The 72,089-nt window shown below is 37.0% G+C and overlaps 1 protein-coding gene across 1 annotated transcript; it reads right to left on the bottom strand.

The window, feature by feature from the left end:
* Positions 1–2,907: 2,907 nt before the first annotated feature.
* Positions 2,908–26,915, bottom strand: LOC131678421 (transmembrane protease serine 9-like). The gene is made up of 12 exons (XM_058958572.1): positions 26,540–26,915; positions 26,376–26,417; positions 26,112–26,313; positions 25,887–26,051; positions 25,694–25,779; positions 25,239–25,639; positions 25,070–25,162; positions 24,725–24,825; positions 5,994–6,119; positions 4,985–5,872; positions 4,155–4,316; positions 2,908–3,898 (listed from the first exon to the last, which is right to left on the bottom strand). Exons 1-12 carry the CDS (start codon positions 26,661–26,663, stop codon positions 3,511–3,513), a joined length of 2,778 nt encoding a protein of 925 aa, XP_058814555.1. The 5' UTR covers positions 26,664–26,915; the 3' UTR covers positions 2,908–3,510.
* Between the last annotated feature and the right edge of the window lie 45,174 nt (positions 26,916–72,089).

The following is a 72,089-nucleotide window of genomic DNA, read 5'->3' on the forward strand; positions in this document are numbered from 1 at the left end:
TGTTTGCCACTTTTTGATCCGTCCACTTTTAAAAGAATTTTTATTTACACGTTTGTTGCTGACATCACGGATTTATGGATTAACAGTGTGTTTAGTAAGGAACAAATTCCTCGTAAAAATAAAATGAAGCGTTAATAAAAATGGTATTGCGTTAAAATGACGCAAAACAAAAACTGTCTTCTCGGCTGAATCGTTCTCAGACACATTGAAATACTTTTTGTGTAGCACAGTACAGAGTGCACAGTGTGCACTGACCTAATACAGAAATTCAGAATTGTGTGCAATTCAAAAACTTATCATTTAAAAATAACAAACGGGGTCGTGGGTCTTTAGTATATTTCCTTATGCAAACAATAAAAATATTATAATGAGTTTAAATGGTTGTCTGGCAGATCTCGCGCAAGCGCTTAGCCATTGCACGTGGAAACCTGTTTACGAGGCGAGGAAATATTTTTTTTCCTTACCAACTATGTCTTGGGAGGGAGTTGTTCATTTCTATCTCGCTTTTGCACATTTCCGTATCATCATCGTAGTTACTGTCTTTATATTTACGAATATCTGATTTCTTCCTTGCATCTCGCCCTCAATAATTGCCCTTCCGAATGGATTCCATTTCTCCCAAATGTGACATTAATCTGCGAGTAAGCGGTATCCGATCTTGTAGTGGAACATTGATTTTCTCATCGTCTATATATAGGATCTTAACTATAGCATTGTCACACACAACCATGTGTTTTAAGTTGTTCGAAATAAATGGGTTTCGTCTGAGCTAATTTGTTGAGCGCTTAATGCCTGACATGGTAGAACTCGATAAAGGCGGCTTCCGAAAGTCTAACCTCCATTCACACCTTCAGGAAATGTTCCACATTATGAATGCTCGGTCCTATGCGAATCATCAATAATTTTTTAATCACCGTATTTGGCTGGAGCACCACTTCTTGCTTCTGCTACTCACTGATCTTGACAGATTATTACAGCAACAATTATAGTAACAGTTTCTTTTATTCTTCAGACAAGGCACACAATATAAAAGTTAATTTTTTTGTCGTTCGCTTCGCACTGGCTCGAGTAAAAGCATAAAGCACACTGAATTTCGTGACCATTGCCTTTGGTGGTTAGAAAAAGCCTTCTTCAACTTTTTCTCAATAATTTGTTCAAACCAAATGAGTAACAAATTTTGTTAAATGTCGCCGGTTTTTTTAATTTATTTTTGGAAAATTTCGGGAGGGGCTTTAGCCCCTTAGCCCCCCCTCTGGCTACGTGCCTGCTCTACAAGTTAAAAAAAATGAATAAAAACTGGTTAAAATTTTTCCAATGGATGTTTAATTTTCCATCGGTGAGGGTCTGCAAGGAGTTTCGATTTCAAGTCAGTCTGGCCCCCCAAATTCACGAACGAGTTTTTGCCTATCAAAGTGAAAGTCTTATTCATGTGTTGTGTCAGCGGAATATTGTCTAACTTCTGTTGTATTCCCTTGATGAAGTAAAATTGTTAATTATTTAAACCTTCACCGCGGCATATTCGCTGACAATGCTGCTAGTGTTGAAAAATTCCTCAATGTTCAACAATTTTATTTTACCTGCACAGGCACGTACCGGGCTGTTGGCCCGGTTGACATCGCCAATAATGCCAGCTTCAGAAGCGCGATTTGCTTTATCTTGATTTGCTCTATCAACTTAGTGAAGATAAGTCAGGATAAGAATGCCATTTGGAAGTCGAACTGAAAAGAAAGCGAAAGAAAATATCAAAGAGACGCAAAACTGATACTCTGCCAAGGGCGCCAGAAGAGCACGCTACGGCCCTGCCCAGCCAACATTTTGATTCACTTTAATAAGTTGCAATTTGATTAACTGGACTCTTAAACGATATAAATTGATTGTATAAAATGCACAGATCCCTTCTATGTGAACAAAAGTGGAGGCCATATACGTACAACAAATCGGTATAGTAGAACTATGTGATTTACGACGAATTTTGATCTCATCAGAAGCATTATACAATCATCTAGCTTATCTGTTTATATGTGAACATCTTTACAATCACACATGAAGGTTTATGCAGCTTAAGGTCCCCAATGTGGTAACAAGGAGTATTTTTTTAAAAATAACATGAAAATAAAAAATCAAGATGAAACTTCTATAATTCTGTTATAAGACATAGTTACGTCCACACTGGTAGATATGTTTTTCATGGGTGAGTTTGGAGTTACTAGAACATCAATTATTAAATTACCTGTTACGATTTACTTCCACAGTTTGGAACCTGAGATCTTCGTATTCCCAGCATAGCCGCTATGTACTCACCTATTTATACACTGTCAAAAAAAGATTATATTTGATCATTTTTATCGCTTTGTGATTACGATCTTAAAATACCATATTCCAACCTAAATATGGCCCTCCAATGATATCTTCTATACATGTCAAATCAAAACCTACATTCTTTACTCAAGCCATTTTTTATTGCTCAAATATTGAATTAGTCTGACAGAGAATTTGCGAAGTGCTATAGGGAGGTGACTATTTTTTTGAACGATTTTGCAGTTTAATCCAATTGCAAATTAATTTCTATACAATGTTTCAAAATTTCCGCATGTACAATTTTGTTTTAAGTTGTAGTGGACTAATAAATAACTTCAAGTCAAAATTGTATTTGGATCACAGATTTGCATTTTATGTGAACTTTTTACAACAAAACATAATTTTTGCTTGCACTATTTGTAATTTTGATTTAGTCTGTCATTATTTGTAATTTATTGTAAACTGTTATATACGATTGCTGGTTTGCTGGGTGGGATATAGTCTATGTGATCAATGTTAAGAGGAAGGTACGTGCGTTTGGATATGGTTATGAAATTTAATAATACGAACATGGAAAATCTTTAATAATAAGTTTTATTTTGTTGTCTGAAAGTTTGAAAAGCATCGGATGAATGGAAATTTGACGAACTTTTTCTAGTGATGCAATTTGATTCCGTATACCATGGTAATCGGTCAGTTTATCGCTTTCCCTTCGGATAAAATTATACATCGAATGTATCTGTAATTTAATTTAATAATATTTCGGTTCGATTATTTTATTTTTGTGGCAATTACGTAGCCACTGTTAATTAAAAGTATTTATTTAATGTACAATATACAGTGTACGGTATATAACTTTATCGTTACAACATAGATGTGACGGTATCCATGAAATGATTTCTCATAACTTTTATTACAGCAAAAAGATTTAATAATAAATTATTTCATGTTTTACTTTTAGTTTTATTCAAACTTCACTCTTCTGCTTTCCATGTCTGAACTTGTGCTGATTCGCGGGGGCCCAAGTAGCAACGATTTATTGTCGTCCAAAGAATCGTCCCCAAAAAGCACTTTATCTATGAACACGCCTCCATCCAAGTGTCACCGCTGCAGCATTACTCGATCGGAACGCAATAACCATAGTGGGTGTAGGCCGACGATAGTTTGATACGTGACACTGTCCCCCTCCTGCCCTCAACAGTGACGGTGCCACTAAAGGTACAGGCTAATCCAGTTGAGGTAGGACGAGATCCGGGTGGCAACCACAGGCTCCCCGGAAGCGCACTTGTCCCCGAAACTGTACAGCCCGACCAGATAGGGCAGGTAGATATTGTTGCTCCGCTGGAACGAAATAAATGGATCACCCCGGTGTCCGCAGTTTGCCGCCTCGGTACCATCGGGACGCAGCTTGAACTCCTGCCAGCACATCTGGTCGTTGTTGAGCTCGGTGTGGGAAGTAAACTGTTTGCAGTCCCGGTTGTGCACCAGGTTCTTGTCCCGTGCGGTGAGAAACTGTTTATCGAACTGCACCTCCTGCGTGTAGTAAGGTGTTCGATTTAAATCACGCCACAAACAGGCCGGGATTGCATTCTCGTTGACACTGTACCGTTCGATCAATCGGGACCGCCGCCAAGCGTACCGGTAGGGTGGGGGTACATGAAAAACAGGTGCATTATTTACCACAAACTGAGTGCAATTAAGGTTTTAATATGGGAGCTTCATACAGTCGGTATTTTGTTGGTTGTTGATGGGAAACCTCGTTGCTTTTAAATTGCCAACTTGAGAGTTAGTCAAATTTTGGCATCCCAGGAACAACCACATTTTTCTATCGTCCCGGCATTTGTCAGAATACTTACACCACTTCGGACTCCAGCTTGAGTATGGCAATATCGTACTCGTGCGTTTTGGGATTGTAGCTTGGGTAACGAATGGTGTCCGTCACACGTATAATTTGTGCTACGCCATCGTAGATTTTGCCAACGTCAGATTCGCCAATGCTGATCACATCCGGGCTGCGCCTACACGCGGGGGGGATAAATGGTAGAATGTGAATACACCTTTCAGTGAACAATCCAGACGTGATGGAAGTTATCGATGAACATGTCGACGATTAACTTCTCTCGGTGGGCTGTAGTGTAACAAATTTGCTACAAACAGCCATTTATCGGAGGCCCTGCGATCGGGACGCGAGTGTCGGTATAACAACGTGTTCAGTGTTGTTCTCGGAATCTATTTGTGCCCTAATCAAGTGCGGTGAGCAGACGTTGAGGTCAAACAAAACGGTCCGTCACTGATGGAGTGACAACTTCACCTAACTCTCACCAGATAACTGTCTTTCGTTGGATTTTTCCATTTGTGCCTGACGGAAAAACGGAGACGGAGCATTCTGTTTGATCCTTTAAAGATTATGTAGATAAAACGAAATATTTTCCGATGAAATTTTTTTGAAGACTCAAAACAAATGTTGATCGATCTTGGTGCCAAAGTCAAATGATATTTCGATTTTTCAACAATATACATATTGCTAAATATTTTGTTTTCTTGTTATGGCGAATTAAAAAAATGTACAACTGGATTCAGCATTTCACTGTCCCCCATCCTCGGTCACGGATATAACCAGATTAAGAGCAAGCGCGCATTCATCTTCCCCCCAGGGCAAACAAATCCGAACTGCAATGGAACGTACCTTTTGACCACGGTTGTGCATCCGGCTGTCGTTAGGACCGTGTTTTTGTTAATTAACGTTCCCATACAGTGCCAATTGGTGGCGGTGCTGTTGACTTTCCATCCGATCATCACCGCGTGCGGGTGTTCACCGTCCTCGACCCGGTGACCTTCGGGCGAGGCAAAATTCACGTACTTCTTCCTGAAGCGCTGGTAATTGGTTTCGCATTCGGTGAGCAGTGGCAAATGCGCCGTAGCGATGAACGAATTAACCGGACAGCACACTATCGGTGCCGTTTCGTTGATGCAGAATTTGATTTCATCCAACAGTGCGCGGTGACTGCAGTGGTCAATATGCACACACACCCCCGCCTCCCGGTCCGAGGCCTCGCAGATGTAGTCAAGCGCGAGTTCCTTTTCCATCAGCACTTGCCTGACGGCGTTGACGTTAATCGTTCTGTAGATAACCGAATTCATCCATTCGCGAAAAGCAATTGCCCTTGTACTGACCATCGGCCGCCCACCGAAGCCACAATCCGGTGCATACGAGCCAACACCGATAAGATCCTCTGGGAACGGGTTAGTGTCACTGGCGGGTCTTAATTCATTCAGTACCTCGTTCCCGTTCCACGGCTCGCACGTTCCCGGAACCAGTGCATCCTTGGACCACGTGCAAAATTGCGTCTCGTTGATGCCGTCCTTCAGGATGCCGTAACTCTTATAATGTTCGGTACAATTGGCGCTTTCCAACAGCTGAAGCGTGACTGTCAGGTAGCGCTCCGTCCCATCAGTGTTGTTATCCGTCGAACCATCGTCGTTCAAGTTGTACGGTCCGATGCCGAACGAAAGGAACTGTCTTTGATCTTCGATAGCAGCGATGCAAGAAACAGATTTCCAATCGTATCGATTCCTGGGTAGCATAACAAGAAGAGAAAAAAAATTGCGCACAAGTGGCATCGTCAGTGGGTGTGGGAGGATACCAAAAAAAAAAAAGAGAATGGGACAAATTTCAAATCACGTCGGATAATCACCTGTTATCGGTTTGCAGTCGTATCAGCGCCAGATCGTTGTAGAGCGTTTTTTTGTCGTAGTCCGGGTGGAAGATTATCCCGTCTATGCGCTTCCAGTCGTTTTTGTAGTTGACGATGTCGACCTCGCTGCAATTGTTGGGGTGGAAGGTAAGTGGCTGATAAAATATCGATAAGTGCTTGTTGGGACTACAAGGGAGGAAGAATTTCCGTTGCTCTTCACGGGACGTATGTGTATCGATAACCGGTAGCTGCATCAAGTTTTATAGACTGAGTACGGGTTCCCACATCGCGATGTTGGAATCGTACAGAATCAAATAAAACGATTATCTGCATACATTGATCGTCATTCGTTTAACACCACTCGAAAATATGAAATAATATTGCATATGTTTTTTGATCTATTTTTTGTTATAGTGATAATAATAAGCACGTAAATGGGCCATGGCTCGCCGAACAAACCAATCGTTGTGTTTCGTCCAGAATTTCTTTGTTTGTTTGACCAACTATGGAATTAATCTACAGCGCATTAAATGTGCATGGGGAATAAGCATGGTCTTGTCTGAGTGGATTGATGACAATTGAATTTGCGAGAAAGATCGAAAGCCAGTCACCGATTTGCGGCATGTTAAATCTTCTTCATTATAATAATTTTTCTTGTTCTATTGAGTACCTTTACTTATACTTTTGAGATGTACATGCACTATATTATCTATAGCAACAAAACCAGTAAAACACTATTTTTAATTGCGACAAAAATTTAGAAGTCCCTTCTTTACTTCGTACATCTTCTGGTTTCAGCACATTGTTGTTTTAAGTTAGTAAATTAGTTCTTTTCGTTCTTATTGTCTGCAATGTTGTTCTAGTTATTAGTATAGTAAACACTAGAATTTTGATATCACCATTATATTGCTCCGAAATTAGTAGATTAATCTGATCATTTTTTTGTCTGTTCGTAATAAACTTGTATGCTTCTCTTCGTAGTAGTCAGGCTAATAATGCAGCACTCGTGCGTGTAATGGCTATTATGTCCGGAATACAAAGTAAGTGTTTCAGCACAGGTAATGCTTATTTTAGACCATTCAACATTATTTCACATTCTCGTAACGAAAACAATTTATATATTTTTTTCGTTGAATACACACCTGTGACGGCATAGAGGGCGCAAAGACTAACTTTTCGTAGAAGAGAGATAGAATATCGAGATGTTCGGAAGAATTACTGGAAAATGGCTGTTCTACTAGTTTGTCGAAGACACCTAATTTCTATCTCTCTCCGTTGAAAAGATAATGTTGGCGCCCTCTTGCGGTCACAGGTGGAACTAAAATTTTCTAACCAAAATATGACTCGCATAATTTACTATAATTTTTCTGAACATACTATTGAGCAAAATCTAACCATTACTTCACAAAAATGTATAGTTCGTGAGAATCGAAAAAAATATATAGATACACAACCATGCACTGCTAGGCCCCATGCAAAACTGACTCAGGCTTCACTTCGCTAAAAGTTTAATAACATCTTTTAATAAAGCCAGATTTACTAGCAGTCTTCAACAAAGTTGTAGATAATTAAATTATCTTTTTTTATTTTCACTTGCAGTGATAAGACAATGCATACAGTGGCACCTAACGGTGAAAATGCGAGCTAATGGGTTTTCTTCTTGTTATTTGTCGAAAAATACCACACAAACTTCAGGTACGTCGGTCCCGTAGCTAGACTTGTCCGATTTGCTTCCAATTTGGATCAAGTACTCCTGGTAGGACTAGGAATCGACTTCCAAAATTCAATATTTTTCTGGGCAGTCTAATCCGCACTCTAAATTCCCGAATTTGTAGGATCAGCAGGAACCCTCGTATATTCTCAAGCGAAACGGTGTGTTCTTGTCGACCTTCAATAAACAAAGTGTCGCAATTGTATTAAGGTAAGGATCGATCAGCCTGTAAGAAACGGATAAATTGTTGTTCAAGATATCGAAGCTAGTGGGTCCTTCAATACGCGATACATCAGTGAAAAACATTCTCTCACAGTCTACTTATTTGTATTTCTTTGCAAAAATGTTCCCATGAATGTTGATAATTCGGAATTTCACAAGTATTCTCTTCCATGGACGTGTGTTTTATACAGAGCGTATAGTCTGTTTCTTGGCGAAACATTGCACAGTAGTCTAGAATACAAATTTAGCAGGAATTTTTAGATTTTACTAAAACAACTTAGCCTTATTAAGTCTTTGGAAAAAGTTTTCGTAGTTTGTGAGCCCCTTCTTTTTGTTAAAACAACAGTTAGGGTGGATCTAACTTAACCAAGATCAAAAATATTTACTTTTTAATCATTCTAGATAGAGCCTTCGGTGAAGTTGTAGAACTACAAATTTTAGAAAATTTGGCTGAAGCTATGTAGCTCTATCTGTCATACTTTTTATATTACAACTAATTAAAAATCAAAGGTTAGGATGTTTCTTAGTGTTTCCCAGAAACTTGATGATTTTAAACAGAAGTAATCTTCAGACAATTTTAAGATTATTCCAAGGCGAATAATTTGTTTCATACTACCACATGTCTAACTATTATCGCTGAAAAATTATGAGCGCTTTTTGCCAAAAATAGGGAGATATTGGAACATCAATATCGCTTATTGGGGCAAACAAAAGATAATTCTTTTTCAACTACATATGGTCGGTGTTAAGTCAGACCGGACTATGTGACAAAATATTGATTTCGAGAAAAACGAGTTTAAAGTTTGAATCGTAGCATCCTTTATATTATAATTGAAAATTAATTTTTGTCATGATTCTTGATTATTGTTACATATTCCAAATCTGGCAAAAGTCGAATATAGCTAACGAAATTTCCTATCCAGTGACACGATTCGAGGTATAATTGAGCAAAAAATGGCGAGCGCGACATTTTTGAAAATTTCTCAAAATTGATTTCAAAAATTCAATTTTTGAAAATTATAAATGCTTCTATCTTTTGAATAATTGAAGCTAGAGTTTATTTGAATTACAAATAATGTTTGCCTTGAAAAACTATGAAATGAATCTAAAGAATAAAGTGCAAAAACTGAAAACTACAAAAGTTATATTAAAAACCTATTTTAATCCACCTAGCGGTGCAATTGTGCCTTTCTCAATCATGAATCGCGAGAATGTGTGCGTTGTTTATATTCATTAAAAACTTTTAAATGCATATATTACATTTTATTATTATATATCACATGACAACTATATACAGGAAAAGAAATCATTATTCGAGTTCTAAAATTTTGAAAAAGAAAAAACAGCCATGGTAATATTAAACTGAAAAAAGGTGCGAAATCGGCAAAGTCCCAAAAAGTCGATCTTTATAAAAAAAAAATTTCGAGATAACATAAAATCTCGACGTTTCATGCATTTTTAAGATGTTTGGCATCAAAAATACGAATTCGATTTTTGAAATTTCATGGGGTCCCCCCTTTGAAAAAAAAAATTGAGTTCCGGCTTATATGGGAATTTCATATGTGACCGGACGATTTAGTCTATATTTCCGGAACCATATAAGCGACCTGTACGAAATTTTATAGACATCTATGGGGATATTATAGCTATCATTTGGGACTAAGTTTGTGAAAATCGGCCCAACCATTTCCGAAAAAACTGATGTGAGTTCATAAATTTTGAAAGATGGCCGCTTTTCCCGGGCACTTCCGGAACCGTCTATGGTGGTCAATGTAGTCAACGAAAGTTTGGTTGGCCGTCGGTGACCTAGAACAGCAAATTTAAGTTGTTTGAGAGACATTTTAGCGAAATTTTTACCTTTTTTGCTTTCATCGGAGTATCGGTTTGAATCACAATTTGCTATGTGATCGCACGCCACAACCTGTAACTCCGGAACCGGAGGTCGGATCGGGATGAAATTGAATAGCCATTTACGGGGACGCAATAACTTTCATTTGAGGCCAAGTTTAGTCGAATTGGTCTAGCCATCTCCGAGAAACCGATGTGAATGTTATTCTGAATTTAGATACTTCCGCCGGGGCTTCCGGAACTGAGGATGGTGGCCAATGTGGCCAAATAGACTTTGAATGGATGTTAGTGACCTAATACTACAAATCGAAGCAGTTGTGCTCATATTTTGGAAAAAAATTCACCTTTATACATTCATTGCAGAATTAATTAAAATCGACATTTTCTGCGTGTTCGTACTTACCACCCTGTAATTCCGGAACCGGAAGTCGGATCCCTTAGAAATTCAATAGCAGCCTATGGGAACGTTGCACCTTTCATTTGAGACTAAGTTTGTCAAAATCGGTTCAGCCATCTCTGAGAAAAATGAGTGACATTTTTGGTCACATACACACACACATACACACATACATACATACATACATACATACATACATACTTACATATATACATACACACATACACACATACATACACACAGATATTTTGCGATCTCGGCGAACTGAGTCGAATGTTATATGAGACTCGGCCCTCCGGGCCTCGGTTAGAAAGTCGGTTTTTGGAGCAATTGCGTAACCTTTCTATATGAGAAAGGCAAAAGAATAATATTTAATTAGCTTAATCAGCATGAGTTCAATGTTATCTTCATGTGATTATATTTTGAAATGTTGGTGGAATGGGTTTAAAAGTGGAGGGAATGGGGGGTTAGTAGAGTGGGAGTGGAGGATGCGTCAGAAATCCTTCATCTTATTTTGGTATACGGGGTGGATGAAGGAAATGCGGGCGTGAGGGTGGTCCAAGGGGACGGTAGTGATGAAGGAGGGAGATGTAAGGGCAAGGCGGGGGAGGGGGGGGGCGGAGGGGCTCTGATGCAATACTCAGCTGCATATTTTGCCTTCCATTTGAGACTTGGTTTGAGAAAATCGGTTCAGTCATCACCGAAGAACCAATGTGACTTTATTTGTGGAATATGCCCGGAATTCCGGACTTCCGGAATCGTCGATAGTGGACAATATATTCAAAGAATGTTTGATTGGCAATCAGTGATCTAGATCTGCGATTAGAAGTAATTTGGTGACCATTTCAATAGTTTTTAGCCTCTGAGGTATTACGATTCTACCGATTTATATGGGAAATTCCAGTGTATCCTTACTAACACCCTGTAACTCCGGAAGCGAGAGTCAGAACAGAATGAAATTCAGCAGCAGTCAATGGTATTACTGTATCTTTCATTTGAAATCAAGTTTGTAAAAATCGGTAGAGAATTCGTTGGGGAATGGGTGTGATATTAGCTTAGGAACTTGGCGGGTTCCCCGGGGGTGTCATGAACTGTCATAGGTGGCCAATGTGGTCAAAGCTGCTTTGATTGATCAATAGTGATCCAGACCCGCAAACTAGAATAATGTTACATCAATTTTAATATGTTTTACATCATTTGAACATCATGGTGGTACCAGTTTGTATGGGAATTTGCTGGGTGACCGCACTCTTCAACCCGTAACTCCGGAACCGGAAGTCGGATCAACTAAAAATTCAATAGCAGCTTATGGGAGCGTTATACCTTTCATATGAAACTAAGTTTGCGAAAATCGGTTCAGCCATCTCTCTGAGAAAATTGTGTGAGTTTAAATGACACACACACATACACACACACATACACACACATACATACACACACAGACATTTGCCGATCTCGACGAACTGAATCGAATAGTGTATGACACTCGGCCCTCCGGGCCTCGGTTAAAAAGTCGATTTTTACAGTGATTGCATAGCCTTTCTTTATATGAGAAAGGCAAAAATTGGTTTTCATTAGTTGACCCTTGGTAGTAAATTACTTTCAAGATGGATAATATAAAAGATATAGCTTCGTTTCATGGTAAAATTTTGTACTTTGCAAGACTTTTATATTATTTTAAATAATGGGTAGGGTGGTTCTAAGTTTATTTAAATGAGAAACTTAACTTTTTAATGGTTCGAGATAGAGTTTCGCAATCTTCCGGAAAACTGAAGAAAATCAAATTTTAAAATACTTTGTCAAAGACGCTGGACCTCTATGTCTTGTACTTTTCATATTACAAGAAATTTACCGAAAAAATATTAGGGTGTTTCTTAAAATATGGTTGTATTTGTAAAACTTGCAGTTTTAAATATCCATTAAAATGGCTTTAGAAATCCTTTCAGATAATTTTAAGAAAAACAACTTGATTAAAAATAATAAACATCTAGCTCCTTTTGTTACAAAGTTACATATACTTTTTATAATTTTTCAAGTTAATATTGCAAGATATAAAAAATGACGTATTTACCATTGTTTGGTAATCTATACTACAAAGCATTTAATGTTAAGTGCCCTAATCAAAAATAATACTGTTTGAAAAAAGTTATATTTTTTCTAAAAATTCTCATAATTTTGAAAGGAAAAAAAAATAGTACTTGGTGTATAAAACAAATTATACGCCCTAATATAATCTTTAAGTTCTCCAAAGGCGCTTTAGTGTAAAATAAATACTACAAAATAACTGAAATAAAACTGTTTTTAAGAAAAACCCTAAAGCTTACCTTTGGATTTGTCGCTCAATGGAATATTGCTAAAATTAGAACCACCCTAGATTCTGTTTAAACGAAAAGATGGGCCCTGCAAAGCACAACAATTTTCCTACACATACTGTAAGGCTAAGTTATTTAGTTTTAGCAAAAAGTTGAAATTCCTGCCAAATTCATATTCTGGACCACTGTACATTGCACAGAGGAGTAATTAGGGTCGAATCCTGGCCAAAATTATTTGCTGCTGAAATTGTTGTTATTATGCCTTAATATGAACTAAAAATAGACAAATACTAGTTTTTGGAACAATTTGGCATCTACCCACCTACCAGTGCAGAGGCCAATTTTCTATATCCTCTCGAATACTAGTAATTTCTAGGTGATCTTTGTGAATACATTTGTTTTTCCAGTTGCATAAACATTTGATCAGTGGGAAAGGGAGAAGAAAAGGGACGCCTATGCATATTTTCATAGAGATACATTTTGGCAAACATAGTATTTGGCCCTACAGCATTTCGGTGTACCTCATATTAGTAAAAATTTCAATATTTTCAAATCGCTTGGATCGGTGGATCGGACAGGATCGGAAGAGTTCGAATATTTTTTGTATATATTGTTTTGTAATACTGCTTCAGCAACTTTGTCAGATCTATCAGTATAATGTAACTTTTTTATCATTCAAATTTGGAATAAAATGTTTAAAAAAGGTATTTTTTAAAGTTGGTGCAATACATAACAAGCATTCTTTTTTATTTAGTTTTAAGCTGAAGTTAAACAAACGGTTGTGTTGAACTACATTTGTAAAAATATTGTCCTATTTAATACAGTCATCATCACTAGAAAGCGATTTTGCTGAATATATAACGAAAACGATTAAAATATCCCTTAAAATATCACCATTGGGCATACATGCAAAAATTCTTTAACAATTCTTGATATACTAATCTAATTTTGCCACGTTATATAGTAGGTTATTAGGTATGTAAAAAAAATATAACGAAGCAAAAAAATCGAAAAAAAATATTTTAGTTATTGGCCAAGAATTTGTTCTAGTTACTCCTCTGTGCATTGGTAGAAAAATTAATATGTTGCACCCCGTGGCTGAAATAGCTTGTTACGAATTTGGTACACGATTGAAACTCCACAAGCCAGCAAAGTTTTTAATGACCAATGCATTAATAACATCGCAACGCAGTCTAACAGATACCATTCCAGTCCGCAAGCGAGAAGAATCAATAAAAAATCAACTTTCGGACCCCCATAGATTGTAATATTTTAATGAAGTCAAAGTGTACATTTAAATTGGAATAAATATTCGAATGCTTTTTTCACGATCAAATAATTTTGAAACCGTCAACTTTGAAGAAGTTTTCCAACATGAAACTGCGCATTATCTGATACAATAATAATTTGGGTAATCAATTCTCCCAAAAAAGAATTAATGAGCCTTAACTCTTCAAAAAAATAGTAAGAGTCATTGTGTCTTCAGCAAATTCGTCGTTGAAAATCCAGTTTTTCAGAGTTTTCAGAGACTCATGCCTTGGATAGAATGTGAATTTAATCTTAAAGTCAAAGTTTTTATGTATATGATTTATGGCCACCCAAACGGCTTAACCGATTGCCGTAAAAATTTATGCATAGTAGGCATTTGATATGGAGCGTGTTTGTATGCTATTGGTTGCTATTGGAACAAATTATGAATTCCTCCTACTTCGTTGAAAGTCGCAGCAACACGCCATGAGTATTAGCTAGTTATTTTTAATCAGGAAGGTAGATTAATTATCATATACAGTAATACCAGATTAAATTGTTTTAAAAGTTTTCATTCACATATAGGGTTACTTCGGAAGAGAAGCCGAAATTTTGGTTTTTTATCATCAATAAAAACGAATCAAATTTTTGTGAGTATTTAAAGAAAAAGGTCTATTTGTGTGAGATGCCGCACCGTGGTCCCAAACCCAAAAATTGCGAACAAAAGTATTTTCTGGCTTTCGTTGATGTTTCCGTGATTAGGTGTCTTAAATACAGTTTTATGGAACTTGAGTGCGCTTGTATAATAGTTAACACTTTCATTTTTCATAAGGGGACACTTCCAATTTTTAGACAGTTTTTTTATTCAACAATAATGATTTTTTATGCAATCTTGTGTAGTGGTTAAATTTGAGTAACTTTTGTAAGGATACTTAATATCTATATATTTGTACGAGCGATATATACGTATGTGTTGGTAAGGTATTCTCAACCCGGCTTCGTGGCTTTTTCTACGCGTAAACGGTTTTACGGGATACAATCGCACCGCAGAAATAAAATTCTCGACAAACATATGATTACGGCTTAAAAGCCAACTATCAAAACTCTCTTTGAAAGGAAATTCCGGACAAACCGTTACTGGCTAAACATGCTTCATAGCAGTTAATGAAAGAGAAAACTTTTCTCTTTTGTTTACTACCAACATCTGTGATTGGCGAGTAACGGTTTGTCCGGAATTTCCCTTCAAAGAGAATTTTGACAGTTGGCTTTTAAGCCGTAATCATATTTTTGTCGAGAATTGATCTATTATGTCTAATTCTTATTAAATTTATAAATAAATGAGACTATTTTATTCTAAAATTATTCATGAAATCGTCTGCTCAAGAATATTCGTGTTCTGTCTATTTTATTATGTAATATTTCATTTTATGTAGAACAAATCTCAAAAATACGACAAAATTCCCTGCTATAATTCCGGTAGTTTCCAATCGATTTTGACAGTCTTTCACGATGCAGAATAAATTGGCTCAAATTCCTCATATCATGGGATTTGTACTATACTATATTTCACCCAAAGGAAAAAAAATGGGTAAACACCAAAATTTCTCACAAGGACGAAAATTTTTGGTGAAACCAGTCTTTGCACTTGAGGGGCACAAATCCTTACTTTTTACATGGGTGCGTTTCGACTTCGTCTCATCAGAAACCAACACTAACTTTTTTGTCAACTCTCTAAAACTAAAACACACTTTGTATTTCAATCGAACGACTGGTAAAACGTGATGTCCCGTCCGAGCGGAAGTTCTATTAGTGCTTTCACATAGGCCTGCCAAGCCAAGACAAGTTTCGGCTTCACTGTGTCTTATCGGCGTAAACAGAACTTCTGCTGGGAAGGGACATCACGTTTGACCAGTCGTTCGATTGAAATACAAAGTGTGTTTTAGTTTTGGGGATTTGCGTCAAGCCGGCGCTAATCTATTCCGATAAAAAGTTAGTGTCGATTTCTGATAAGACGAAGTCGAAACGCACCCATGTACAAAATGGGATTTGTGCTGTGCCGTGTCTTCTTATCATTTTCTTCAATGACGGGGAAGGAGAAGGAAGAGGGAGGAAATAGAATTGGAAGAGTGGGAAAAATGACAGCACAAAAAAGCAAATAAGTTGAACTCACAAGTAGTTCAAATCACCTGTGAGGAAGTCTAAAGCTCTTTATCGCACTGGATTAAAAAATTTAGCATGTTACTAAGATTCAGACGCCCAAAAACAGTTTCGTCTTTGTATGGTCAGTAGGACATCGCAAAAAAATTCTTTTTTTGATTCTCAAAGGCCCACCCTCTCATATCGTGACAAATGTCAAAGTAAGCTCAGATGCCAAATTTCACATCATTTGGACAATTCTTGACCCCGCTTAGTTCTCTTGATTTTTTTGAAATTGACACTGTGGAAAAATAGATAACGGAAATATATTTAATGCTATACTTTTGAAGTAGCACTCAGAAAATATCAATTCATACCTCTTTTTAAAGGAAATAACCTTAATATTTGAATGGAGATATTTCGGTTTGTCGAAAAATACGGGAAATCCCATACTTTCAATCATTTTTCTGCTCCGTTATGCAAATCATACACATTTTGCAGTTTTTCCAACGTTAAAATTCAGAAATCGAACGAAATTTTTTTAACTTTTTCCGAATACTAGAAGTTGGGGTTATAGGGCCTTTTGTAAATCATATTAAATTTTGTCATGTTTGTGTGGCTATAACTATTATTCTTCAATCAATTTTTATAAAATGTTCTTTGCTGAACGTGAAAAATCCTTAGGAGCAAATTAAAAATAGAGCCGTTACCGAAAAATTTCAGAAATATTAAATTTTTTGACATTAGTTCAACAAATTACATGTTTTCATTAAATGTCCTAATACCTCAACTTCCCCTTTTTTCCAGGAAAGAAAACTTTTCGCATGTGATCCCTAAGCGTATTTACACTAAAAGTAGTAAATTAAATAAGAATTTATTGTTAAATGGAGTTGATTTGATGATAGAAATGAGAAATCGAAACTAAATGTCAGAAAATTTGATGTTTCTGAATTTTACTGGTAACGAATCCATTTTTATTTTGTTTCCAAGGATTTTCCACGTTCAACAAGGTACATTTTATTAAAATTGAGTAAAGAATAATAAAGATATATGCACGAGAAAATGATAAAATATAACGTGAATGACTTCGTAATATGCTTGATTTGCGGGAATTGATTAAAAGTTGCTTTATATTGTCTCCAAAATCACCAACTTTTAATCATAGTTGGTGATTTTGGAGACAAAATGACCCAGTACCCTACCTTCCCTTACTTTTCGGATAATGGGAATGTCTCCATTCTAATACTGTGGTTATTTCTTTTGAAAAGAGGTATGGATTATAATTTTCTAAGCGCTACTTCAAAAGTTATTAATATATTTTTCCTCCATATTTTCCCAACGCGCCAATTTCAAAAATTTCAAACGAAGTAGGTGAGGGTCTAGAATTGTCCAAATGATGTGAAATTTGGCAAACAAATTTTTATGCGATGCCCTAGTGGTCAGATAGAAACTCGAAATTGCAATTGCTTTGCATATCAAATGATATGAGGTTCCGTAGTCGGTTTCACAAAGATCCTATGAAAATGACTCAGCGCGCTGAATAGTACCCGTGTGAAAATTGAGTTTGCAATGGCCGTTTAAAGTCCTGATCAGTATACCACAATAATGTTTCGAAAAGTGTAAGAGGTTTTTCGAAATTATTGGGCACAGCATTACCAAAAAAAAAATTTCTTTGAGGACAAATTTGTAGATTGCACCAATATTTACAGTGCTCGCTTGAAGGGGTGCGCAACGTTTGGCATAAATACGTTAGGCATAAGTACATTAGGCATACATATGTTAGGCATAATTAAGTTAGCCATAATGGACGTTAGGCATAATGGACGTTAGGCATAATGGACGATTGGCATAATATACGTTAGGCATAATGGACGATTGGCATAAGGTTCAAGTTACCGTTTTTAAGCATGTGTTAGAATTGAACGCTTGGTAGTGTCCGTAGGAAAATTTGTGTTCAGCTTTGCCACCGGATTATCCATATAAACCTTTTTAAAACTCTAAAAGAAGAATATCAGTCGATTTATTAGATCATCACGATTCAATTCATGCAAAATACCTGTTGGAAAAACCATCGGCTTAGCTGGATGGTGCTTTTGAAAAAGTGGCTGTGGTTTTTTCATTGCGCAGTTGTGTTGCGTACCCCCGCTCGGTGTGGTAGTGTGATAAAAAATCACAGCCACTTTTTCAAAAGCACCATCCAGCTAAGCCGATGGTTTTTCCAACAGGTATTTTGCATGAATTGAATCGTGATGATCTAATAAATCGACTGATATTCTTCTTTTAGAGTTTTAAAAAGGTTTATATGGATAATCCGGTGGCAAAGCTGAACACAATTTTTCTTACGCATACTACCAAGCCTTGAGGTAACTTGAGCCATAATGTACGTTAGGCATAATGGGCGATATGCATAATTCACAAAAATATAAAAATAATCGCAAGGCTTTCGTTAGAGATTTCGCTTGTTTTTTAGGTTACGAAAAAATGACGCTTTGCTATACCATACCTTCCCTTAAACTCTTGCGAGAGACTCTAAAATGAAAAACACCATGCGAGATATTTAACCCTTACAAGTGTAGCTTGTTTTTCTATTTTTATGTAGACGAAATGAAGAAAATATCCCTTCAATTTTGATACAAGCAAATGCTTAGATGTATTACCAATACAAATGTATACAAATTATGAACAGACTGTTATAACGGCATTTAATTGGCAAGGGACTGGAAGGTGAAGTATATTTTTCAATATTAAGAGCCATAGTACTCAAGGGAGAGCCAGGAGTTGAAGATCGGTTCCGACAGCATGCAATAGAAAGTTACTTTACGCTCGTCCGGACATGCCGCAGACTCATGTGATTTGCATTTCTAATGCCAAAAGATCCTGACTCCTGCGGTAGCAGACAAAAGGTTAAGTCGTCTGGAAACTCTAAGCTTGCTCATATGATCCTTTCCACGCTTTTCTAAACTTTTTTCCTTCAACTCCTTGCTCTCCCTTGAGTACTATGGCTCCTAATATTGAAAAATATACTTCACCTTCAGGTCCCTTGCTAATTAAATGCCGTTACAACATTTAACAAATTGACTCAATAGGTTGTTAACAAAAAAAAATGGTAAAAAAAATAATGAACAGACATGAAGTTTTGGATCCAATGGAAACTGGCAGTGTTATGTACAGGATCTACATTAGGCTACGGATTCTACGTGTATGACGATACCTTTTGACATTAAAAATGTCTTACTCCACTATCTGGGGCTGGGTGTCATTCTAAAATCTAAACTATCTCCCATGTAACGAAACTATGTAAGGTTTGCACGCTTATAACTCCGATATTACTAGATGAATTTTAATCATTCATACACCAACCGATTCAGAAACACTTAACTTAAATATTGGTAATAATTTAATATCTCCCCAATAAAAGTAGACTTTTGGAAATTGGTAAAATTAAAAAGTTCACGAAAAACGGGAAAATTACCATTCGTGAGGCAGATTTCTCAGACACAGCCGCCAAGAGAGGGCAGCTTAGTTGCTCAATGAAACACGAAAAGTCATAAATAGAAGCAACGCATGTCCGTTTAAATCAGTTGTTGCTCTTATACCATACGAGCAACATCGTCTCCGGGCGATGCAATAAGCGCTATCGATTTTCGGTAACGTTGGCATTTGCATATACTCGCACCTAAGTGACTAAACCATATACGGTTAGTTTATAAATAGAGGTGACGCGTACCCGTTTGAATCAGTTTTTGTTCTTATGTCGAACGGGTAAGATCATGGCTGCAGCGTCTGGGCACTACAATAAGCGGTAGACGCTATGCATTTTCGGCAGCGGTGGCCGGGTACGAGCACGGTGTCACAGAATGATTTGCAAAGTGGGTGGGAGGGGTGGTTTGGATTTAATTCAATACCCCAGTAAAGTTCAGCCGGAAATGAACTGGAATTCTGGCTGGTTCCAGTTCGTACACGGGCTCCAGTGACACAACCGATTCTAACTAGAATCGGTTGTGTCACTGGAGCCGGAATACGAACTGGAACCAGCCGGAATTCCGGTTCATTTCCGGCTGAGCTTAACTGGGACGGTGTGTGCTGCTTAATGGCGATTTCGCTTGAACCTGAAACTGAGTCAGGTTCTAACCCCAACCGCTGTCAGTTCATACATTTTGACAGCAGTTGGGGTTAGGAACTGACTCAGTTTCGCCTCAAAAAAAAAACCACATAAGAGTGTTGCGTTTGAAAAAAAATTATTTATTTTTATGCATGCGTTGTAACTTGTTAATCCATGTTTACGGCGCTTTGTAGCTGCGTAGGGTAAAGAGCCTATTGGTTTTCATGTTTCATATTTCGGTTATATATTTTTTATCAGTAAGGCATCTGACAACGTGCTTCTGTAGTTATTGCACTGTTCAGCAGCGTAGTATTTTATATAGGAGAGTACACTCAGGTTTTTTACGCGGGTTTTGAAATTTACGCGGTTTTCATTAACGCGTTTTTTTAAATTTACGCGGTTTTAATTTACACGGCCTGTATCCCCTGCGTGAAAAATCTGAGTGTAATTGCATCGGAAACAATCACATTCTCAGCAGAACTTTTTGTTTTCTAATTTCAAACACTTGTTTCGTACTGCACACAACGGAAAATTTTAAAACAGAACTTACCGTCCCAGCAGCAGTTTAAGCGGGTGTTCTTTTTCGATTCAAATTCAAGCCATGTCTTAAGCGTTACTGGACTTAAAATTGTTTTCCCAGTTTATCCAGTCAGAATATCTGTCCTACCCTATGTATTTAAAACACAGTTCTAATTGCGTTTTAAAGTATACAACAAATAGAACGGTTGAGTATACTGATTTAAATTTTAAAATAAATCTGTTTTAAATTATGAAACAAACCGCTGTACTGAAGATATAATTATGTCAGTCCTATTACCACATAAAACACCTATAAAACATAAAACGCTGCAGAATTGGTTTAATAATACAATGTTTACACTACAGTGTTATAACACGTTTTAATAATTAGCAACAAGAAAAATGTCACCAAGATAGCATAAAAACCTGTTTTAACTGGTAGTGCGAACGTTGCATAACAATGTAATTTATCAAATAATTTCATTTTTCCACCACTAATCGATCAAGAAATACTTAAACTTAAGATTGTTTACTTAAGTTCATTAGTACATTATTGAAAATTTTAATGGAAAATGAAATTTCATATTTCATGGAGAATCTGTATATTTTCGTTGGCGGGCGTGGGCTTCCTCATCACAGCTCTCAATATGGAACTTTTCTTTTGAATATATTTTCTGGACAGACCAGCCTATTTTTACTAGATGGATCAGCCAAATAATGCCAATCACCTAGTGAGATACTTGATTAATTAATAGATTACCGTTAAAAGACCTTCAATAAATTATGTTTTGATGGGGAGGGTACATAGCAAATTGTAACATATGAAAACAGGCGAGTGAACAAGAACGTGAGTCGATATGTGTGAAAAATAAAATTCATTTGCACGCTCTTGAAAAATGCTACATTTTTAATGTCACCGTGGTCGTGTCCTGTACACAACCCTTTAATTTTTTCGTTTCGGTAACTCATCACAGTACAGGAATAAACTCTTTCTCACATCAAATAGTTTCCGTAGTTCTATTTATGATGGCCTCGAGAATACAGTCACTGTGCTTAAGAATATGGGAGATAATCAATATAGAACCAGCAATATTCCTATATTCGTTGAATGAATAATAAAATTCATCATTATTTCTTTCATGAGCTGTTCTTCTAGGTTATATATTTTCTTCTTGGACAATTACACCTTGCATGCATGAAGAACTAATCTAAGTTAATCCTTACATGCCCAACTTTTTTTCTAGAGTTTACGAAAGCTCCCTTTGAAAGATGCTTCTTTCGCAGTGCTGGAAGCTGCTCAATATTTACCTTCCAGTGCTCAACACAATATCTCTGGTGGTACTGCTCCAGCAGAGTTATATCAGACTAATAGCAATAACTTCAGTTCTAAGTTCTAATAGTCCTAGTTTCTGGTCTTCTTTGTTTTTGTGAGTAAATTCTGACGAAATAAAAAGCTTTAGCAATTTAAAAACGTTGTTGTTTACAAACAACATAGGCATGAAGGGGTTGATGTGCTTTATTCATACCTTAATTCAAAATAGACTGATTTTAAACAAGAGTATTTAGCCTATTTTAGAGATGTGCAATTTGTTCATTCGTTCATTCGATGTTCATTGGTTCTGCATCTTTTATTTGAGTGAAGATTTCTTGAGGTATATACAAAAAATAAAATGTTGATCGAGTTTTATCAGCTTCCAGAGTAATTCAAAAAATTTCAACCATTTGCGCTCTTACCACCCGAGGCTATCACCACCAAAGATGTATTTCCTTAAAGGATGATAATTTATGCTTAACGTCCATTATGCCAATCGTCCATTATGCCTAACGTCCATTATTCCTAACGTATATTATGCCTAACGTCCATTATGCCAAACGTCTGTATGCCTAACGTATTTATGCCTAATGGGGTACACCCCGGTCGAAGCCCAAGACCGGATCTACTCCTTTATCCGTTTTGTTGAAATTGGCGGAGCAGACTCAGGACCATCAAAGACAATAAAAAATATAGTGAACATGTGAAAAAATATACTGCCGAATAAATAAAAAATATTTTTGCGCTATTTCAGCCAAGAATAGAACCACTGGGAACCTGCTTCCGTGTCGTAAGAGGCGACTAACAACATGCTAGGAGTTCCTATGTCAAGGTATTGATACCTACCGAAGACTTAACGTGGACGGACCTTAAGTTTTGGCGTCATAGCCATTATCCATTCTATATTGAGGGAATCACTGACATACTTTTTCTGATTCGCTATGTTCGATTGTGTACCAACGTTTTAGGTTTCTTCTGGCGGTCGTACAATATCCGTAAAGGATGAATTGGTCGGTGTTAGGTCAGACCGGACTAAGTGACAGTGCATTGATATCGAGAAAAATGCATTTAAAGTTTGAATCGCAGCATCCTTTACTTTATAATTGGAAAATATTTTTTACCATAATTCTTGTTTATTGTTTCATATTTCAAATCTGGTAAAAGTGGAATGTAGATGAAGAAACACTATTTATCCAGTGCTATCATTAACTCATTTTTGATGTTTTGCGACTTGGTCCGGTCTGACTTAACACCGACCAATTCTAATTCTACATTAGATAACAGCATATATTAATATACCGGCTCCTCCATATTTAAAAAAGCAAATTTTCAAGCAGATTTTTTTTTTGATTTGGACTGAGATAAAGCTGTCGAATTGCACAAAAAGTTTTTTGAGTGGCAAGCGATTTACAGATGTGTCAAAATAAGCCAGTTTTTATTAAACCTGGAACCGTCTACCGACAGATCTACATTGATGAATAACTCCAAAGGTGACTTCTTTAGGTCTCACGAAGGTCTGACACAGGCTTTGTACTACTTTTGCTTTCCTAAACAGTGGTAAACATTTCAACACTTCCGAACTTCACTCTGTTCGAGAATGTAGGGCCATAGGAAGCTAAAACTTCGTAAGATCGCATTTCCGGTTCTTTCTTCAAAATCGTTCAGTGCCGTTCACTGCGTCACTCTTTCGAGTTTGAACCCCTTATATGGTAGTAAGTCTTTACTAGTATTGCTCTTCTCCCATCCACTCTTCTTCTGAGCCGCAGATGGATCAAAAGCACTTGTCGTTGTGCTTATTATATTTATTACGCGTAATATACATGTCATTTGAAATTTGGCATTTAACACAATTATGGAAACGTGTCTACAATTACAATTAAGTGGAGATGCCAACCTGTCATTAAAATTTCGCAGTGAATTTATGTACATTCCTTTGGGATATCTTTTATACTTTTTATACGTTTGCTTTGTACTGCAAACTTTGTTTCGAATTATCGGAAATTGATCGCGAGCGACTTTTGTACATATTGCTAAGATCATATTGTCTATAGCTGAATAGATACTCCTATTATATTCCACGCTGCTTTATCGTTTTTGTAAACCCCCGGCGGAAGAATAATTATTAAAATGCCTATTCGAACGGCATTCATATTTCTACTGGAGGTCTGAAAACTTTGATCTAAAAAACTTTGATCTAAAGTGAAAAGACAAAGCGCGTGAGCTTAGCTAAATAACAATATCAACCAAGATATATCCTGACTCATTTCCCTACCTACTAACACCTACTAACGCACCAAACAATGCGACACTTGTAGATGTTGCAGAGAATTCCTCGGTCGTAATAGTTACAAGTGACTTGCATGGGTGTGGCCATTTATGTTATTAATCATACTATAATCTTAGTCTCTTTAGGTTGCACGTTGAGTATGATGTACTACTCCCAAGTATCATACAATTGGTTCAATATTCAATTTCAACAGGTTTTGATCAATCGCGGGAAATTCACGGGCGGTCAACTAAGCTAAGCTAAGCTATGCTGTATTTCCAATTTTGAGATGTGTCTATAGTCCATATCTGGTAGGTGATTGTAGTATTATAAGAATATCGCGGAATAAAAATGTTTCCAATTTTTTACAAATCAAACAATATAGACACAATTTCACGCCCATCCTACTTTCATACTCTTAACATTTATCTTCACTTGTAAATCGAAATCAGCCACATTATGTGTAGTTTTGTTTCCCAATCGTCCATTTGAAAAGGTCGCAATATGTCAAAAAACGAGATACTAACATTCACTGAAGAACTTTAGCCCACCTTATTTTGCTAAATTCGGATTATTTTCTACCAAGAATGAAAAACAAATCTCAGTAAACGTCCTACGAGTAGCTACTTTTTTTCCCCGAAGCATGACCTGTACTTACACATTTTTAAGGCATCGAGCTGACGTCAGTGCGAAATCCTGAGCCACAAGCGTACAGCCACAGATCCAATCAACGTTCTCGCCATCTTTTCCGACGGCACACTGCACAGTAGTTGCCACATATATGTATGTTGTAACCGCCATGGGCACACCGCAGGAAGTGTAACAAGTGTACGAGCAGAAAGTAGAGAAAAAAGAGAAGTGAGTTTTTTTTATCCTTTCCGATGAACAGACAAGTTAATCGTAATCCTGGGGATAAGCATATATGTCATGAGCAGCCCGGAAGTGCCCCGTCGGTAAGCTTACGAACGAAAGTTAGTGGCAAATTGTGACTGTGCGTACGTACCTTGAACTCTTTAAAAACCTGCAGCTGTGCTCTGGTGGGATCGGCTGACGTCGATTCCTTTTTGCCAGTCAGATAAGGTTGCTCGATGCTAGTCTAGAATTGTGGCAACGGTAAACGAAAGTAAATACATACCTAGTAGGACGAGCACCAACACCATTTTAAATTTTACCTTTAACTCTGGAGGCACAAGAGCATCGTCTGATTCTCGTTGGGAAATATGTCTTATGACACACGCTTGTGGGTCGAAGTTTAATTTGGTGACATCTTCTATCCAATTGATGTAGTGGGAAATTTTGGCATATACTCCAGGTGTTGTTTGGCCGCAGGGTACTCCCAGTGCGGAAACACCAGCTACAAATGGAGTATATTTAGAGCTTGATAGTAGTTTCACTTGAAGTGGTCCTCCGGTATCTCCTGGACAGTTCGTTAATAGTTCATCCCCAGCGCACATTAACATTCGATTGATTCCCTTTCGGAAAGCTTCTTTGAGGTCGCGATACGAGAATTTGCAGCGGTCTTGGTCGATTAGTTTCAGTGGGGTGTTGTAAATTGGCGGCGAGACATCGGTATCTGATAGGATTAATTATTACAACATCGTATTATGAATGGTATAGCGATACTCACAGAAATCCCATCCGGTCGCATACAGTTTCTGAGATGAGAGCGATTCGTTCGTGTACAAACAAGCCGGTGTTATAAAATCTGTCACGCTAAAAGAAACCAAAACATAAACAGAGAGTTGAGATCGAAATGCAGAGAGCAAAGACAGAGAAATTTCAATCCACGCTCGGAGATTCGGTAATCGCAGACAACCTACGTCACTGGTTTTGCAAGTTTGATCAGTGCTACGTCGTGATAGGCGCTGGTGAAGTTAAACTCGGGATGACGGATGATTTCCGCGATATCTTGCTGTTGCGCAAAGTGGTCGTCTTTGGCACTGTACAAATCCAGGTCACCGGCACGAATAGTCGTCGGTTCTTTTCTATCGGATAGAGTAGTGTCTGTTGTTACTACATATACTAGAGTAATTGTAAATTATTACCCATCATCCTGAGTACAATGGGCTGCAGTAAGTACGAAATCCTCCGCGATCAATGTACCGGAACAGCGCCACTCCACCTCGCCATCCACCTGTTTCCATCCAATCGCAACCAGGTGTGCAAATTCCTTCGAATTAGTTGAGAATGTTGCTGCTGGTGTGGAAACTTTTCGATCATATAATTTCTGAAGACGCAGGGAGCAATCTAGAAAAAAAATTAATTTAAATAGAATTGCACTACCGCTTTCAGTGCACCACTTTGCTCACCATCGAGTGATCCATAATCAGTAAGCGTATGCACACTCAACTCTGAAAGAAGAAATGAAACGCTCGGTAGCAACTATTCAACCTTGACGCTTATGCGAAAATGTCACCACAAATAAAATTCTGCCACTCGCTTCAAACAAAACGACAAACACCATTTCACTAACCTTCAAACGATTTGTAAAAAGCCAGTCCATAATCAGCTGACAGAAGTATCAGTAACAGTGGAAGTGCCAATGGAAAAGGTCTTCCACCGACCGGCACCCGTATCCGTAATCCGATTCCGTTCATTGCGCGAGCCGAACTGATTGGGCGTGTTGAAGTCTCTGCATAACAAGTGCCAAGCGACGAACTCGATCTGCTTATTTTGACTGTATGCAATTGGTATGCATGCGTGTCTTCGGCTTTTGGCGCGGCGGTTTCGGTGCAGTAGCAGCAGCAGCAGCAGCAACGCCGATAGAGTCAACCACGTGTTATATAAATCGACTCGACTATGCCGGACGGTGTCGGTGCTTGGGTGGGTGTCGACACTTGACGCAAGACTGTCCGAAAAGCGCCGATCGGACGACGAATGAAACACTTTCACTTCCAGGTTTGCCTGTGGTAGATTGGTAAATGTTTGATGCCGGTGTACCTGCTAGTGAGTGAATGTGTTGCGTGACTGTATCTTGACGATTGAAGTTAGAGTAACGGGTTGCAGGTAAAGTTTGTTATTTTGTGGTCTTGTTGTTTGTTGCGCGACGGTTCTTTGTAATGTAGCATTGCATTACTGTAACTATCTGTATGCCAATTTGAAAGAGATGAAGATATTTGAGGACTATAACTTTCAAATCGATTTACAATTTAATAAGGTAGCACATTTTTTAAACGAAAGTAAATATCCTTGTAATTTTTTTATAGCACGTCATTAGTCCGCAGAAACAATGTTACGCAGGTTATAAAAAATTAAGAAGATAAGTTAAAATTGAATAACTCTCGAGAAAATTGATACTGGAGGTGTGCGCCGCGCCGTCGATTTCAGGCGGCGCAGCGCACACCTCTAATTGGAACAAATATATTCTCATTGGCTATTGGCTCAAATAACCAAAAATATTATGTATCCTATTAATAGATGATGGAGATATTTTGGTTTGGCTTAGATAGAGAGCCTGAAGTTCTACTTTGTGATTTACTGAGTGTGTAAAATTGTAAAATGATGGATGGTACATGCGAGCAGTATATCATTTTCACTGTTCAAGTTTCAACATTTCTATAGTATTGTATTCAAATTGGTCAATTTGCTATGACTAAAAGCTTTTGTGTGTGAAGAGAAGGAATGTTCGTTCGGCACTGGTTGATGTTGGAGACTGAGACAGCTCTCCATCTTAACAAGAGTTACTGTAAAGGCAAATCGAAAGAAAAATCCTATGCTTTAAAAAAATCATGAAGTGCTTCAAAAGTTTTAACACAAGGTTGGTGTTATGTGCTCGTTGTTATCTTGTATTTTTTTCACTTTGAGAGGTAAAAATATCGCATTAGGGGACAACAGAGCAAAATATAGATTTGCCTAGTTACACATGCAGTTATTAAAAAAAAACAACTCTATCTCAAACTGTACAGCATCACTTTGTTCTAAGAATCTGATCACCTTTGTGTACAGATCAATACTATACACTTAGAGCCTTCATGTTTTTTTTCTAGATCAGTGTAAACGTTGCTTTAGGGAACAACACCAAAGTAAACACAAACGGTAGCACCTGCAGTGTTGTCCCCGCATGTCCGAAAAGCATTAGGTGATCCCCCTCGGACATTAAGGAAATCCATGGTCGTTTTCGGTTTCAATTTCGGGTGATGTCAGCACAGTAGTGGGAGGATGAACAGTTTGTTTCGCTCTGGTGCGAGTTGGCACCACAAAGACAGTACAGGGGATCACCAAGAACAAGACTAAGAAAAAGAGCGGGGCTATATTTGTATATTGATTGTTTTCAGGCAGATGAAGATGTGGGACATGTAGGACATATTATCGCGACTTGAAATTACATCCCGAACCGGAACGTTGGATGATCTTTCTCGGTACCGAAGAGAATCCAATAACTGAGACCTGGAACCACAATATTCAGTGCACGTCCAGACAATATGCTCGATGTCGTTATAACTATCCCCACAATCGTAGAGATCACTTTCCACAAGTCCAATATGCCGAAAATGCACATACAACGATTGATGATTTGATATGATCCGGGACATAATACTAAGGAAATCCCGACCAACATTCGTCTCCTTAAACGAAGGTTTCGCCCACACCTTCGGGATAATAAAGTGTAGCCAGCAACCAAGCTCCCGGTTGCTCCACGTGGTCTTTCAAGTGGCGGGAGATACAAAAATATTCATTGAAGCATATTGGTCGTTCGTAAATGGCACCTACTAAGGCGCCCTTCTTAGATAAGGAATACGCCTTCCTATTGCCTGAAATGGAGCAATGCGAGGCCACCCCATATTAAGGAATGGTGTGATCTTTTATATATGTGGGAAAAGTATAGATGATCACTAGGGTATACGGAATTGCAGATAGTTCTGCAACGTAAATTAGCACATATTGTACATTATGGTCAAGGAAGGTAGAACCTCGAATTGGTGTGTTTTGCGACAACAGGATATGATTGTTAAATTAGTTATGGAATTTTGTTGATTATTGTCAACGGCGGTTTAATTGTCGATGGTGTTAGAGCAGTTACATCAATTTCTTGACTCTTGGTATTACATTGTTCTATTCGGGAACTGGAGTTACAATATACTTTGCATGTTAAGAAGTGCTGATACCCTTCGTGTTGTTAGCCCAACATCCTTCTATTCGAACTTTTGCTTCAAAACCTCAAGATATTCGGAAAATGTTCTGTTATGCGATTGTGAAAGATCTTGCAGGCCTAATATTTCCAGAGTGTGAATTGTATTTTACTTCAAGAAAATTCGAAGATGTCGGAGCTATCAGTACGATAATCGTCACAGTTGGAACTCAGAATAAATTCACGCTAGAAGAGGTTATAAATTCTTCATAGTTCTACATCACAAGAAAATAGATTTAAAGGCTGTAGAGAGAAATTATGGGCCCAGGAAAAAATAATTAAGCTATTATGTGCTTCATGGAGAACTATAGAAGAATTCAGTGTTAACTTCAATAACTTTTTCCATTTCAAGAGGTGTTGGATATTTTTTTCTTTTATTTTCCATCGGTCTCTGTCTGCACTGTGTGCATACCACCGACACCAGAGAGGTAACCCAAAAACCAGATATCGGTTCATCTACACCGGAAACTTAGGAAAATCCCAACGACCTCGGTTGGGATTGAAGCCAGACACACTGAACTGGGCAGCGGTTACGCTTACCAATCAACCAATGGCGTCGACTATGATTAAAATTTTGTCAAACAACAATGATTAATTTTTTTCATAAGTTCAAATAGCATAAAATACAGAAAAATATTCAGCCAAGCGTTCAGTTGAGCGTCAAATTCTGTATAGACACGTCGTCCACTTTGTTCGCCAACAGACAGTTTACTTTGACAGTTTTGAGTCTTCTTCAGGTTACGCTTGACGATGGACCAATATTCTTCGATAGGGCCGAGTTCTAGTGTATTTAGAGGGCTCGTGTCCTTGGCGCCACCAGAACCTTGTAGGCATTATACCACTACATTGGCAGTATTAAAAATCCGGCCAAAATAGTGTGGAATAATCGTATTGCTTCATGAAATGTAGCCGACGTTTTTTTCATGACTTTTCCACATAAATTTCCTTATTGACGGGCTCGGTCGCAATGAAAATGTCGCATTTCAAACTACAGGTACAGAAAGCCTGCCGAACCAGATATTTCTGTGTGAACTTCGACAGCTTCATATGCTTGAAAATATCGGCCACTGTTCCTCCTGCCAATACGCTGGTGACAGTTGATTTAGTCACTTTTAACGGTTTCAGTAACATGGCGTGCATGTAATTCGAATTCAGGCAATACGCGAGCAAAATTTCCCTGTGTTTTTTCTCTTGCTTGGACGACACTGTCTAAGAGCAAATGTCAAATAAAACAGTCATCTTTCTGCACGAAGGCAAATGAGGGTTTTGATTTAAAACCTTTTAAATATCCCTACGAAATTTTTGGTGGCCTTGAAAGTAGCCAATTTGCCAATATTTTCATATTTATCCAGAAGTCGGTCTTGCATGGATTTTTTTTCGAATCTTTGTCCGGTTTTACCCAGAATTCGTTGAAAAAACAACACATTCGGCCAAGTCGGTACGTTACAATATTGTCAGTCCCTGAAAATACAGTTTCTGATTTGTTCGATAGTGTTGCTGATTTTTTTTTTTTGGTTTTAGGCCAAATTGATTAAGGTAACTGTCACGAGTTCTTCATTTATGTAATTGGTACAATACTATTAAAAAACTCATAATTAAAACGTTGCACAAATTTGAAAATAGTAGCAAAATGGAAATGTTATAAATTTAAATAAAAACAAAAAGAACATTCAATGAAGATGGAACTTAAAAAAAGGAGAACAAACGAGAAAAAACTAATAAATAAATAAAATGAAACAAAAGAAAATAGCTACAAAATGACATTAAAATAAGGAAAAAAGATTAAATATATGCAGATAGTCAAAACCTGCCAATAGCAAAACAGAAAAAAAGGATAAAAAACGGAGAAAAACAGAAAATGGACCAAATTAAGACAATGGAAAAGTTAAAAAATGCTTGTATGAAAACAATGTGAAGAAATAGGAAATAATACCGATTGCGTAATTAAAATAATCATATTAAACGAAGGAGTTTATAAAGAAAATTAGACAAACATTGAAGAAATAGAAAAATATTACAAAATGTGGAAAACAGTGGAAAACGGGTAAATATCGAAACTAAAACTCAACATCATAAACGTGGAAAACAGAAAAAATGGCAAAAAAAGAAAAATGAATACAGCAAATATATAACAACAAGACTACAATAAGTAAATATAGAAATAAAAAGAATGGATCCACTGAGATAGACTTAAAATAACAATTATTCAAAATGCTTGAAATATAAAAATTATTACCACATTAAAAAAATGGGAAGCATGAAAACAAGAAAATAAGAAAATGTTAAAAATGTTTCAAAGCAGAAGAAATGATAAAGTACAAGAATGAAATGAAAAAAAAATAAAATAACTATGAAAAATAAAAAAAATTGAAGCTATAAAAAAATAAATGGGAACAGATTGAAAAAAAAAATAGAAAACTGGAACAAGTGGGAAAAAACCCAAAAATAGACAATGAATTCATAGAAAGCATGTAAAATCAAAATGGTTCAAATGGGTAGAAATGTAAATCTTAGAAGAAATGGAAAACAGGAATATTTTTATAAAGAAAAACAAAAAAAAAATAAAATATAGCCTTTATAAAAATTTTTAAGCAAATGAGAGAAACTTGAAATGAAAAATGAGGAAAAAATAAGGATACAGAAATACTAAAATAAGTTTATTGAAAGGTATATGAACAAATATAAAGAAATAATAGAAAATGAAATTTTTGTTAATTAAATTAAATAAATTTAATGAAATCAATAAAACAAACGAATACAAAAGAAACGAATAAAAGGATAGATTGAATTTAAAAATGAAAAAAAACATGAAAAGATGAAACGAATTAAAAAAATGGGACAAATACAAAAATGGGACAAATTTAAAAAAAAATGGAAAAAATGGTACAAATATAAAAAGTAAAATAAAAATGAATTAAGAAAATAGAAGGAATACAAAACCTGGATGAAATGGAAAAAGAAACAAAAAGCAAATCAAAAAAGCAAATGTTGCGGTGGCTAGAACATCAGAAGAACAACACTTTTTGACAGCAGTATAATACAGCTTCAAAACTGAATATTTTATTATTTCATTTACAATTCATCGTATATTATATAGAAATACTTACATCGTAGTGTTTTACAACTGCTATGTTTCTTTGCCATCGCAACGATCTATTTTTCAGGGAAACGATTATTTACTTCATGCTTTACAGTGCATGTTCGTTGCGACCTAAGCTGTGACAGATATGATGCGCGAGGGAGTGGACGCTAGATTCACCAGCATGACATTACGCACAGTGGGCGCCACAACAGCAAATATAAAACAATAGAAAAAAGACAATTCATTTAAATTGAGAAACTTTGTTAAAGATGGCAAAAACTTTCGGGTTCTAGTATTTCAATCATGTGAATTCGAAAAATTACTGTCGATCGTTTTCTTCGTGGATTTTAATGTTCTTTCTTGATTTGTGGAGTTATGCAGAAGTAGTTTCACAAGTCGTATTTGACCAGTCGAGCATACAAAAAAAAGGTTGCTGAGTTTTCTTCTTCTTTCTAATAGATTCTTTTGTAATTCATTTAGCAGCCAGGATGGATTGCAATAAGTAGAAATAGAAGTCACATATCGTCCTGAAAACATAAAAAATCGCAATAGAACTAATCATTAAAAAAAAACAACTGTTTTTTGAAACACATACACAGATTGAAAAATTCGAATTAATCGGTAAAATATGAATCAATTTCGGGAGCCCAGAACTTTCAACTTTAACTAAGTTAATTTTTTAAATAGTTGGTCGAAATCCATGAGATAATTGTTGTAAAATATGAAATAGAAAATCAATTTCAGTCTTTTAATTCACAATTTACAAAAAAATCAGATCTTGTCTTTTTGCCCACTGCGCGTTAAAATCCTTTTTGAGTTCTAAGTTTCAAAGTTTTCTTTTGATTAGTCTTTCATGCAGTATAAACTTTACAATATAGTGAACGATTAACTTCATGCTAGAAATTGGAGGAATTTAATTCATTCCAACATTGAAACTCTTATTCAATTTTCAAATAAATTGTTATTGAAAAAATATTTGACAAAATCATTCCTTCTCTTCAAAGTCCGGGCCCTTTGGTCCAATCGGATTATCCATCTCTGAGAAACCGATGTTATTGTTATTCTAAAATTTGGATACCCTCGCCCGCTCCTCAGGGACAGTTTGTGGTGTTAACCGGTCAACGAACCGGTGCCAATAACAGCGATTTTGGCGTTCATTGGGCTTTTCATTTTTGTTTCCAATTTCGCGTCTCCAGCGCTGCCATTTGCATGCAATAAATCTGATACCATAACCCTCAGCTTATCCGGGCAGGCTGTCGAAATGTCAGCCACGGTCGAGTATCGTTCCGGTAGGTTTTTCAAAATCTTCAACAAATGTGATGGCATATCTCTGACCGAAAAAGATCACGTCCGGTCCAGCCGAGTTCAATGGGTATGATTTCAGAGTGAAGTAATTTTTTAGTCTACCCGCAGTGGGCCCTAGGCCCTTGAGATTTCAAAAATTAGTGTTTTTTTGCAATGCCCTAATGCGGTGGCGAGGGTGGCCAAGGGGGGGGGGGGGAAGCGGTTGATGAAAGGTTGAGGTGTTGGGGTAAGTGGGGGGCGATACTACACCAAACTGCATATTATACCTTCCATTAGAAACTTGTTTTGATAAAATCGGTTTGGTCATCTCCGAGTAACCGATGCGCAATTGTTGGTCACACACATGCACACATACAAATACACACGTTTTCCGAACTCAACGAAGTGAGTCGAATGGTATGAGAGTGTCGGACAACAATTTCAAGCAATTTGTAACTCATTTTAATTATTTTTGCATCATTTATACATACATTGAGAACCGGTTTATATGGAAATTTTACATGTGGCCGTATGCATCAACCCATAACGCAGGAACCGGAACTGCGATTCAAAGGAAAATTAATAGCATTCAATAGAAATATTCTAGCTTTCATTTAAGACTGATTTTGTGAAAATCGAATCAGACATTTCTGAGAAGCAGATGTGAATTCATTTCAGGAACATAACCATTTTCCCGAAGTTTCCGGTTCCGCTGAAGTTGTCCAATGTGGTCAACGTGGATTTGATTGGGCATCAGTGAGCTGAAACTATAAATCCAGCCATTTTCGAACACATTTTATAGAGTTTTGCATCTTTTAGACACCATGCTGGTTTCCATTTATATGGGAATTTCAGGAATAGCAGCCTAGGGGATCGTTGCACCTGAGTAACCGATGTGCTTATTTTTGGTCACATACAAACATACACACGCGCACACACCAACGAATTGGATTGGATTAATACGACAGACTTACTTACAGTAGCGTTCAAAGAATTCTGCGTTTCATTAAAGTCTGATTAACTTATAATATATTAACTTAATAACAATTTGTTTATTGTATAACGGTTCTAGCTGTCGGATTTGGAATATTTTGGCAGTAATTTGTTTTGAAACTACACGTGTTTCAAAACTTGCTGAATGTTACGACTCTATACGTGTATAATTTAAACTGATGAGCCAGTAATTAGCACCAACTTGTTGCCAGTGATACAATGTGGCACCAGTTAGAAACAAAAGCAAAACAATCACAACGTGAACACATGAAGCAACTGACTGATTCCGAGTGATTCAGTTGATGTTAGTTACAAATGTGATATCTTCGATACACAAAATCCAACTTTATCTAAGTTAGGTGATGTGGTCTAATGCATAAATTGGCTTCACCCAATTTTCCCCTTTCACAAATTCCGGTTTGTTTCCACTGATAAATTTGCCTGCAATACTTATGATCTGGCAAGGAATTTGCATCTGCATACTAAAAGCGAACTGTTCATGGAGTGCCTGGGAAATGTACATTATTTTTCATGAAGGCTCACAAGGGTCCAGTGAAGCTCTGGCCTGGATAACTTGTCGGAGGTACAGCAGTGGCACCGAAAAAATAAGGTGGATTTTGCCCGACAAAGAACTCAAAAAGTGGCTAGCGATTCGTAAAGTTCTGAGAAAATAACCAGGATGCTCTAGTGTGCGGTGTAGGTAAAACGGGTGAACTACGAATAAATATACTTGAATGCAACAAGTCCAACCATATTCAAGGGTACAAAAGTCATATGAAAGTGAAACGTGAAACGGGAAAACAGAATTTCCTGAGTGGCCCACAATCGGTGACAAACAACCTGTTGATGATGATGATGATGATGTGTTACTACCACCTATTGTAGCAAAACAACCGTTTTATTGCAATGGCCTGCTCTTACATTACTACTTGTTCAATCTTTGCCCATTGATCATAGTCAGCTAAACAAGGGCCAAAAAGGAGAAAGGTGTCCGTTGGGCAATTCGCTTACTCGAGAGTAATCACTTCGCTTATACGGTCCACGGGAGTGTCTAAAAATCGCCTTCCAATGTTTAGATCTCATGAGTCAACCGTAAAGAAAGCCATTGTGTTGTAGAGCATTCCCAATAGGTGGGGAGAAGAGCCCGCCCTTTATCCACGAAATGTTATCGACAGAAAGTTGGCTTTTCCACTCTCCCTGTCCAAATCGTTTCAATCGGGTGCTCTGGTGGTCCCTCCCAGTACCAATATATTGTTATGTTGGTAGTGGTACATGTAATATGATTTGGTTTGAAAATTATCAAAATTGTATACATACTTTTGTGGTCTTTACTATCATCAATACTCAATGTGTATCTTCGGCAATGCACTGTAGTGTTCGCATGATACAGTCGCAAATTGGGTCGTTGTCGCGATTTAGCATATCAGAACGCGTCTCTCGTACCCTCAGCTCCATTTGGATTTTTTCTCCGATTCCCACTAATAGTACCAAGGCGGTGATTCCAATTGTCAGTTCTGTTCTCTATAAACAAAAAATATTAATTTATTAGTGTCAATTATTGATCACCCCAAACTTGCTCAGATCAAGTGGTCGTCGACTGTACGGTTCGATTTGGTACAATATTTCATTGCTTCTCGTAGGTGAATGGAGAACAGTGAGTTTAGTTATGTAAGGTATGCAAAATAGACTGGATGAAACTATCCAAGTCAGTCTTGGATCCCATATATTTGAAGCAACATCAGATATTGCTTCAAGCTGCTCTCAACCCACCCCTATTCGACAGTTTTCACGTCGCCACCCGCATTACGGCTTGGTGAGGTCAAACTGGTTTGGAAGGGGCTCAATTAAAGTTGTCTGACGTATTCTTGATGGTCACATCATTAGCGTTTCTGCATTAAAATCGACAGTCTTGATTATAAGATTAGGAAATATGTGTAAGTGATATATAACGCTTTTTTCGCTTCATATAATTGGTATTCGCGGTAGCAGAGCTCTAAAGGAAATGGTTGATTCATTGACAGAGATTTCGATTCTATGAGAGGATCGACTGACGGTTTTGAAATTCCAGAAGCAATGAGCAGCGGTAAGCAACGAATGAGACACTTACTACCTACCAATGCAATGAAATCTGTAAGTTGCGGTAACACATATAACACATATACCCAGCATTGCTGAGTAGAGCTAGACGGGTGAGGGCTTTTTAGTTTCATAAAAAGAATCTCTACCCATAAAAGACGTGAGAATTATTTATCCCCGATGCCCCATAGAGTTTGCCGAAAAGGCACCTAAGAATTTCACAAGTCACGAATTGTGTTTCAAATCAACTAAAACATGACAACAGTCGCGACTTATGAACCTGAACAATTTTGATTTCATGAGACACATAGAGACTTGGCCGGGTTTCAACTTTTTCGATCCCGAACCCGAGAGCTTGAAAATTTAAAAACCCAAACCCGACCTGACCTGTACCTGAGAACGAAAATTTTGTAAAGCCCGAATCAGTGAATTTCAAAATTTGAAAACCCGAACGCGAACCTTAACATTTGAGAAACCCGATCCGAATCCACCTATGCTAATGCTAATACGGAGAATCGACCAAAGATCCCGAAAGTTTTTAATCTTAGGCACCAGAGCTGAATCCTAGGCTCATCTAAGAATAGTAGAATCACTCGAACCTTAAGTAGCCCCACACACATTGAGTTATATCTGTCTATGGCAAAACGAATCTCTGGCGAGTAGAATCCGCTTTTATTTTTACTATTTTTTGGAAACGAACCACTGCGACTAGTATTTAGATCTATTGAGGTATGCCCCTTCCTCAATCTAAGTGTACTATCTACTATGACATATCACTATATATGAGTGATTATCGTTATTGAGAATCACTGGCGAGTAGAATCCGCATTTATATTTACTATAATTGAATGTCGGATTTGTAATGTTTTGAGAAACTTATAAACCGTCAATATCTGAACCGGAAAGTAGGATAAATCGGCAGCTTAATGGTAACAGATTCAAACAACTTTGCCCGTCGTACTTAACCAAAATTTATATTTTTTATTAAAAACCATTCCTGCAAGGCAGTTTTGTATAGTTTCCATATCAACTTTACAACACGTTCCATGGTGACATGACCTGAAACTCAAGTTTCTCCATAGGGAAACGGACTACCATCTGTACCATAAACTAAAAATTAAGCATCAGATTCATGATCCGTGCGCAATCAAACAAGAATACACGCTACATCATGATAAAATAAAAATTATACACGCGAAGTCACATACACGTTAATATACAAATGCTTGAGCCCTTCGCGACCATCCCCGGCACTTACACCCGTGATCTCGTAAACATGATGGCATCCCGGTGATAAAGTGAATGTCTCAGCTTTTTTTAAATTTTCAAACGCGGTCTCAAGCGTGAACCTAAAAACTACTACCGATTACAAATCGGTCACTTCCGGATGTTTCTATCCTTGTTATCAGCAGACTAGGTCCATGCCTTCAATTGGATCAATTTAAAAAATAAAGCTCTCATATCCACTGGACACCACGTTACATGGCGACATAACCGAGGACTCTAGTGATATGGGGTAACTTACTCCCTGTCAGAATGTGAATTGTGCACCAAAAACTAACTATCAGAATGAAGGTCCGCGTGACCATCCAAGAACGCACGCGTATATAGGAAATGCCACACGGTTACAAAATCCAGTCTTGTACACGCGAATTCACATGAACGCGAGCACACGTGACAAACACGTTAACGTACGAACGCTTAAGCCCTTCGCGATTAACAACGCACACCTACGTCCGCGATCGCGCAAACTTGTAACGATATTAATTAGCTCACTGTGCATACGACTGACAGCATTACTTTCAGTGCTATCTATCCGTCAACGGGAGACTGTCTTGCTGATGGAAATTTAAATCACCGAGATCAGCTCCACGCACCGGTGACAAACAACCTGTTGCACAGAGGAGTAACTAGAACAAATTCTTGGCCAATAACCAAAATTTTATTTTTTTTTTTTTCGTTATATTTTTTTACATGCCTAAGAACCTACTGTATAACGTGGCAAAATTAGGAGTATATAAAAATTGTTAAACAATTTTTGCATGTATGCCCAATGGTGATATTTTAAGGGATATTTTAATCGTTTTCGTTATATATTCAGCAAAGTCGCTTTCTATTGACGATGACTGTATTAAATAAGCCAATATTATTACAAACGTAGTTCAACACAACTGTTTGTTTAACTTCAGCGCAAAACTAACTGAAAAAAGTAGACTTGCTGTGTATTGCACCAACTTCAAAAAATACATTTTTTAAACATTTTATTCCAAATTTGAATGATAAAAAAGTTACATTATACGGTTAGATCCGGCAAAGTTGCTGAAGCAGTTTTACAAAACAAGATTTCAGCTGTACAAAAAATATTCTAACTCTTCCGATCTTGTCCGATCCACCAATCCCAAGCGATTTGAAAATATTGAAATTTTTACTAATTTGAGGTACACCGAAATGCTGTAAGGCCAAATACTATGTTTGCCAAAATGTATCTCTATGAAAATATGCACAGGCGTCCCCTTTCTTCTCCCTTTCCCACTGATCAAATGTTTATGCAACTGGAAACACAAATGTATTCACAAAGATCACCTAGAAATTACTAGTATTCAAAAGGATATAGAAAATTAGCCTTTGCACTGGTAGGTGGGTAGATGCCAAATTGTTCCAAAAACTAGTAATTGTGTATTTTTAGTTCATATTAAGGCATAATAAAAACAATTACAGCAGCAAATAATTTTGGCCAGGATTCGACCCCAGTTACTCCTCTGTGTGTTGGCAAAAAAATATATCCTCAGAAAATAGTGGAAACTTAGTTATTTGTCACACCTTTCAAACGGTACATAGAAACAGCATTCCAATGATCGAAAAAAAATTATGGATAGAAAAAATCCGACCCACACCCTCTGATATTTCTCTTCTACTTTCACTAGCTGAAATGCTCTTGATTTTTTAATCATTAATATGTCATCTTGATGCATCTTGAAGCAAGCTCCCTCTGCAATTCCGATCTAAAACCAATGTAGCTTGATAGAATTGATTTTCATGATGTATATCCACTGGTGGAACAACTGTGCACTTTTCCAACGGAGTACAGCCAGATTAATTTTTCATAACTTGCCTCCAGATCAACGGGTAATATATGATAACTGACAGTACTCAAATGAAAGGTAATTGTTCCTGCTATTAGCTTTACTGGTTTTTGGACAGCTTAATTTCTCTAAATTAAAAGTTAAGCTTTCATATACAGCATTGTCATGAATTGGTTAAATTACAGATTTTTAACATTTTTCCAAAAACACGCTCCAGATTTTTCATGGTAGCGAACAAATTTTTGTCGCGCGTCTTCCAATCTTAGCCGCAACAGAACACACAACTTCTAAATTCGCGGAATGTTAACAATACACTGCAATAGGAAACTACACCAAATTTGGATAATTTCTGTTAGATGTGAAAAAATAAGATGTTGCAATAATTTCGCCTTAACTCTTTATGTTCCGCGCCATTTTATGTCAGTACAACCATTCCACTCTACATCTTTTCGATCTTTCGGCTATTGAAATAAACAATAAAAATTCGTTTTATCTTTGCCTAGATAAAGTTAACTTGACACCGAAACGAAATTCAACAACAACACATCAACTAGACTAAATGCCAACCCACGCGATATTCCAGCCGTCAATCATAATCATTCATTAACATCAGTTTCACACACATGAGAGGCTAAGACAGGCCATACCTCAGTACCAGCATATCTTAGCTAACTGAAAGCATAAGTCAAATAGATACTTTTTTTTTGTTTTCGCCTCCCCATCAATTTGACGGACATTATCTTATTTTTTATAGCCTGTCGGTTTCCCATCACAACAAACAAATTCCACACACAAAGAAACACAATCTCATCAAGGCGAGACTATGGTACTGTCCAGTCCGCAGTCATCCGGCGGACACACGTCGTCTTTCTTAGATTGCTACAGACACTTATCTCTTCCCATGAAGGAAAATACTTCTCTGAAACGGTCCCCGCCGCACTGCTCCCGGGCGAAGAACACACCTCCTTTGCAATATATAATTCATGAACTGTTTCAATATTTTATACACCAATCTGCTTTTCTTAATTTAGACGCTCGCCGTTCCCGACCCTGGCACGTTTTCCATCCCATTTTCCGGATATGTCACAAACGGACGTGGTATCGAGGCTTCCAAGCGGTTCGATTTACTTGAGGGAAAATAATCAAGTTGGCTTGGAGTTACGATGAAATAGAAAACGCTACCTCGCAATCGAATCAGCTATTTTACCTATGATCATTTTCCCTAGCAGCATGGCAAATAAGGGGATGCTTCGGGTTTCATTCAGTTTGACGGTGATATTTCAAAATATAAAAACTGCACTGAAAAACTTGTAATCACATGCAAAGCTCAAGACTCTAAGTTTTTGTTTTATACACAAGCATCTCTCATCTAATAACAAACATCATGAGAATTACCATCCCAAATAAGTTTTCCCGGGCGTCCCGCTCGAGTGGCAGATTATTTTATGACCATCCATCTTCCTCTTCTCCGACGGCAGCGATCTGCCGAGTAACGAGTCAGAAGCTTTCCCTGACAGCCGGCCGGACCCGCCTGGTTCACATCCACTTGCTCAGCACTCTTGAGGTATCTGTTTATGTATTTACATCAAACTCAGTGAATCTTCTTACGCCGCCGAACCACAGCTCGCCCGTTGCTTGCAGGCAAATCATTCACAGGTTCGGAAGGATGGCGCGTTGATATAAGATTCTGCCGTTGCTTGCCAAGAAGATAACGGAATAGGGGGATGGGATATCTACCTACGGCTCGCAACAATGTATGCTGCAGAACATACAAAGGTATCATCCACCGATGCTTTGCTTCTTGCTATAATGATGTACTTAGAAGTTGACTGATGTTTATACAAGTAGTGTAGCAGTGGAATATGTGGCAAATATGGAACAGTGCGCTGTCATGTTTCAGTTGGAAGGAAACTGAGAAACATATCGAGTCATATCAAAGCTGCCTCCGCGAAACGAGGATTTTAGTTGAAATTTCATTGTGCTGATAACGCTCTTTGCTGTTTATACAATGTGATGAATTGAGGCCAAATTTTCCAGGAATAAGATTATGTATGTTGTTATATATAATTAGAAATAATTATTGAATAATTTTCTGGTAAAACATTGCATAAAGGAGGTCTTCTCATCAATTAGTTTCAAAAAATCGTTTTTTTTGTTTTTGTTAGACTTATTATCTGAGAATATTTATGCAAAATTTCGCAGTATAGCTGAATAACGTCTCATGTCTGCAACTTTCCTTTGATTTGATTTATTTTACTAAAAGCTTCCTAAAAGTTATGTATACAAGTAACAATTGTTTTTTAGATAATTTAATTGTGCACAAACGGAATTAAAAATGAATTTAAAAATCACATTTTACAATGCTCATAACGCACTTACTGCAAAAAGTCGGAAAAATCGAGTACTTATTTTACGAAATTACTAAAATATTTAATATTTCTACTTTTAATCATCATAGTAGTCTATACTATACCGAAAAGCCTTACGAATGAGAAAGCTTTTTTTTTTGTTTCAGGTGAAAATTACGGACTGAATCTTGCAAGGAGTTTGAGTTGTCCGCGAAAAATAACAGCTGCCCACTAACTTTTACATATTTTTCCGAGACAATTATGTTCGAAACGGTGGAGACGAGGTCTTTTTTGCGATTTTAAAATCGAAATGATTTTGGCTCCTGACAAGTTTTTGAAGAAAAAAACTTTTACGTTCGCTGTTCTTCAACAACGCAGCTGAAGAAAATCATTTTGCATCTGTAAGTTCGTGCCCCAAGCGGACTGGACTCGAGGAGATACGGCCACATGCGTCCACTCGCAGGCGGCCCGACGTCAAGAAGTCTCCTCAAAACTGGAACTGGTTCATTCCGGTGACCTCCTGGCTACAGATATTGTTGATCCGGACAAGGCCATTCATTACGGAGTGTTCAACGTTCAAACAAATGTTTGCAACGATGGCTGTCCTGATGGGTGTTCTCTACATCGGCAACATTGGTATCTTCATCGTACATACATTCGTCCACGTGGAACTCAGTGATGTCCTAAGATTGTTATGTGACTCGCTGTTGTGCTTGTCGGGTTAACTGCGTGGATCTCCTGGGTTCGATTGAATGCAAAATCGGCTACGACTGGAATCCAGAAAATCGTGAGTATTCTGTGTGTGGGGGTCAAGGCCGCCATCACGAGAGATGCAGATGACAGTATTCTGGATGATTCTGTTACACGTGAGTCCGATTTATTTGTCGTTTTCTAAAAGATCATTTTTGAGATTCGTTGGTGTATGTGTATGGGATCTTCGAGATTGTCAATTACTTAAACTTATAAGTTTCATAGGGTTCAGTTGTCTGGTTCTCGTTGATTGACAAGATGTATTTTTAATGATTCCTAACCCATAGAAATAGGCAAATTAAGAGCGAGTACAGGCGCTGTAACCTAGGCTTATTGGCCAGGGCAAGGTGTAAATACCTCTGTCCCATCCCAAAGGACCAAAGGAGTGACACAAAAACCTTCTTAGCCAAGTCACTCCCAACGATTTATTATATCCCCTTTAAACTGAAACGGTCGGTACGGTTGTTCTCGTTTCTTCCTCCTTTAAGATTCAAAGTAATTCGTTAATTTAATTATTCATTAAATGAATAATTTAATTACCGTCTAATTTTGAAACATCTTCAAACCCAACTCTGCACAGTAGGCCTGGCCGTTTTAATATTTGCTACGTATGGAAATATGCTTCAAATATTAATATTGACGAGGCAACACTACAGAAAATGCAGTGTTTTCCCGGATGCTTTTCAATACTGGTTTTGTATTGGTTAGAATAGAATAGAATCCGTCATTTTTTTTTTCAAAACTATTTTGACATTCAACGAGCTGTTTTCGTGTCCAAAACGTCCTAAAAACCAACTTTTTATGAGCCACTGATGTGTAGACCCCTTACGTGGTTATACCGCTCTAGAACAACAAAAAGTAGACATATTTCAGAAATTTTTCTTGGCGCGATGGAGAGATAAATACAGAGATCCACTGAAATGGGATTTATAATACTAATTGTGATATAAGAAAAATATAGCTTACAAGTAATTCCATCTCAAGATGGTGGCAGGGCAGCATTTTTCCGTCGGCGATTTTTTTTCGAAAAGATCCACGGTCGGACATCTATCTCCGGTAATATTTGTGAGTGTACTATACTATATTTCCTCTTAGTGGAGAAAAATTTTGGTAAAAGCTATTTTTTTCTTTACTAAGGAGAAAATCGTTTTAAACCACTTTTGCGAGTAAGGGGCACAAAACCTATAACTAAATTAGTTATTTGAAAAGCGTTTCGAGTTCCTCTCATCAGAGTCTAACAGTAACTTAGTGACAAGACTAATCTACACACCTAGAAAAAATCTTGACTTTAATTTTACATGACGTTGAAGTTCGAACATCGCGTAATTTTACATATGGCGTTTGTTTTGAATGTTAATAAGTGTAATTTAATATCACTGCGCATGAATAACACATTTTTCATGTAAAATTAAGAGGAACCCGGTTATATTTCATCATTTCATGAATTACGGTTTGTTAAATCGTGTCATCTTTATAATTACGTCAAGGATGAAATTCACATTCATTCACATTCTTATGAGAAGAACTCGAAACGCCTTTCCAATAACTAATTTAATATTTGAGAGGCTGCGCATAAGAGTAGGTTGAAAATTCACTGCGAGTAAAAACAGTATACTTTTTATTCAGAGGAAAACCGGTTCTAGTACCAGTAAGCTCGAAAATGGAATTAAAAATAACCTTAGTGCAAAAATCGGTCATGAAGAAACCACGTTCCTGAGAGTAGATAATGCCATTTTTATCCTAAGAATGGTTTCAGAAATTATTAATATGGTTGTTATTTGAAAGGAGATGGTCAGGAGAGACCAGGTATTCATGATCAACGTCGTTTTAAAATCCAAGATAGCGACTTTCAGTTACCACAAAATAGTGAAAACTATTATCAATATGGGTGTCATTTGTCGGTGGTTAGTATACATCAAGAATGGATGATTAACGTGATTTTGAAATCCGAGATAGCGACTTCCGGTTACCACAAAACAGTGAAAATAATCACCAATATGGATGTCATTTGAAAGGGGTCAGTAAACACAAAAATTGATGATCACTGCTATTTTTCAATCCAAGATGGCTACTGCCGGTTACCACAAAACAATGAAAACCATCATCAATGTGGGTGTCATATGAAAGGGGGTGGTTAGTAGACATAGGTAATTGATGATTCGCGCCATTTCGAAATCCTAGATGGCGACTGCCGATTACCAGAAAATAGAACTACCATCAACATGGATGTCATTTGAAAGGAGTTTGTCAGTATACACCAGGAATTGATGATTAACGCCATTTTGAAATTCATGATGGCAACTTCCTATTACTACAAAACTGTGAAAACCATCGTCAATATCCCAAGCAGCAATTATGACAACTGAAAGTTTGAAACGTTCCACAATTGCAACACAACAAAGTTTCTTATTAGGCATGTTCGAAAAATAACGGTTAGCCTATTGCAATTGATAATGCAACACATCGTTGTTCATCTGCACAATAGGTCTGAGATAAACCTCGTAGTAACAAGATTTATAGCACCATTATCAGTTGTGATCAGTAACATTTCTAAGTTTCAGAAGTAGTCAAACAAATTGCAGAAAATTATGCATATTTCGTGGGAATATGCAGTTTTTCTTTGGAACATTTAAAACAGTTGAGCAACTGTTCAGAGACAGAGATATGTTGCACCAGCAGTTCAACTAGTTGCATGTATGTTCATATCCTACAATGACAGTTCATGTTGTTGCTAGTGCAACATGTTTCCGCAACTTAATGCCAAATTACTTATATTCTTGGGTTTATGTTTTAATTTGTGTAATTTGCTTGTGAAACTCCATGTCACCAGTACATCTGAAGAGGGTTTATACGTACAGTGTAAAGCCATTTTCAATAAAAACAAACAAAAACCAGGAATTGCATTTATCGCTCATATGTGTAAATGCGTCCGGATAATTTGCTGCTGGGACAAAAAAAAACTCACATTTTCACATGAAAAGTTATTGGCACTCACACAACTTCTCCGGATAAATACAATGTGTTATTTCTTTGGATAAATAAAACCGCCGGAGAATGAGCGAATAAGTATATCACAGTATCCTTTTTGCACTCGCTACTTTGCTATCGCTATTCCAAAGCACGAAAAAACAAGTTTATCGTACCGTTTGCCGCCTCTCTTTGATTGATTTCCACGAAATTAAAATATCACCTTCTCCGGTGAGAAGGAAAAAATCAAATAAATTTTATCTGGAAAATTATTCTCATGCTATTAGTGGAGACGGAGAATTTTGTGACTCATCTTATCTCGGAAAAGTTGAACATCGGATAAGCTTCTTCTCGCGTGAGTGAGAGAGAATTACAATGCCTGACAAAAACAAATCGAAACATTTTTGGACTAACGTCTAGCTAATTTCAAGTAATAACCAATGAACCTACGTCGACATTGGTCAAAAATTAGTCTACTAATATTTTGGTCATTTTGATATTGTGTTTCTGTTATTCATTAATATTGACGAAAAATCAGATTTTTTTTGAGAAAATGGTAATATGTTAATCAAAATGCAATTTCAAAATAGGGCGTGAGAATTTGAGAGGTAGAATTATATGTTACACAGTAATACTACAGTAACAAACTTGTTTGTCTAGAAACTCATTCAAACGATCAATTATTTCCATTTGGAACCAAGCAGATGATAAATATTTTCCTCTAATAATGAATATTTTCCAGCATCTGTAGTGCGATATTTTTATTAGAAATTAGGTTCAATAAGTTTTTGTAAGTATTCATAATTGCACGACTGTTTCTTCAAATATTTGAAGATGTTGCCCACCATACAAGAAATCTGCGCTTTTTCCGTAATAGAATTGTATACCAGATTAACTCCATACACACTTAATTTTTTCTGCCGAATCTCAGCTTTTTTCACATCTTTTGCCGAAATCTCAATAGCTGAGATCTCAGTAAACAATTTTTTTGCTGGGATCTCAGTAAAAGTGAAGTTTCATTGCTGAGATTCGGAAAATATTTCACAAAAAATCAGCAAATAAATCTCACTGTACTGAGATATCAGTTGCCAAATTTGCTGACTACACGGCTGTTGATAAATTGTCGATCCGAATTGAGTGTGTAAACACTACGATAAGTTATACAATCACTTGAGAAACGCAATTGAGCGACAAAGTATCTTACTTGGGATGGGTGTCATTTGCAAGGGAGTGGTCAGCAGGTACCAGAAATTGATGATTTTACACCATTTTAAAAACCTTTAACTTCCGATTACCGCAACACCATCACCAACATGGGCGTCATTTGAAAAGGAGGTTGTCAGTAGACATCGATAATTGATGATTGAGCAACTCCAAATCAGCATTAAGGATTGTCTATCTACACCATTCTTCGCTACATCCGGCATCCCACAAGGAAGCCATCTCGGTCCAGTGATATTCCTCCTCTACTTTAATGACGTAAACATCAAATTACAAGGACCCCGCCTTTCTTTTGCCGACGACATGAAAATTTTTCAACAAATACGGGATAAAATCGATGCCGAGCTTCTTCAGATGGAACTGGACAACTTTAGTACGTGGTGTGATCTAAACAGAATGGTTTTAAACCCGAGCAAATGCTCAATCGTTACGTTCACGCGGAAACGCCATCCGATTCAGTTTAACTACCATCTCTTCGACTCGAGTATTCCAAGACACTCTAACGTCAAGGATCTCGGAGTCATCATGGATTCGGCACTAACGTTCAAACCACATACACCATCCATTGTGGATAAGGCTTCAAGACAGCTTGGGTTCATCTTCCGAATAGCGAAAAACTTTAACGACGTATACTGTTTTAAATCTCTCTATTGTGCGCTGGTTCGCTCAACACTGGAATATTGTTCTGCTGTTTGGAACCCTTACTACCAGAACGGTGTCGACAGAATCGACGCCGTCCAACGCCGGTTCATACGCTTTGCTCTCCGACATCTTCCTTGGCAAAACAGATTTCAGCTGCCGAGCTACGAGAACCGTTGTCAGTTAATACAGCTCGATACTCTAAGCATCCGGAGGGACTGCTCTCGAGCCCTGTTCGTCTCGGACTTACTGTCTGCCAGGGTGGATTGCCCTACAATCCTCGGACGCCTCGATCTTCAAGCTCGCGTTCGAGCTCTGCGCAATAACTCTCTTCTGCGAGTCCCATTCAGGAGAACTAACGATGGGCGCCAGAGCGCTGTTACCGGACTCCAGCGTGTGTTTAACAGTGTGGCGACGGCGTTTGACTTGAACCTGGCAAGGAATTCGATAAAAACTAAAATAATTCGTATTCTGAAATGTAATTAGTTTAAGTAACCACCATTGGGGCCAAGGGGTCTGTTGGTGACGGTACAACAAATAAACAAATAAACAAATAAACAAATAGACACTATTTTGAAATTCACGATGGCGACTTCCGCGTATCAGAAAATATAGAGAACATTCAATAGTGTGGTGTCATTTGAAATGGGTTGGTCAGTAACCAGTAGTTTATTATTTTTAACCACGTTTTAACATAGTGTATGTTGATCATCAGTTTTTATGAACATTTGAAGATTTTTTAAAATTAATTTAAAAATGATTAAATTAATTTAAATTCAATATATTAATAGCCACCCAGCAGAGTTGAAAATTGCGAAAATTAAAAAAAAGTAAATTTGGTGACAAGCTACGGCATACATTTGAATGTAGAATTGAATGGCGTAATCTTATTGTGTTTATAAAGTCTCATTTTCATGTTAGGTACTTTAAACTGGAAAAATGAAGAGGAATGAGGTGAATGTTGAAAAACTGAATGTTGAAACTGGATCTTCAGAAAAATTAAAAACAAAGCTGGTAAAATTTAAGATAGTATAGGAAATTAATAATTTAAAAATATATTTGAAATTTTTCCGAAAGTCGGCCCAAAAAAAAACCAAAGTCACCACCAGTAAGGACCGATTTTGCAAACTCACTCCGAAGAACAAAATAGTCTTAATGCCCTAACCTTGCATGTGAGATGTGAGCCCGATGACTTTTTTGACATGATGGGTTTGGGACGCCGTAGTGTATAGCCGTATGGAGTAGACAGTGTGAGCAGTGTAAGTGAACCAGGAATCAGTTCTTTTTTCTGTTTTCGCTGGAATTAACAATTAATGAAACAACAGAATTATGGCCATGATCTTCTCTTGATAAGTTGCGATTCTGTGTATTATCTTTAATAATTGAAAAACAGTCACTTCTTTATTAGATTTGCACATTTTTTCTTTACATACAGAACACTGACTCTATTTTGGTCTGCGAGCGGAGATGCGCGACAGAAAGAAGCATGCAAGCATCGTTATGCCTAAAGTCGATGTTAGCTCACGCTGAATGCAAAAATAACTAATGTGACCTGTGTTTAGTTGGTCACAATAAATCCGTGGTTACTGGGCCAACTTAATATAGGCCTCTAGAATTTTTGTTATATTTGTAAATATTGTCACTAAATGTCTAAATGTGAAATGAATGTCATAGCTTCCGTGTTTACATGTTTGAGGGATGTTTATTTCATTTTCTTCGGTTGGTGCCCGTCAGTAGATATTCATTTATTTATTTATTTATTTATTTTTTATTTATTTATTTATTTATTTATTTATTTATTTATTTGCTTGTTATTTATTTATTTACATGTTATTTATTTATTTATTTCATATTGATTTATTTACATTATTTAATTACTCAATTGTTTATATTATGTGTCAGATAGTTTGGCGATTTTTTAGCCTTTAGTTAAAATTTTACAGTTCGAAAGTTATTTTTTCTTGAATGGAAAAATTTAACCGATAAAGCAAACCATTTCAAAATTTGAATTATGGATAGTTATTTAGAATTGACAGCTGCGATGACCACAAGTTGGTAGAGGTGTGAACGTTTGTCCATATTTTAAAATTCTTTTTTTTTCTTATTACATTAAGTATGACAGTCATAGCCTCGAAAAGTAAACATCCACATCATGAAATAACCCAAACAAATCTTTACACAACACGTTATCGTTTCCATCTTTATCCCTTAATTTTGTATTGAAAAGGTACAGAAAACGTTTCCACCTTTTTATTCTGCATCATGGGCAAAATTTTAACCATCGAGCTGTCAAATTTGACTATCGTCCTGTCAATGTTAACCATGCTCCAGAGTAGGGTTATTTTGCAAATAACTTTTGAAGTGTCAGATTTTAACTAATAGTTAAAAATTACACCAAATGGTTCACAGCCTTAGATGACAACTTCGTGTGCTAGTATATTAACATTATTTTAATCAAACTATAAATCCACAACATGCTTCAACGCTTTGTAATAAAACGGTATGACAGAAACTGTTATTCTGCCATACAGATCACAAAAATGGTAACCCTGTTCTTGAATGAGATTTTTTACATAAAACATTCTTCAGATACATATTTCAGTGAAGAAAAATTGTGAGGTTATGTTTGAACAAAACATTTGTTCCAGTGAGTATGCGTTAGACCGGCACAAAAATTAACTTTTTTCGGAACACCACTCAATTGCCCCCGGACGCCCCATTCCTAATACATTCTTGGTCGGATGCTTACTCACAAGAATTTTTAAGTTTGTTTGCGAAAATATATGAAATATCGGCAATGGAAACAATAAATTCAGTAAAAAATGTCAGTATCATCTTATGTAGCCTCAAATGCTCAGATGTATAGTTGAAGATGAAGGGATTAAAATTGCAGAAGACTGCAAATTGATCCAACTTTGTGGATAAAAAGATATTGCAATATAATTCTAAGTGCTGCCTCTCTTTCTCGCACATGTTTAGAATAAGACATTTTCAAAAAAAAAATTAATCTTCGAAGTTAAATAGTTTTGTCATGTAACCTCCAATCATTATGCAACTTCCAACAAAGTTGTTTGTTATTAAGAAATCTAAACCACCTGAAGTTTTGAAGTATGCAGAGTAACTGTGGGAATTTTTAGTGAATTTTGATTTCTTGTTCCCGATTTTCCATATATTTCACTATAGAAACTTGAGTGAACTAGAGCTATAAGAAAAAGCTCATAGCTGGCATATGGTTTGTAGAGCTAATTAACACTTGATTTAGCAGTGTTCCGAAAAAAGTTCAAAAACGTTGCCGGTCTAGTATGCGTGCACAGTTCTGGGTGCATTGGAAAGCGTTTACGTGAGAAAAGTACATGACACAAATAAATGGTAATATGTTTTAACTTAATCGAAGATAAGTTCGTCAAAGCTTAGGAAATATTTGTAAAAACTGAAATGAATTCATCAAAATTGATTTTTGGGTGCAAACATATATGCCAGGAATATTATTTGCATTACCAGTATGCACAGTTCATATCGGAATACCTAGCGGGCCCGCTAGGCCCCCTTGCCTTTTTGTACATGTAAAAAGTTTATAGGAATCTATGAAGCACACCATATGTAATATTTCCGTAATATCTTACTTTTTCAATGAATTTTAGCGTCAGTTAATGGAATTTCCATACTCAAGCTCTTACTACATGCATAACGCTTTGTAACTTAGAAATCGATAGCCGCCGGGCCTGGAAGACCCGCGTGCCCAGAGACCACGTATTGAGGGAAGATAGTCCACTCAGTGAAATTCTCCTGGAGACCGCAGAAAACGACCCAAATGCTCTAGTGTTCTGTATACCGTAAACCGCAGTGAAAGTGTCAGTCCGCGTAGTAGTTAGTAATAAGTCGTAACACTAAGCGTAAACATTAACTCGATATCTGTTATATGCGAGAAACGGAAAATATGATGGTTCCACCTTTGAGAAGAACACCTCTAGAAAGATCCCAGATTCCACATAAGCATATTTATGATCATTACAGAATAATAGATCAACGACTTGTACGGCAGCTCCCGGTTGGCCTAGGTATCACGAATATGGACATTGGGTGGTCTACCTCAGACTCTCAAGGAATCTTTTAATCGGGACCTGGGAACACGACATTCTGAATACGCCCAAATAACGTGCTGGATGTTTTGATAACCCTTGCCACACATGCATAGTTTACTATCAGTGTGTTCGATATGAAAAAGATGTATATAGTGCATAGACTCGAAATCACGGAATTTGGACACTATGACATAAACGGAACAAGGGCCATTGAAGCTATAGCTATATAAGCTATGTTCTTCGCTATCATTTTCTCGCAGTCAATGTGTTTGCATTTATTTGCAAAAGCGTTTCGGATCTCCCACGAATGTAGATGATCCGGAATTCCTCGAATAAGCTCTTTCATGGACGTGTATTCTACGCAGAACTCCAATGTTGATCTTCTGACAGTGGCGAAAGGTCTAACAGAGAAAAAAGCTCTCGGTCCGTATGGAGTCACCAACGTGGCAATGAAAACTGCAATCGCGTGTCATTCGCGCACATGTTCAAGATGGCGATGACGAAATGCTTGGCATTGAAATACTTTCCAGACAGATGGAAAAACCAGAACCTGGCGCAACCCAAAACAGGAGAACCGTTCGGAGATCATCCATCATACCGGGCCATAGACATGCTGGTTACTTTTGGAAGAGGTGACAAAATGCTTCGATTGTGAAATTTGTCGAGGTAATCCAAACAGTCATTGAGAAAACAGAGAAAGGCGTCCACAAGATTTCCGTACTGTGCCGTGATAACGATAGGCGTCAAGAACGCGCTCAACGAGATAGTCGAAAGACGTTCTTCTAACGATAACAGGGGAGCTGCTGTAAGCGGTTGCAATGCTGGCGAGGGGAACGACAAATTCAAACGACAACTGGATCAACTTACAATTAGCTAATCACAAAACAGAGGTGGTATAAAGCGCTTCAGCGGGTTACCGTCGGAGGCGCAGCAATAATATCGAAACGTGTATTATAACAGCTGAGAGTAATTTTCGATGATTGGTTAAACTTTATAATTATGTGGAGTTGTGACAAGACGGCGATACTGAAATACAATTATCCAGCCTTGGGTACTGCGTTGAAGACCAAGAAAAATTTATATAGGCTAAAAGGCGCGCTTCGAGGCATGGTCAAGCGAGTTGCGAACGCGTACAATATCAGTTATCTATTTTTTGAAAATCAACGTCTAGGTCTTTAAACACACAGGCAGCTCAGTTTTTGAACATTTACTGTGTTATATCAACTATGTACAAGTTCCGTCAAAATGTGTTTTTCTTTTTCGTAATTGGAAACGATACACACGGTGGACGCTTGGCATGTCGAGAATGAGTTGCTGCAGATTAATTGTACCATAGTGATAGAATTAACGACCCCAACTAACAATAACAACTAAATAGCAAAAGTCATTTAGTGAACCGGAATTCCCATATCACAATAACGTACCTACCACAAACTAAAGTAAATGACTAAGCGACAAAGCGGCCAGCTGCTTGGTGTAAGGCTTTCCATTGCCATTACCTGTGTTATCTAGCATGTAGTCACCCGATAGAAACGGCAAGCATAAAAATTAGCAGATAATAGCACTTATAAGCTACTTTTTATATCCCTCAGTAGCAGCCACCAGAGAATCGCGTTTCCGCCATAATAATATACACCCTTTTGTTTCACCGCGCTTACTCATGCCGGTTTACCACTAGCGAGGCTCCGGACGGGCTAAAGAATACCTCCACCATGGGATGATTACATCATTAAATATACATTATCGTTTACACCTCATACCAGCACCAACTCTATACCTCGTAGGGCTGTATGTAATTATGTACTATCCCTTTCCCGAAAATATAGCAACATTTGAGCGGCAACAAACAATACCAAGGTGGATCCGAGCAAAGCCAACACTAAAGGTGAGCTGAAACGCTTTACCGCTCGGTAATCTACATCACGATTGGTGCCACAGGCAGACATCGAACTTCTTTCCCATAAAGTACCCAGCGCTCTCATCCTATCGTATCGACCCTAACCTTAATGCGAAATTCGATGCTACACAGTAGAACCCAGCTGACTGACCATGAGACTGATTCCATCGTAGGTACCTATACTCGTAGGCATTACAGTCAGTATGCAGCAGCAGCGTAACAGCTTTACACCTCTTCTGCAGTGTAGCGAATTCTTCAGCGGATTACACCTGTGGTTTCGATCCGATTTCGATTACCAACCGGTAAGGCTAAAACCGTAAGAGGAGTGTGTTCAGAGTGTGATAAGTCGGTCAATGGCCGGTGCTCACTATCTTTCGATATGAGTACGACGGTGAGTCCACATCGAAGCCGGGGATTACCGGTGGGCTTTTATGTACTCTGGAGAAAATTAATAACATGATTTATTTTCATTGCCGAACCATGCTCGGCAGTGATGCTAGCTGTAAAGGTGGCCTTTTCGATGGCGGATTTGAATCACAAAAAAAAGTTTGCGTTGTTGGTCGATGTTTCGAAACGTTGACTAATACCGCAAAATAAATTCTACGTTATTGAATCTGGAGCCAAAACATCATCTCTAAATTTATCGTTACTGGTAGAGTGCAAATAAAACGTGGTAATTTTTCGTAATCTGTAACAATCTCAGGATTCAATATTGAGATATGAATAACACAATTTTGAGAAGCCAATCATTTATGACATATTTTGGGAACACTAGCTCTGCACAAATTCGTACTGCACACTCCTTATTCGACGGATTAGCTAAGGAAATTTCAATCTCGTATCAAGCTGGTAGGAGAGAGGAGCTATTAATGAACATTATTTTTCAAATTTAAAAGACAACTGCTCTTATTACCAACAAGGAAAGCGCAATTAATAAGATGTATCCTGACGTACTGAAATGGATACAACCTTCAATGGTGGTCAGCTTTAACACAAGCTCTCCTATAATATAGATTTTCTCAGCAATTACATTGCTATACAGAAATAGCAGCCATTTTCGGCATTTTTTTGCTGGCATCGGAGCAATAAAATACATTCTTGCTTTACGCTTGATTGGGAAGGTGGAAGAATTTATCGATGGCTTAATTACAAAGTGCCGTTGGAAATAGAGGAGGCGTTCGAAACAGGCAGGATAAATGCTGCAGAATAAAAAATTAGAGCTGGTCACTGAAGGAATGTAAACGATTTCTGCACGAATGGATTATAGTTTGGCTATTAGATAGGTACATATGTCACCGCTTTGCTACCCCGAAATATTAATGGTTGTTAATCGAAATTTGGTCGATTTGATGTATTTCTTATAATCGTGCATTTAAAACAACTGAACAACCCTCATTTTGTAACTGTGCGTGCAGAATTATGTTATAAAATTAATAGAATAAATTAAATTGTTTCAAACTAACAAACTTGATGAAATGAATAAAAAGAATGACTGAAGAAAATTTATTAAATTAATAGAATGAAGAACATGAATAAAAAATATAAACTTAAATTTTTTTTTATAAAATTAATAAAATAAATGAAATTAATAGAATTAATAAAATGAATATCAGAAATAAAACACAAATAAAATTAAAGAACTGTATACAATGAGTATACTACCCATGATCCATATTTGTCATGTTTTCTATGGGACTTCGTATATTTATGGGACTGATTTGCGATCATAGGCAGTGAAATTTAAAAAAAAAAATTAGATAAAGCAAATTGTATCAATTAGAGAATCAATATTTTAGAAAGTTCTAAAATGTGTGTGAAAATGTAATTTCTAGTGTTTCCATTCATTTTTTGTTTTCACCGTTTCGTTTTAGTTATTTATAAACGCTTATTATATAATTGAATTAAATTGGAGTTTGTGTAGTTTTCGATTTTTGCCCGAATAGAAATGTACAGTAACAAAACCATGATTTTCACTGTGACAGTACAGTAATTTTACAATAATTTACAGTAAGTTTTAGTGTTATGCTACAATACAAAAACAATAAACTTTAACGTTTTTACAGTAAATTTCAATGTAAAATAGACTTTTCAGTGAAAAAGAGGGGTGGTTATGTATCTTAACATTAAAAAAATCAATTTTTCTCCATATATTTTTTTCTCTAAAACAGTAAAATTTAATGTGAATGCACTGTATCAGTTTTTTGCTGAACAGTGCAATTTATTGTTACATGAAATTTTATTGTAAATCTACTGTGAGAACTTGGCATCGAACAATGTTCAAACAGTAATAACTATAATATTTATTGTTTTATGATTGTTTGTAGGGTAAATGCTATCCAGGTGGTCACATTACTCTCCATACTGCAACGTTTCGAAGGAATATTTTTTCATCTTCAGGGGAAAGCAGGGTTTGGTCAAAAATTAGTTATAGTTTTCTTATAATACAAATATTTTCAAATTTTGTCAGGACTACAAATGTTTTCTTTTTCAAGTGAAATATTAAGTTTGTTGCAAAACGTTTACGCATAGCGACCACCAGGCAGGGCTGCAGAGAGAAAATACGAGCCCGGGGGGTCCAACGTACGGGCCCCAACCATGTGTATTGCCTGAGTACAAAAATTTAATGTTTGAAATCCATTGGAGTTCACTGATATTATGTATAGAACACTGAAATTTTATATTTATGTTTTAGTTTATTTCTCTAGTTGTCTGTAGCGCCAATGAAGGAAAAAACGTAGAGCTTTTTATACTGTGGGAGTTTTATTAATACCTTTTCGACTGTTTTGGTGACTTTGAAAAGCGGAAATGGAAAGATTAAAAATGTAGTAATAACAAAAATTAAAAATATCTAAACGGCGATCAACGGCAAAAGATAAAAAAAACAATAAGAAAACTAAATATTAACAAAATGTAAAAAAGAGCTAAAAACAACAAAATTAACCAAATAAACAAATTAATGTCAATTGTCAAAAATGTTTAATTGAGAAAACCAAAACAAAACTTAAAAAAAAATTGATAAAAGAAAACAGGAAACTAGAAAAACATATTCGAACACTATTGAACAAATGTTGAAAATAATGAAAAATCTATAAGAAAGCAGAAAAAAATTTAAGAATCAATGAAATTGAAAGAATAACTACTAAAAAGAATACAAACATTAATATAAAAAATGCATAAAACAGAAAAACTCGATAAATCAAGAATAATAAAATTTATTTAACATTTAAAACAAGACAAATTTAAAGCAATAGAAAAAGTAAATAAAACGTTAAGAAAGCATATAATTAGAGGAGTATATGGGTCATTCCATGCGAAGTGATCAAGGCACGTGTAATCGACCTCCACGGATTTGAACAAAATTTGGAGGAATTGTTCATCTAGGGCCAATATATAAAAACCCCAATTTTTGTGACAATTGAACCACCCCTTGGGTTATGGGAGCACCCACCGTTTTGGCAAATTGCCAAAACTCTTGATTTTCTTTTGATCATATCTCCGGTCCTGTTTATTCTAGAATCAAACCACAAGATAGCTTTTGAAGAAAATTGTTCAAGGAGTCTATAAAAAATATTATTTTTTGTCGACTGTGCTGCCAACTATGCAATTTTTTCAGTTAGATATTAAAAGTTAATTTTTCTCTAAATACGTATATTTTAATTTTGAAAATTTTAAAACCATCGCGTTCTTCAGACATTTTTACATAAAAAACACTTATCATCCCAATATAATATGAGCGCATCCTGAGATACACCGTTTTGAAGAGAAAAAACTGCAATTTCCCATATAAAATCGCAAGCGCACAACACTAAAAAACCAACTTGAGTATTCTGAGTTCAAACATAATTTTTCGTGAAGTAGACGAGAAATGATGAAAAACTACGTATTTGGTTTTCTTCTAGCGGATCAGGGTCGATTTTTCTGACAGTTTGAAGTTTTTCTCAATTTTGGCCAATAAAAATGGATTTTTATATGAGAAAATCGGAGTTTTCCCTTCAAAACGGTATATCTCAAGATGCGCTCATATTATATTGGGACGATAAGTGTTTTTTATGGAAAAATGTCTGAGGAACGCGATGGCATTAAAATTTTCAAAATTAAAATATACGTATTGAGAGAAAAATTTACTTTTAATATTTAACTGAAAAAATAGTTGGCAATACTGTCAGCAAAAAATAATATTTTTTATAGACTCCTTGAACAATTTTCTTCAAAAGCCATCTTGTGGTTTGATTCTAGAGTAAATAGAACCGGAGATATGATCAAAAGAAAATCAAGGGTTTTGGCAATTTTCCAAAACGGGGGATGCTCCCATGACACGAGGGGTGGTTCAATTGACACAAAAATTTGGGTTTTTATATATTGGCCCTAGATGAACAATTCCTCCAAATTTTGTTCAAATCCGTGAAGGTCGATTTCAAGTTTGCATCTTTTTTTGATCACTTCGCGTGGAATGACCCATATATAAAAGACAAGAAAAAAAATTTATATAGAGAAATTAAAAAAAATGGCAAATTTTGAAAAACTGGAAAAGTGGAATTATGGAAAGACGAAAAAGTAAAGAATATTGGATAATGAACAAAAACGGAGCAAACAGACAAAATGGAAAACAAAAATAGTAGGAAAAAGCCAACATGGTATACTATAGAAACACAAAAAATGGAGAAATTAACGCAAAAAAAAAGAATAAAATGGATTAAATTATTTAAAGAATAGAAAAAGCCACTAGAAATGAAATTTGAAATAAATTCAAACAACGAACTAAATGTAAAATTAAGAAAAAGTGCGCATAGTGTCAAAAAAGATCAAATCTATACCGTTTATTCAAAACGTAATATCTAACAAATGTAAACAAACTGAGTTTGTAATGCCAAATAAAAGCTAAGCATTGACTCTTTATCATCCACAAATAATAGAGAAAAATGATAACTCTTTATATGTTAATTTAATCGTAAATCAAAATGTCACATATAGTATACCAAAGCTTTGCTAATATTTTATAGATGTGATGTTTTGCATTGTTATGTTTCTCCAAGTCGACTGTAGGCAGCATATTTTTCCAATGCCAAACCTCATATCTACACTTTGGGTTGCAATACAGCACATGAAATATATCACAACTACAAGCCCGTCTCTCAAAACGTCACAGTAAAATGTGTCATCTACAAACGGTGTTGCCAAGACCACATATATAAAAGAGCATAATAGTGATCGGCAAAATGTAATAAAATAATAGTTATCAATTATCTCCCTATTATCTTCGCGAAAAACATGTAATATGCTTAACGATCCTGCAATGAGTAAATGCAGAGATTATAATAGAATTAATAGCCTTCTGTGTGCTTTAATTGGTTAATAAATTTAAAAGTTTCAAGTAAATTTTTGCACGCAACTTTCTCCGTTTGACGTTTTTGTTAGATATGATGTAATTAAAAAAAGCTCTAGAAATGTTTTTATTACGAAAATAAAAAAAAAATCAATGTAAATGTACAAGAAAATGGTCAACAGAAAAAGCACTTTCAAAATAGGTTAAATGGAAACAATGAAGAAATAACAATAAGGAATAAAATCTTAAGAAAAAGGATAAGGAAGAAAATAGGATAAAGGTGAAAAATTAAACAATGAGACACATTGGAATGAATTTGAATAAGAAAAATTGCTTATGGAAATTCAAAAAAATATGGAAAAAAGGGAAATAGAAAAAGGCTACGATAAGAATAAATGTACTTAATAAACAAATTCTAAAAATTAGATGGAATGACAAAAGAAACAAATAAAAAAAGCAGAGTATTATATATGAAACAATAAGAAAAATAAAATGAAGAAAGCAGAATTTTCTCGAAAAATTGCGAATAAAATGAAATAACAGAGAAAAAACTATAAATTAAAGTGATAGTGATAGCGATAAAAAAGCAAAAGCAAGGAACGTAAAAAGATAGATAAAATAAAAGTATGGAAATAGATAAAAAAGGCAAAAGACAAGAGTTCGTCTTCGCTTTCTCGTCAGCAAACCAGAGCTATATTTGCTTCCCGGGACATCACTCGGGACACGTGGCTTTAGGCGTTCACATATGTCGTGTGAACTGTTTGGAATCTTTTTTTTTGTGTCTAACTAGTGCTAATTTGGGTACTAGTTTTAGATACATCGTCTAACTAGACACCCAGATGGTGCTAGTTACTGACGAGATGAATTCGTCAAAAGCAAAACTTAATTTAAGTTAGGTCTTGTGCCCTTAACGCACAAAGCGGCTTAGTCCAATTTTTCCCTTTTGGGAATTTATTGCATACTACCAGGCGTTTGGTTCTTAAACCAAAAGACAAGAGTTCGTCTTCGCTTTCTCGTCAGCAAACCAGAGCTATATTTGCTTCCCGGGACATCACTCGGGACACGTGGCTTTAGGCGTTCACATATGTCGTGTGAACTGTTTGGAATCTTTTTTTTTGTGTCTAACTAGTGCTAATTTGGGTACTAGTTTTAGATACATCGTCTAACTAGACACCCAGATGGTGCTAGTTACTGACGAGATGAATTCGTCAAAAGCAAAACTTAATTTAAGTTAGGTCTTGTGCCCTTAACGCACAAAGCGGCTTAGTCCAATTTTTCCCTTTTGGGAATTTATTGCATACTACCAGGCGTTTGGTTCTTAAACCAAAAGACAACAGTTCGTCTTCGCTTTCTCGTCAGCAAACCAGAGCTATATTTGCTTCCCGGGACATCACTCGGGACATGTGGCTTTAGGCGTTCACATATGTCGTGTGAACTGTTTGGAATTTTTTTTTGTGTCTAACTAGTGCTAATTTGGGTACTAGTTTTAGATACATCGTCTAACTAGACACCCAGATGGTGCTAGTTACTGACGAGATGAATTCGAAACACAAAAAAGCAAAACTTAATTTAAGTTAGGTCTTGTGCCCTTAACGCACAAAGCGGTTTAGTCCAATTTTTCCCTTTTGGGAATTTATTACATAAAAAAGGCAGCATATTAAAATTGTAGAAATACAAATATAATCCACAACTTGAAAAAATAGATAAATGAAATTTTAACAAAATGAAAAAAAATGAGAAACATTGATCAAATTTCAAATAAGGGTTGGGGTTGGATTTTACGCTATGCTGGTTTCGAAAACATTCATAATCCTATAATAACATGATTTATTCTTTAGTTGTGTTGGTGTGTTAGCACACCTTAAAATATTTTACAAGAATGTTGTAACTGATTTCTAGTAAATAGTTCAAAAATAAAAATAAAATCATTACGTTCCGGAAGCGACGTTCAAAATCTCACGCCCCTCCAAAACGAAAAGATTTTGTGTGCGGATTTAACTTGCTACATTAGTTAGCTAATCTTGCTAACTAGTTGATTTAGTTTGATAGCAGAGTTAAATTTTCTCTTCGAAATCAATCAAACACAATTTAGTAATTTAGTTGAACGTATACTTCTTAGAATCATTGGCAGCTGCAGGATTGTGAACTGAGAAATCTTCTCCTCATGCTCCATGACATATAAAATTCAAAACAAAATTATTAACACTATATTCGTCATAAAAGGGGCTTTATTTTTTATTTATTTCGTTTATTTGATAGGCACAAATGCGTTAGCTTGGCGGTGCCAAATATAAAAGGGGCTTGTTGTGTACGCAATTTTCTGTTATAATGAAAATGTTGATAAAAGGCCGTATTTGAAAGAATTGTAAAACGTATTTATTTTTTTCCATCCCAGGCCGCTTTGCAAGGGCGGATTGGTAGTCGAAAATCGCCGAAAAAAGCTACATCATTTGACAAAAATGTTTCGGTATCATCTCGTATCTGAATATGATTTTTTATGGATTTTGTAACAATGAACGGTAAACCAATTATATTAAATTTTAAATTTAAATTTTTGGAATAATGTCAAATTCTTTAGGTATATCAAAAGTTTTTGATGACTTATTTGACCAATTGAGCTCTCAAATAGAGGTAGGGTTACTCCTCTAGTGGTACTTTAACCAGCAGAGTTTTACTGAGCAGGGGATAGACACCAAGAGACACATGGGTATCAATTGCAATTTCGAATTAAAGTGATCACTCGACTGAAGTTTGGAGCGCTTCCATTGCTTTTTATTGTATAAAACGCTTAAAAATAAATAAATGGGCTCTTTTTTATTTCTTATGCAGCTCGTAGCACTAGGAGGAAAAATATCTTATTTTCTTCACATTCAACGTAGAGTGTAATGTTTTACTAAAGCACTCCACCTTTCTGTGCCGTTCACATTTAGTTGTATGTTTTTGCATTTGTTGACTGTTTTGTCGATTTATGTAGTTGGGTGTAGTACTTCGCTATCCTTCCTTCCTACAAAGAATCTAAAAGCACCAGCCACTCTCGCTGTGAAGGATAACGCGAGCGAGCTTTGCTCTGCTCCTCAGTAAACAAACACGGGGTGTGAAATCACACTTCAGTTTCTTTCGAGAATCTTTGTGAGGAATAATGATCCATTAAGCGAAGGTTCAATGGGGTAAAGTAAACCCAAATGGCATTTTTAAAATAATATTTGTAAGCGCCAAGAGGGGCCCTCCTTAACAATAAGGGCCTGCAAGCCGAGGATGATGTTTATGAGGACTGTGCCTGACGATTCAGAGTAAAGAAAAGGGCAACGCAAAATTGCAAAATAATTCAATGGATTCTTCCGGGCAAATTCGAATTTACCTAAACGAAGACACGGAATTCGCCTCCAAAAACCGATGTGGCAAGCCTAAACAGTTTTTTTCTTTCAATAATTACTTTCGATACTAATCCAGCGCTTTCGAATATTGGAAATTCAATAAATCAAAAAAATCGATTTCATATTGATGAAATTTGAAGACAACCTCATGACTTCTAATCAAGCTATTTAATTGTTTAACCCTTACAAGTCTGATAAAATTTTAACCTTAAGGTCATTCGCTTCTTCATTCAGCTTAGGAATTTTCCTATAAAAAATCTCTATTCCTGTGTGCGGGGTTGGGATTCGAACCCAGGTGAGCTGCGTACATGACATTCAATGTACAAATTCCGCAATGCCCACTCGAGTCTGATCTTGTTTCGATGCGAGAATTAGGTTGGTATAAACATAGTTGATATCAAATATGCAGTAGTTTAGAATTTTCGCTATTCTAGTTACCTCATACACAAGATAATTAATTTTTAATTGCATTCTCAAATAAATTTATATCGAAAAAGTATTTGTCAAAATTTTGGTTTCTGTTAAAAATTCGGGTCCCCTTCAGAACTCCGGTCCCCCCCCCCCTCTCGGCGGCCCTACCACTAGGCGATTCGCTACCGTGTCGGTCAACGAAACCCTGCTGCAGCACGGAGAAGGGTGACCAGCGAGCGAAAGTGGAAGACGAAATCCTTCAACAAAGACCTCTTCGTCGAGGCAATTCGTCCGAACAGTGGGAGCGAGAACGCGGATGTGGCTGACCTAACAAGAAGGATTTTGGCGGCTTGTGACGCCACAATGCCGCGAAAACTGGAACCACGCAATAGACGGCGTCCAACTTACTGGTGGAACGAGACGCTTAGTACGTATGCTACACGCTGCTTATCTCAGAATCAGAAGACGGGCTCAGAGAGCAATATCTGAGCCAGATAGAGAAGAGCGCAAGGTAGCATTTCGGGAAGCTAGGGCCGCTTTAAAACGGGTTTAGCAAGTCAAATTGCCACAAGAAATTGTGCCGAGAAGACTTCTCGAAGTAGACGCCAATCCCTGATGCGATGCATACCGAGTCGTGGTGGCGAAAATGAAGCGCTCGACGGCGCCAGCTGAAATGTGCCCGGGAAAGCTGAATATAATCGTCGAGGGTCTTTTCCCGAAGCACGATCCAACTATCTTGCCACCGACACCGTACCGCAAGGAAGAAGGAGCGAACACAGACGATCGGCAAGTGACTAACGATGACCTCGCAGAAGCATCGAAGCGCCTGAAATCAAAGAAAGCCCCCGGTTCGGATAGAATACCAAACGTGGTGCTGAAAGCTGCGATCCTGGCACATCCGGACATGTTCAGGATGGTGCTGCAGAAGTTTGTAAATGAAGCCAACTTCCCCGAAATGTGGAAGGTACAGAATCTGGTGTTGCTGTAGAAGCCAGGGAAGCCACCGTGCGATCCAGTCTCGTATCTATAGGCCCACATAAAATCATCCTTAACAAGTTGACGAAATTTACGGAAGGTGAGCGTGGACTATCCAAGATGCAATTCGAATTCCACAAAGAAGCATCGACAGTGGATGCAATTCGGACATTGCTCGAGAGTGCTGAGAAGGCATCCAAACAGAAGGGATTGATACTGCGCCGTGGTCAAGATAGACGTTAAGAATACATTTTAACAGCGCCAGCTGGGAAGCCATCACTGCAGCGCTGCGCAGAATGAAGGTTCCCGACTATCCAAGCCAGATCTTCAAGAGCTACTTCCAGAGCAGAGTGCTGCTGTCCGAGACAAGCGAAGGGAATAGATCAGTGCGAGTCACAGCAGGCATTCCTCAGGGCTCCATTCTCGGTTAAACTCTTTGGAACGAGATGTACGATGGGGTCTTAACACTGCGGTTGCCCAGGAAATTGAAAATCGTGGGTTTCGCGGACAACGTGTCACTAACGGTGACGGATGAGACACTTGAAGAAGTGGAGTTGTCGGTGACGGAGACAATAGACGCGAACGAGAGCTGGATGAACAGTTTCAAGCTGCAAATAGCTCACAACAAGACGGAGATGTTGTTGTTCAGTAACTTCAAAGCGGTTTCGCGGATGCAGATCGACGTCGGAGAGCACGTGATTGCATCGAAGCGTGCACTGAAGCAATTGGGAGTGATTATCGACGACATGTTTTTTAACCTTTCTAATATATAATATTATAATATGTACAAATTTCAAAAAGCTAGTTGGTTTCGCAAAGCTACCGCCTAGAGCAAACCATCCCCTTAACTTGTTGAAGCTCATCGCTGGAGAATTTTCAATAAGTTGCACACTTTTTTCACATACCGTGATACATACATACGCAACCACGAGCTACGGTGCAGTTTATCGTCAATCGATTGAAGTCAATTTCCACCCCCTCTCAAAAGCCCGGACAGAATTGAAAAATTATACCCTTTGTAGAGTACAGCTTGGGTAAAATGTTTTCCACACGCGCAACGTACCTGATGCGCATTTCATGCCTCACTGCGTCGTAACACAACTATTTAAATTTTTATTACGCCCGCCATCAATTGCACGATTCACCTAATTAATTGAACTAATTACCGGAATGGTAAATGGTACTCAATTCTACCGAAGCGTTTACTATTCACTGCACACATCGAAAAGATACTAAACTGTTGATATATGTTTGATTTCAGTTTTTTTAAAGTTCCACCTGATGATCACTGAAATATTTTTATTCATCATCATAATCGCAAACAATTGCTTTTATTCTTTAACTTTACTACCCTTGAGGGTCTTTTACCTAATCAGTTTGCCATCTACATTCACACTCACAAGGTAAGAAATTCTTAGACTAGCTGGAATTTACTGTCTCGAATTCATCTCATCAGTAACTGACACCAACTTGGGGTCAGCTAGACAATAAATCCACTCAGTTTACACAATGTATGAGCTACCGAAAATAAAAATTGTAAGAATAGTACATGGGAGCGGGGTTGGTAAGGGTTTCAGTGTGAAAAAATACACTTTTTTGCGATTTTTTTAGAACTTTGCGTGAAGCGAATTGATTAAAACTTTTGTACATTATAGTGTATCATTTCAATAACATTCTGTAATTTTTCTATGCAAAAATATCTACAAACGACTCGGTGACGAAGCTTTTTGTAGAACGTCTCTGGAAAAACATGATGTGCGGTGTTAACTGCTATTCACCTTACCGATTTCTTTCAAACTTTGCATACACATTCTATGTAAAAAATATTTAACCCCTACGTTCAGTTTTTGAGATAATTGTTCAATTAAAGGGGTTTTACATATCTTATCTAACAAATGTACAGAATTCGATCAAACTTTCAAGTTTTATTCCGAAGTCCGGAGGGCCGAGTCCTTTATACCAATTGACTCAGCTCGACGATTTGGGACAATGTCTGTGTGTGTATGTAACGGACAAACTCTCATTCGTGTTTCTCAGCAATGGCTGAACCGATCTTATCCAAACCAATTTTAAATGGAAAGCCTATCACCCAGACGGAACAGTTTTTGATTCTGATGTTTTTTCCAAGATATGAATGTTTGAATGTTTTCTTGCAGTTTTATTGCATAAACGAGCGATAAAATTTGTAATAATGTTGGCTATTGTTTTATTTTGAAGTCTGCAGTTGAAATGTTCGTGCCGTTCAATTCGAACACTTTTGTTGTTTATTTTTTCTCATTTAAGAACAACACCAAATATTGTGAACAGTTCTGAATGGGGTAGAAAGGACCGTTTGGAGTGCATAGCTAATTCGCTCTAGAATACCTCTATACCTTATCTGTGCCTGTCTCAGTGACGACATGCACGTAGCCAGAGGGGTGGCTAGGGGGCTAAAGCCCCTCCCGAAATTTTTCAGAGATAAATTTATGTAAAAAACATGTTTTTCGGTTAATCTTCACAAATTTGTTTGGTTTGAACAAATTAATGAGAGAATGTTGAGGAAGATTGCAGTTCAAACCACTAAAGACACCGGTCCCAATACCTACTCAGTATGCTCAGTGTAACAACGAGATGAGTGAGTCGCAGAAGCAAGAGGTGGTGCTCCAGCCAAAATTGGAGGCAATTGACTTCCGACCTTTTCGCATAACATGCATAAGGCATTCGTAATGTGAAACATTTGCTGTAGGTGAAAATGGAGGTTATGCTTACGGAAGTCGCCTTTATCGAGTTCTACCATGTCAGGCATTCAGTGCTGACACTGTTCAACAAATTAGCCCAGGCGAAACCAGTTATTTTGAATAATAACTTGTAACACCTGGTTGATCCCCATGGACGATGAGAAAATCAAAGTTCGGCTACAAGATCTGATACCACTTACTTGCACCATGGCCATTAAAAGATTCATGTCTTATTTGGAAGAAATCGAATTTATTATAAAGGACACATCTAGAAACTAATTTTCTATATATTAAATAGTGTTTTTTGAATTGGGAATCTAGGTGGTCCGACTCATTTCTTCCTAACACCAAGACATTGTTGGTTAGGCAAAATATTACCCAGTCTTGTAAACAGGTCTCCATGCGCAATCGCTAGTTGCTCGCACGAGGTCTAATAGACAACCATTAACGTTTTATTATTTTTATTGTTTACAGCATGTAAATATATAAGACCCACGGTTCCCGCATTGAACCGAATCAAATAAAATAATTATATAATAAGAACTAAGAGTTTTATAGAAAACTGAGCACAAAAACTCTCCAAAAATGAGACTTTATCACTGGTGATTGCAACGTTAAACAAAACTGAGATATGCTAGAAATTGGTCAGAATAAAGTAACCAAACCGGGGGTTCGTAAATTGAATTAGTTCGTAAAAAAGTATTCGTTATTTGGAATTTAGTTTAAAAAAAGTTTGCTCCATTTTCTGATTAAAATTCGTTAGTTGAACAATATTCATAACCCTAACAATATGGGTATTTTTAGAATGGGCTTGATAAGTAGAAGATGAAAATGAACAATTGGAACCTTTTTGAAATCCAAGATCGCCATCTTCCGGTTGAGCAATGCTCTCGATAACTCTCGTATTTTTGGGACGGGCTTAACAAGTAGATGAAGAAAATGGACAATTCGAACCTTTTTAAAATCCAAGATGGCGATTTCCGGTTGAACAATATTCACGGTAACACTAACAATATGGAAATTTAAACCGGAATTCGCCATCTTAAGTTTAAAAATAGCTTCAGATATCGGTTTTCGTCATGTACTGGTCAACTCCATGCCGAAAATACTCATATTGTTGAGGTTTTAAAAAATATATCCAAACCGGTAGTCCCTATCTTGGACTATAAAATGGCTCAAGACATCGATTTCCGTCATGAACTCGTGAACCCCATTCCAAAAATACCCATATTGTTGAGGTTATAGGGAATTTATCGAAACTGGAAGTCGCCATCTTGGATTACAAAATGGCTCAAGACATCGATTCCCGTCAAGTACTCGTCAATCCCATTCCAAAAACATCTATTTCTTGAGGTTATAGTGAAATTTTCTAAACCGGATGTCGCCATCTTGGATTACAAAAAGGCTGAAAACGTCGATTCCCATCATGCCTTCGTACACCGCATTCCGAAAATACACATATTGTTGAGGTAATAGAGAATTTATCGAAACCGGAAGTCGCCATCTTGGATTACAATATGGCTCAAGACATCGACTTCCATCATTAACTCGTTAACCCCATTCCGAAAATACCCAACTTTTATTAGTAACGGTTAGCTAAGAATATGTAAAATTATATACAACTTCTTACTCAAACTTTTTTTACGAACTAGGTTTGCAAAAAAAAGTTCGTTATTTCGACTTTAGTTCGTAAAAAAGTAACGTAAATCGAATATTACAAAAAAAGAGCTCGTAAATGGAGGTTTTAGTGTATCAATATAGCCGAGAAGACAGTTTTTTTCCATGCCATTTTAATTCAATAGTATTTCTATTGAACTCATGTTCATGTTTATGCAGGGAATGCGTTCCGTACTCCTATTTTATTACCTTTGCTGATACGTAGAAATGTACACTGTAGCGGTAGGACTAGCTGTCGTGATTTTATCCTTACTTTCCATCGGATGTCAATTGATGCTAAATCACATATTCGTCAATCAATCATAATGAACTTAATGTTGCAACCAGCAGCAACATTTTAGTTGCTTTCAATGGTTTTCAGTTAATGTCTATGTAAGTTTGAAAACGACGTGATGATACAGCGAACATACATCAGTAGACAATCATGGAGAGCGACTAAAATGTTGTAACTGGTTGAATCTATAAGTCAATAAGTCATGTTTCCAGTTTGTGACAGTCTTTCGTTTTATTTTTGTTTGCTATGGAATAAAATGAGAGAGATGATTAACAATCACGGAGAAAAAGAGAGAAAAATGATTCAATAACTTAAAATCGACTCAAGAGCAGTTCTTGTATATTTTCTACACATTCAACTCTAGTTCTTTCGGAACTGCGCTCTGATCTTCTCATTTTCGAAAAACCCTCACGTCTTCGTTATCCGCAGGGCTTTGAAACGTTAGGTGCAACAATTTCAATTGAAACTCTTTCTTAACTTGTGGTAAAATAAATCTGTAATAAAATAGACAATAGCTTTTTTGGCATCTTTGTTCAAGTAGTCTAACATCTTCCAAAACACTTTATTTTTTTCTGGCGAATCTCAGCTTTTTTGCATCTTTTGCCGAAATCTGAACAGCTTATATCTCAGTAAACGTTTCATAGCTGATACTCGGAAGATATTTCACCTAACAAATCTCGCTTTGTTGATGTATCAGTTACTAAATCTGCTGATCACACGGCTTTTGGGAAATTGCCGAGCCGAATTGAGTGTGAATCTTTATGGTAATTGTGGAAAAAATGAGAGCAAATTATTTTTATGTGAAAAACAAACCAATTATTGAACAGATAGTGTCAATATATTTATTTAACGAAGTGACGAATTGTCTTAGAAAGTGTAACAGAAATCATCATAGAAGGTTGACCTTGCACCTTACTTAGTCTTCCGGTCTTTGTCATATTCGGTTAGCTCGTAAATACTTTGAACTCTAGAATTTCCATTGTTGTAATGAGAGTAAATTGAAACTTGTAAATAAATAATAAAAATTAAATTCAACATCAATAATTCGGCGATATACTATAGCCGTTCTTGTAACAAATAACATGTTTTTAGAATTTTTAGTTTCTATTGTCTTACATTTGGAAATTCATTAGGAACTTTTCAAAATTTCATTCAGTTTGTAATGACTATCTCTAGTCATCAAAAGTGAAAGCTTTATGCAATATTTTTTTAAAGCCCCTCCCGAAACAAAATCCTGGCTACGGGCCTGGTGACGAGCAATGAATGCGGTTACTAAGCATTGCGTTTATCCAACCTGAGATAGATGCAGATACCCTATGACCGCGGGTCACTAAAATATATTGTCAAAATCACGCTCGATATAGATTGCTTGAGCGAGGAGGAATTTTCAGTGTTGTAAGCAACACTGACATGCATATTGCATTTTGTACAGTGAATATTAAACTAAGCTATCGTTCCTGAGGTGATGTTCCTAAGCCTTTAGAAAAGAACAAGCTGATATGCATAAAACTCTTGGCTACCTCATAGCTTGTGCACACACCTTTGGGAATAAATCTAACAGTTTTTTCTCGCCATGCTTTCGGGGTATACCCGGTAGCAAGACTGAAAGCATATTTTTTGTTCAAGACATGTAAGGGTTTGGAAGTTGAACCCTGGTGAGTGGCGTACAAAGTAATTTACTGAGCTATGCAATGATTCGAAAATTCGTTCACTTGGGCTTTGAAAATATTTTAAAATTTTCTTCAATAATTTAACTATCGATTTAAGGAATAAATAAACTAAATTTTTCCTATATTATACTTAATTAAGATTGGGATCAATGTCAATGCCTATTGGAATTGTGGAAAAGTACGTAACTTAATGTTGCTGTAACACTAAAAACCGTTGCGAGAACGCCAACTAATCCAAATTACGTGAAAACAACCGAGTACCAGTTCAGTCGGGCTGAAAGTAGTAAATAAAATTTTATGACTATATGGTGTTTTATTTTTTCTTCTATCCATCAACCCAAATGTTTGGAAAATAAATTCATTCGGTTCATAAATTGATAGGTTTCCTTTTCAATACTCTTTACGCCCGCAGACGCCTGTTTTATTAGACCGCCACAAATAGTTTTTAGATCTTCGCAAAATAATTTTGTCTAGCTACTTCTCATCAATCTTGAAACAAATCTGTACAGAACAAATTACCTAGCTTACATCAGTTTTCGATTTAAGAATGTTCCAAGAAAAAGTCACTTTTTGTACCGGTTTACTGCCCCATCCGCTTGCCAATTCCAAGTAAGCTACCACCGTAATATCGTTGTATTTGCTGACTCGTAAACCATGGGAGGACAATCTAGCGAACAGCAATAGAAAGAAAATCGTGGGGCGAGGGTTGACCAAAATAAGGAAATGGTGGGCAGTCGTGTGCTAAGCCGAAAGCAGAAAGCATATATTTCACATCATCAGTAGCTATATTTGGGAGCAGGAAATAAAACCCATAAATTTTATTCGCAAATTATATCGCACAAATATTCAGCTTTGCGAAAATTTTTTTTCCCCTACTGAAAATATGGTGAGTTTGGATTTGTAACGATGCGTACGTTAGTGCGTGCGAATATGCTTCCCTGCTTGAATGGGGCAAAGGGTAGATGAAAAGGCTCGTAAATATTTGCTGATGGTGGTGGCAAAAAAAATTATCATCGCAAAAAGGTAACAAAACGATCGCTTATAGTGGGAACTGTAAATCATGATAAAAAAGAAAGTCTAACTAAGCTAAGGGTGAATGATGTTTTGAAAGAGTTATTAATCAAAGATTTTTCGAAACATCAGCAATATGTCAGAAACCGTAACTAAAATAAGACATTTATAATTATTTTCATTAGTTTCGAATTGAGGAAGCTTTTTCCTTAACACACCGTTATCTAACTAAAAGAAAATGCCAGCGAGCTATCTAGACTTGAACTTTACTTGAATTACAATCGCAATCAATCAATCAAGCTGAAACCGCGACGTTGATCAAACCTTTTCGCAGTAAAGCTCATAAAACGAACAAACCGAACCACGGCTCACGATTGAACAATACGTACATGTGCGAATTCCTCTGCACAACGCGGCGCAACCCATGCGGATGGTAGAGCGAACGTTTTCCGATCCACGCTCTGCCATTCACGAACAACTCACCAGTCGGTCGTAAATATTGTCGTAATATATGCGATGATTGTTTATACGTTTCCTTCGTGTGTAGCGAGATACACATAGGTAGCTCAATTTGCGCAATGCCTCACACCGGCACGGCATGCACGGCGGCGGAGGATGCTTGTTTTCCTTTTCGAACCCCATCACATGGACAAAAAAAATCCTTTCCCATCGTAAATTGGTTCATCGGCCCTTTATTTTTGCCTCTGATGCCGAGTATTTACCTACTAGTGCTGTTCGGACGATAACGACGACGACGACGACTGGCAAAGTTCGAAACCAACAAAAGTGATTCACTCGCCATTTTTACCGCCGTTCCATCTATATATGCTTTGGGCCCGGGAAATTCTAGGAGGGAAAATGTTTTTCTCCGGACCGTAACCGTACGTGTGAACCCTCATATTTGCTCCGGTAATTTATGTATTTTTTCTGCGATAAAACAATAAAAATATTTTGTTATGAGACGGTTTTAAGCCGTAAAGTTAAATTGCTTGGGTCTTGCTTCTATCGAATCCCGGATCCCTTCTGCTGGAAGTTGATTTT

The sequence above is a fragment of the Topomyia yanbarensis genome, chromosome 2 (assembly GCF_030247195.1).
Source record: "Topomyia yanbarensis strain Yona2022 chromosome 2, ASM3024719v1, whole genome shotgun sequence".
Taxonomy (NCBI): domain Eukaryota; kingdom Metazoa; phylum Arthropoda; class Insecta; order Diptera; family Culicidae; genus Topomyia; species Topomyia yanbarensis.

Bases quoted from the DNA above. Each gene is read 5' to 3' on its own strand.
- LOC131678421 (XM_058958572.1), bottom strand. From the start codon at position 26,663: ATGAACGGAATCGGATTACGGATACGGGTGCCGGTCGGTGGAAGACCT. The intron at 25,640-25,693 runs GTGAGTATCGCT...TAATCCTATCAG, and splicing joins TGCGACCGGATGGGATTTCT to ATACCGATGTCTCGCCGCCA. The intron at 24,826-25,069 runs GTACGTACGCAC...ACTACTGTGCAG, and splicing joins AGGTTTTTAAAGAGTTCAAG to TGTGCCGTCGGAAAAGATGG.